At 64.7% G+C, this 68051-nt stretch overlaps 2 protein-coding genes across 2 annotated transcripts; both read right to left on the bottom strand.

Annotated features, from left to right (window-relative positions):
- Positions 1-9740: 9740 nt before the first annotated feature.
- Positions 9741-13464, bottom strand: FGF19 (fibroblast growth factor 19). The gene is made up of 3 exons (XM_070061525.1): positions 13105-13464; positions 12779-12882; positions 9741-10968 (listed from the first exon to the last, which is right to left on the bottom strand). The coding sequence occupies exons 1-3, from the start codon at positions 13343-13345 to the stop codon at positions 10657-10659; spliced, it is 657 nt and encodes a 218-aa protein (XP_069917626.1). The 5' UTR covers positions 13346-13464; the 3' UTR covers positions 9741-10656.
- A 40417-nt stretch (positions 13465-53881) lies between these two features.
- Positions 53882-55735, bottom strand: FGF4 (fibroblast growth factor 4). Its single transcript, XM_070061518.1, has 3 exons — positions 55396-55735; positions 54732-54835; positions 53882-54268 (listed from the first exon to the last, which is right to left on the bottom strand). Exons 1-3 carry the CDS (start codon positions 55733-55735, stop codon positions 54092-54094), a joined length of 621 nt encoding a protein of 206 aa, XP_069917619.1. The 3' UTR covers positions 53882-54091.
- Positions 55736-68051: the final 12316 nt, after the last annotated feature.

Genomic DNA, 68051 nt, shown 5'->3' with positions numbered 1-68051 from the left:
TGCCGCGCCGGCTCATTCACTCCCCAATGAGGGGGAGCCTGTAACTCCATCAGGGTCTCCTCTGTGTGTGGAGGGGCCCAAGGACTGGGGTCGCCTTCCACCGCCTTCCCTTGAGCGTTAGCAGGGAGCTGCACGGGACGCAGAACAGCGGGGGCTGGGACTGGCGCTCCTGGGGGAAGCCGGCATCGGAGGCGGCAGCCTAACCTGGGTCTCAGCGGGGTGGCAGGGGCCCACGCTCTTGGGCTGTCACCTGCCGGCTTCCCAGGCTCGTGAGCAGGAAGCCGGTCGGTGGCACTCGTGTCGAAAGCCAGGGTCGCGCGCGGAGGCTGGACCTGCAGCGCCATGCGGGCTCCAGAGGGGGCGCACAGCCTGCGCTCCTGCCCCCGCCGTCCCCGGTGCCCGCCGCGTTCTCCCGGCGACAGCATACCTGACTCGATGCAAATGCTGTGCAAATAGCTGTTAGACCGCATTGTTCAGGGCTGCGCTGGCTCCGGCTGGTGCGAAGTTCCCCCAAGCGCTGTCCTCATTCAGTGGGTAGAATCCACGGACACGGAGGGCGGCAGGACACGTGGAAGTCCATGGGGGCCACGGGACCCTGAGCCAGTCCCCAGCCGGAGGTGGCAGGTGTGGCAGGCTGGCTCCGCCCCGCTCCCAGGCACCGCCTTCCTCTTAGGAGCTCGGCCCTGCCTGCAGGAGCCCAGCTCCCCGGAACTCCCCCTTCAAGGCCGAGTCTCCGGGGTGCACCGGGGCAAGAGTTCAGTGTGGATTTGGGGGGACACAGTTCAGGGCATTGCACACGCCATGCACACGCGCACTCATACAAGCACGCACACACATGCTCACAAGAGTGCACATACACGCCCACACGTGTGCATCACACAAGCACACATATATACGCCCTGCACATACATGCTCATACAAGCATGCACACAGTGTGCACGTGTGATCACAAAGCACACACGTGTGCTCACACATGCCATGCACACGTGCTCTCGAATACACACATACATACTATGTACATATGTGTTGCACATGTGTATGTGCACACACACGCAAACACATGTGCGGGCACGGATTTTTTACGATTATTTGAGAAATAGCGCGCTCTGTCAGAGTTACGGAGAGACATTGCCCATCGCCCATCGCCCATCCGAGGACGGGGCCACAGCGAGAGCTGGGTCGGAAGTGGAGCGGCAACCCGGATGCCGGCGCTGCAGGCGGCCGCTTTACCGGTTCCGCCACAGCGCCGGCCCCCAGCAGGCGCAGGTTTAGAAACAGAACCTTGAGCCCCAGCCCCTGTCCCCAAGGCCACGCACCCCCACCCCCTCCCCCGTCACGGTCACTTCTACAGGTGCCACCTGCTTCTGAGTGACAGCCAAGCTCACAGCTCCGGCTCCCAAGTGCACCTCCTGCACGGACCACGCGTCACGGAGCACCCACGAGGGTCAGGCTGGGCGGCAGGAAGTGGCTCTGTGCACACTGGACAGCAGCTCCCCACCCCTGGGCCCCGGGGACTCTGGTGGAGGGGGAGAGAGAGCGAGAGAGGTTTTGCATCGCCGGTTCACTCCCAAAACGGCTGCAATGGCTGGAGCTGCTCCGATCTGAAGCCAGGAGCCAGGAGCTTCTTCTGGGTCTCCCACGCGGGTGCAGGGGCCCAGGGACTTGAGCCATCCTCCACTGCTTTCCCAGGCCACAGCAGAGCGCTGGATGGGAAGAGGAGCAGCCGGGTTCCTCGCGGGATGTTGCGGGTGCCGCAGGCGCAGGCTTAGCGCTGGATTAATGTTAATTTAAAACGTGGATTCGCTGGGGCGGCGCCGTGGCACTGCGGGTTCGGCCTCACCTGCCACGTCCACTTCCCATACAAGCTGGGGTTCCAGTCCCAGTTGCTCCGTTTCCCATCCAGCTCCTGGCTAATGGCCGAAGACGGCCCAAGTGCGAGTCCCTGCGCCCACCCGGGAGGCCCAGATGGAGTTCCAGGCTCCTGGCTTGGGCCTGGCCCAGCGGTTGTGGCCATGTGGTGAGTGAACCAGCGGATGGAAGATCTCTCTCCCCTCGCCATGGCTCTGCAACTCCGCGATCCAGACATTAAATAAATAAATCTTGTCCAGAAGCATCCGTCGCCCCCGCAGGCATCGGCAGAGTCGGTGGTGGCAGGTGGAGAACGGCGAAGGACTGGGCCCCGGTCTTTGGCACCAGGAAAGACAGAGAGAGCCGAGCCGCTTGTTTTATTTCAAAATTGGCGCGTGTCGACTTGCAGCCAGCCGATCTCGGTTGCACAAGAATCCCACCTGGACCAGTCCGTGGCCGCCTGCTGGTGGGGAGTGCCGCGCTGACAGCCAGGAGGACCGCGCGGTGAGCGGAGCCCGAGGGAAAGCCGAAGACGGTGCCGAGGTGGATGAGATGGCCCAGTGGGGACCGTGCCCGCCCGGTTGCACCAGGAGAAGATGCAGCATTGGAGAATGCTGGTTCCACCAGCAGCAGTGGGCGCGGGAGGCTTCTGTCCCCGCACACCTTTGAAGCTGTGGTGGGAGTCGCCGTAGGACGCGCAGACCACGGACACCGGGCCTGGAGTGTGGCCGCCGTGGCGGCAGTGGAGCGACTGCGAGCAATCGGGCGGCTCCGAGCTGAGCCGTTTCTACCTGTCGGTTAGGAAGCATCGTTGTCAGTGGACATTGGTTCCTAACATGAATTAAACAACGACAGCAACCAAAAAAGCCAAAAACGCAGGGGCTGCTGCTGTGGCGCGGCATCCTCTATGGGCACAGGTTCGAGTCCCAGCTGCTGCACTTCCGATCCAGCTCTCTGCTGTGGCCTGGGAAAGCAGTGGAGGATGGACCAAGTCCTTGGGCCCCTGCACCCATGTGGGAGACCCGGAAGAAGCTCCTGGCTCCTGGCTTCGGATCGGCGAAGCTCTGGCCATTGTGGCCATTTGGGGAGTGAATCAGTGGACGGAAGACCTCTCTCCCTCTCTCTCTCTCTGTCTCTGCCTCTCAAATAAATAAATAAATCTTTTAAAAACACACACACACACAAATGCCACCAAGATGGGTTTCTGCACGAAATTGCAGTGATACAAGAAGAAACTCCTGGCTCCTGGCTTCGGATCACTGCAGCTCCAGCCATTGCGGCTATTTAGGGAGTGAGCCAGCGATGGAAGACCTCTCTCTCTCTCTCTCTCTCTCTCTCTCTCTCTCTCTCTCTCTCTCTCCAGTGATACAGGAAGGGAGGGAGGGAGGGAGGGGGGAAGAGGGAGAGAGGTCCACTGACAGCGGCTTTAGGCAAGCAAGCCCCGCGTGTGCACCAGCGAGGTCTCCATTTCCGACTTCCGCAGGGCACCGGTGGAGGCGGGAGACCCGGACCGCGGCGCCAGACGGGAGACCACGGCCAGCGCTGTGCCCACGCCGGGAGGACGGGAGAGAAAGCAGAGGCAAGCCGGGCGCTAATGGGGACGGGAGAGGGCGCAGAACCGCGGCTTCCCTGGCGGCAGAGGACCCCTCCCCTGACCCAGCGAGGAGCCAAGGGTTAAAGGGTCAGGTGAGGATGTCCAGGCCGCCACCCTCACACCCCTCACACGGTGGAGCCTGGGCAGGCGCCGCGGGGCGCTGGGTTAGCTGCAATGTGGGACGCCCTGTGCCATATCGGCTTCTCCACTTCCCAATCCGGCTTCCTGCTGACTCACGTCCTGGGAGGGGGCAGCTCCCTGCCCTGGGGACCCGAGGGAGCTCCGGGCTCCTGGCTCTGCCCCGGCCCAGCTCAGGCTGTTGCGCGCAGTCAGGGAGTGAAGCAGCAGGTGGAGGCACTGCCTTTCCCTCTCCCTATCTCTGTGTATCGCTATCTCTGTGTACCTCTATCTCTGTGTATCTCTATCTCTGTGTATCCCTATCTCTGTGTATCCCTATCTCTGTGTATCTCTATCTCTGTGTATCTCTATCTCTGTGTATCTCTATCTCTGTGTATCCCTATCTCTGTGTATCCCTATCTCTGTGTATCTCTATCTCTGTGTACCTCTATCTCTGTGTATCCCTATCTCTGTGTACCTCTATCTCTGTGTACCCCTATCTCTGTGTATCCCTATCTCTGTGTATCTCTATCTCTGTGTATCGCTATCTCTGTGTATCTCTATCTCTGTGTACCTCTATCTCTGTGTATCTCTATCTCTGTGTATCTCTATCTCTGTGTATCCCTATCTCTGTGTATCCCTATCTCTGTGTATCCCTATCTCTGTGTACCTCTATCTCTGTGTACCCCTATCTCTGTGTATCTCTATCTCTGTGTATCTCTATCTCTGTGTATCGCTATCTCTGTGTATCTCTATCTCTGTGTATCTCTATCTCTGTGTATCTCTATCTCTGTGTACCTCTATCTCTGTGTATCGCTATCTCTGTGTACCTCTATCTCTATCTCTATCTCTATCTCTATCTCTATCTCTATCTCTATCTCTTTCTCTGTGCTCTGCCTCTCAGATAAATAAACTTTTAGGGGCTGGCGCTGTGGCATAGCTGGTTGAGCCGTCGCCTGCAGTGCCAGCATCCCACACGGGCACCGCTTCGAGTCCCGGCTGCTCCACTTCCCATCCAGCTCTCTGCTGTGGCCTGGGAAAGCACTGGAAGATGCCCCAAGTCCTTGGGCCCCTGCACCCACGTGGGAGACCTGGAAGAAGCTCCTGGCTCCTGGCTTCAGATCACTGCAGCTCCAGCCATTGCGGCTATTTAGGGAGTGAGCCAGCGATGGAAGACCTCTCTCTCTCTCTCTCTCTCTCTCTCTCTGCTTCTCCTTCTCTCTCTGTATAACTCTGTCTTTCAAATAAATTAATAATAATAAATATATAATAATATATAAATAATAAATGAATCATTTAAAAACCTTAAAAAAGCTTCAGCAAGCGATTACAAATCCTCTTGAAAGGGAGAAAACCTGGCCGGTGCCACGGCTCACTGGGCTAATCCTCCGCCTGCAGCGCCGGCACCCCGGGTTCTAGTCCCGATCGGGGCGCTGGACCCGGTTGCCCCTCTTCCAGGCCAGCTCTCTGCTGTGGCCAGGGAGTGCAGTGGAGGATGGCCCAGGTGCTTGGGCCCTGCACCCCATGGGAGACCAGGAGAAGCACCTGGCTTCTGTCATCGGATCAGCGCGGTGCACCGGCCGCAGCGCACCAGCCGCGGCGGCCATTGGAGGGTGAACCAACGGCAAAGGAAGACCTTTCTCTCTGTCTCTCTCTCTCCCTGTCCACTCTGCCTGTCAAAAAAATAAATAAATAAATAAATAAAAAAGGGAGAAAACCTCACAAAGCAATGGAGCTCAGAAGGCTCCAACGGGATGAGTGTCGGCGATCGGTGGCGGGGGGGGGGGGCAGCCACGGAGGGGCTGGCGGGCCCTGGCCCCCGCGCCGCCATCGCTTCCAGGCAGCCCCCCCCCCAATTTCCTGCTCCATTTTCTTACCAAGAAAGCGGCTCTGATAGGCGTCAGGCTCCCTGGCCTCCCGCGGTCTCCGGGCCTGCTATCCGTCTCCCCTTCTCTGCCCTGGGTCCCCGGGGGGACGCGGCGCGGTCGGCAAGGCCAGCGTTGTGGGTCTGCGTTTCCCTGTGCCTCCCACAGGTGGCTGGCCTGGGCAGCCCTGGCCTGCCTGGTACGCGGCACAGCGTGGGCATGGCGGTGCTGGGGCAGCTGGCGCGGCGGCTGCATGCGGTGGCGAGCCGGGCGCGCGAGGCGACCTCGGCCTGGCGCCGCTCCGGGAGCCCCAGCTGGTGCTTCTGTAGCCATGGCGTGGTCGGGGCCGCCGAGTTGTTCGTGCCCACCGCCGGCGAGGTCCACCTGGTGCACGATGAGCTGGACGCGCCTCTGGGGAAACTGGCCGCCAGCGCCAGGGGCCACGGTAGAGTCCACCTCAACTCCGGCGCTGGGAGTTGGGGTGGCCACGTGGGGTCCCCAGCGCGCCTCGCCCTCTGGCTCCCTCACAGGCAATGTCAAGGCTGCGGGTGGGCATCGGGCGCCCAGCACCCCCAGACGCTGGATGGAGCCACCGACTGCTCCTGGACACTTACGTGCGCGGAGCCGAGGACGCCTGCAGACACAGCTGCCTGCCCGACTCCAGCGCCCGCGAACGCAGCCCCGGCCACAGAGCTGCCAGCCCACCGTGCCGGCCACGCGCTGCCGGTGGTCTTCTCTCGGCATCCTACCTGGGATGCCGGGAAACTTCAGGAAGGCTGAACTTCAGGAGCCTTTGTAGGACATCGAAGAGCGGATCTGCAAGACGAAAGACGCCGCTGACGGGCTGGGCTGGGCACGCGGCCGAGTGGCAGGATTCCGCTCGGGATGCTCAGGGCCCGGGTGCGAGTGCCCGGGTCCCAGTCCCAGCTCTTGCGCCTGGGAAAGGCGGCCGATGAGCGAGTGCTTGGGCCCCTGCATCCGCGGGGGAGACCCACATGGAGCTCCTGCCTTCGGTCTGGCTCAGCGCAGCCTGCTGCAGCCATGTGGGGAGTGAAGCAGTGGATGGAAGACCTCTCTCTTTATGTCTCTCTCTGTAGCTCTGACTTTCAAGGTAAATAATTTTTTTTTTTTAAAGAAAGCCCAAAATCAAAGAGCAAGCTAGGACGAAGTGGAGCTGGGAGGGTGGAAGCCATGGCCAAGGAGAGGCCGCGGGAGTCCTCGGCCTGGAGGACAGGGGCGCGCCCAAGGCAGGACGATGCTGTCCCCTGATGGCCGGCATCTGGGTCTCAGTGGACCAGTGTCCACTCGCTGCCCATCCTGTTCTTTGGAAGATTTTCAGGGAGGAGATGGGTGGGAGACGGTGGGAACCCCGCTCCCCGCGGCTTCCCCTGGGAGACCACCCCTCCCTGCTCAGAGCCCTGGAGCCCTTTCTTGGGAGCCTTCGGGGTGGGGGGGCGCAGGAGGTGGAGGCCCAGGCCTGGCTGCCCAGAGCATCTGCCCCCCTCCCGCCGGCCGGCACAGGAGGCACCCGGCGAGGGCTCAGGAGACCTGATGCTGGGGCTCTCGCTGGGACCCTCGGTAAGCTCCAGGGCCACCTTGTCCCCACGAAGTGAGGAGAGAGGGGAGGAGGAGGGGGGAGGGGGGAGAGGGGAGAGGGGAGAGGGGAGAGGGGAGAGGGGAGAGGGGAGAGGGGAGAGGGAGAGGGAGAGGGAGATATGCCGGACACCGCCTGGCTTTCTCAGTGGGGTCAGACACCAAATTCCTCTTTTTCTTCTCCCCGAGGCTTTGGCATCACCGGGACCCCCTGGGGGTCCCACCCTTCCTTGGGGCAGAGGCTCAGGAGCGGGTGATGGACAGGACGGGCTCCCCCAGGCCGCGCTGCCCCGGGGTCCTTGGCCTTAGAGAGCTCGCCCAGCGCGGCCACCCAGTCACCACCATCCTCTCACCTCCTTGAACCATATCTCCGTGGGGTGGACCCAGAGCTAAGGTGGCCGCCCAAAACTCAGGAGCCCCGGGGACGCCCACACTGCAGAGAAGCGAGGCGGACGGGGAGGCGGATGCGGACCGCGGACCTAACCGGGCACGTGTGCCGTCTCTCCTGCGGACTTTGGCTGGCTGGTCTGGGGCAGGGAGGGGAGGGACTTCCAGGGGACCAGGCCACCCTCGGAGGAGGCACGGTGGGGGATGGGCCCTGGAGAAATTGGCGTCCCCATCTCCCGCCAGAAGCCTGCTCCCTCTGCAGAGCCAGAATGCCAGGCCACGCAGAAAAATGCGTCTGGAAGGAGCTGCGCTGATCCTTGACACTCTAGCGTGAATTAGCTGAGAGGTCCTGCGTCTGCTCAGCGCTGGCGGCTTCGGGGAGGGCGGGGGGTTCCAGCGGGGCGGGCGCTGTCAGTCATCTCCCACCCCCCAAGTTTCCACGGAGACGTCCCAAGCAGAGGAGAATCTGAGCCGATCCGTCAGTCCTGCGCATTGGAACCGCGGGATTTTTTTTTTTTTCAAATCCTGAGCTCCAGGCCACACCCCTTCCAAGCAAACCTCACTCCGGGACGGAGCCGGCGTCGTGTCGGCCCCCATCAGCGGGGGTCACGGTTCCTTCCTGGGTGCTGGCCGCTGGCCGCCCCCGCCGCACCAGGCGCCTCGCAGACACGGCCAGCAGCCCTGCCCTACGAAGCGGCGGGCTCAGAGAGGCGACGTGACTTGCTCAGGCGCACAGCAGCCTGGCCGGAGCCCCCTGCCCCTGCCCCTGCCCCTCTCTGGGCCTGGGAACCCTCCTCTGTGCACGGAAGGGCAGGGAAGCTGCGCCCATGGCATCGCGCAGCCCTGCCACCTGGGGGGCCGCAGAGAGGGAGAACCGTGGCGGCTTGATGAGCAGATGCGGCACATGGCCGGCTCCAGCCGTCCCAGGCGTGCACCCCTCTGCTCTTCAGAGGAAGATGAATCTGGGGCTCGCTCCCTCAACGCCTGCTGCCAGGCTGGACGCTGAGCTCACTCAGTTGGGGTCTCCCGTGTCGGGGGAGGGGCCCAAGCACTGGAGCCTCCACGGGCTGCTCCCCAGGGCGTGCGTCAGCAGGGAGCTGGATCCGAAGCCCAGCAGCCGGGCTCAGTCCACGCACTCTGATGTGGGACTCCAGAGTGCGCCTGTGCCAAATGCCCACTCCCGGGGCTCGAGCTTTATTTTGTTGTTAAAGATTTATTTAAAGGCCGGCGCTGCAGCTCACTAGGCTAATCCTCTGCTTTGCAGCGCCGGCACACCGGGTTCTAGTCCCGGTTGGGGCGCCGGATTCTGTCCCGGTTGCCCCTCTTCCAGGCCAGCTCTCTGCTGTGGCCAGGGAGTGCAGTGGAGGATGGCCCGAGTGCTTGGGCCCTGCACCCCATGGGAGACCAGGAGAAGTACCTGGCTCCTGCCATCGGATCAGCACGGTGCGCCAGCCGCAGCACGCCGGCCACGGCGGCCATTGGAGGGTGAACCAACGGCAAAAGGAAGACCTTTTTCTCTGTCTCTCTCACACTGTCCACTCTGCCTGTCAAAAAAAAAAAAAAAGAGATTTATTTATGTATATGAAAGTTACAGAGAGAGGAGAGGGAGAGAGATAGAGAGAGAGACAGAGGTCTTCCATTCGTTGGTTCACTCCCCAACTGGCCACAACAGCTGGAGCTGCGCTGATCCGAAGCCAGGAGCCAGGAGCTTCTTCCGGGTCTCCCACGCAGGTGCAGGGGCCCAGGTACTTGGGCCATCTTCCACTGTCTTCCCAGGCCACAGCAGGGAGCTGGATTGGAAGTGGAGCAGCTGGGACTCAAACCAGCGCCCACATGGGATGCCAGCACTGCAGGTGGGGGTTTACCCACTACACCACAGCACTGACCCCTTGATCTTTAAAAAAAATTTATTTATTTGAAAGGCAGAGTTACAGAGAGAGAGAGAGAGAGAGAGAGGTCTTCCATCCGCTGATTCACTCCCCAGATGGCCACGACGGCCAGAGCTGGACCAGGCTGAAGCCAGGAGTCTGGAGCCTCCTCTCGGTCTCCCACATGAGGAGCAAGCACTTGGGGCCATCGTTCCTTGCTTCATTACTCTCCCAGGTGCATCAGCAGGGAGCTAGATCAGAAATGGAGCAGCTGGGACTCGAACCGGCGCTCACACAGGACAACGACAGTGTTGCAGGCGGCAGCTTAACCCTCTGTCCCCCAGGCCAGCTCCCAGCCCCGCCTAGGACGGTGGTGGCGGCAGCGGAGTGGGTGGGGCCTCCTGCTGGCAACCCCCCTACCATGCCCCTCCCCCAGAGCTCTCCAGGCGGACATCACAACGCGTTAGATACAAACCAACTCCACTTTAATGTAGAAAACAAAGTTCATGTACACACATAAATATACTTTGGGGTATAAATAAAGTAAGAAAATAAGAGATGTACACGTCAGAATAAATTACTCATAAATAGTCACGCTGGCTAAGAACGCCCCTCGTGGCGCTGGCGCCTGCTTCTTCCCGTGGCCTGGGGGAGTGGGGCCGGGGAAACACAGGCAGGACACACCCCCTGCAGGCCAAGGGCAGACAGGGCTCCCATCCCAAAAGGCCCTTCACTCGGCACCCACGTGTCCTGGGCAGGCCTCGTTCCCTGGCAACCCGTCCCGTGGCTGGGAGGAGCTGCTGCGATTGGCTGTGTTCACCCTGGGCTGGGTTGGGGGAGGTAGCTCGCAGGTCTCTCAGGGGAACTGGCACTCTGCCTGGCCAGTGTGAGCTTGGCACAGGGCGCTGGCTGTGGCGAGGGGGCCCCGTGGGCATCCTCCTTGGTCCTGAATGGGCATCGGAACGGCCTGGCTGGCTCGGGGGGCTCCGGAGATTTCCTGGAGTTGAAGCCCGGCCGGGAGAGGCCCAGATGCAAGCGGCTCTCACGGGGGTGGGCACCGCGTGTCCCTGGAGTCTCACAGGGCATGGGAAGCACCGCCGGCTGGGCTCCCGGCTGCCTCTGCTGAAAGCGACGGGACAGGGAGTGAGCTGCCCATCGGCCAGGGCATTCAAGCCTACCAGAGCAGCACGGCACACGGCAAGGTGTCCAGGGAGGGGCCTCGGGGCAGCCAGGCAGATGGAGGGCTTTGCAGTTTTACAGTCGTACAGGTCTAGACACTAGGGGGACACTCCAAATATGTACAACCTCTAAAGCCTTCTTCCTAACGCTACGACGGGACCAGACCCGGGGCTGTCTTTGCAGGCGCTCGGGCTCCGCCCACCGTCTACTTCTGAAAGCTGGGGCTCTTCACCGGCCCGAGCTTGGTGGCCATGCCGAAGGGGTCCATGCTGTCGGTTTCCAGGGGCGGGGAGAACAGGTCGGCTTCAGGGTGGTCGCCAAGGGCCGCGGTCTCCTCGGAGGCCATGGGCAGCACGGGCAGGAAGTGGGAGAGGGGCAGGAAGCCTCTGGTCTTGTACAGGTGTCTCTGCTTGGCACTGCTCAGAGACACGGGCAGGTGGTGCGTCGTGGAGCGGTACACGTTGTAGCCGGAGCTGATCTCCTCCTGGAAGGCACAGTCCTCCTCCGAGTACTGCAGCTGCGGGGACATGGGGGACGCGGGGCGGGGTGGCCAGTGAGCCTGGGCTGCGGCTGCCCCAGGGCCTCCCTCTCCCCATCTGTCAGCCCCACCTGTGTCCTGAGCCCTACCACTGACAGGCGGGACAGGCACTCAGCCCACCTCTGTCACCACTGGCATTGGGGAGAACACCGGTAAGCCCGGTTGTGAGGGAGCCTTCCACTAAGAATCAGCTTGCTGGAACCTCCGGGCCCGCTGCCATCCCAGGCCCCCCCCCCCCCCAGAGGGCCCAGGCAGCCTGCCAGGAAGAGCAGCCCCTCCCCCCAGGCGAGGGAGGGGGCTGCACCCAGCGGGAGGACCGGAAATGTGTGCCGGAGGGAGGCGGGGGCGGGAATCTGTCCCTGGCCCTGCACGCAGGCAGCCTGGGCGGAGCCGAGATGCGGGAGGTGGCATCCCGCGTGGGGGCCAGAGGACAGCGCGGGGCCGGGAGGGGGCTGGGCGGTGGCTGCAGCCCTGGCCCAGTCAGCCTCCATCCACCGAGGTCATTGAACTGCAGGTGGTGAGCCATGGGCTGATAAGACACCGAGCACCGGCTCCTGCCGGGCCACCAGGGCACGAGGACAAAGCCGCAGCCGCCGCGGCGCTGCCTGGCAGCGGCAGTGAGTTCTCTTGCATTTCAAAAAAAAAAAAAAAAGTGAATGAACAGATGAACAATGGAAATATTTCGGATGTCCGGGGCGGGGAGAAACCGACATCCTTTCTCCTTGCAAAGAATGGAAGGGGTTCACCTTCCCAGGAGACGGCGCGACTTTTAAGTCTCCGTGTGTGCCCAGCCGCGCCAGTGAGCTCAACAGGCAGGAAGGGATTTTAGGTGGAGAGCCCCTTTCCCCCTCTCCTCGCCCCGAGCCCCCCCTCACCCATTAGCGTCAAAACAACAAAAGTGACACGGGGGAGGGGGCCGGCAGGGGCTCCGGTGTCGGCTTTCAGCCCCGCCCCTCCTCCTCCGTCTCGCTCTTTTTGCACAGATAAATGTCACACTCGCTAATGCTTCCCTTTCGGCTCACAAAAGGCCTGCCCCGGGCCAGATTTGCATCTTCGTGCCCTGGCCCCGCTCCTCCCGGGGGCCCAGGGCTCTGTGTGTTGTGTGTGGGAGGCCTGGGGGCCCCCGGGGACCTCACACAGCCCCAGGCGCGCCTGGGGCCTGGGGGCGCGTTCCTTTGAACTCGCAGCCTTTGTTCCCGGGACCAGAGCCCCGGCAGGAAGTGTGCGCCTGCCGCGGCTTTCGGCGGCTACCTGGATCTCCCCAGCCCCCCCAGCCGAGCGCCTTCTCGGCACAGGTGCGCCCGCCCCGACCGCGGCACCGCGGGAATGCGCTGCTGGCTCGCCCGCATCTGAACCGCACGGCCGCCTTCTCGGGTGGAAAACTGGAAGCACATCTGGCCAGTGCCGAATGCACTGCCTCCCACACACCCCGGAGTTGGTGGAGATTTTAAAAATTCGTAATTTGTAGATGTGCCCTTTTCCCCCTCTCTCTTTCTTTTCTCTTACCCTTGAGGGCGGGGGGGGGGGGGAGCGGGGGGAGGAGGCTGAGGACCACACACGCGCAAGCCCCGGCTGAAGGTGGGCGCTTTCCTGTTTCATATCAATGGGCTTCCTCCCTCCAGCTGCGCCCGCCGCGGCCTCAAAGGAGACACACAGGCGGCTGCTCACACCGCAGAGCAACGCGGGACACCGGCGCCACCCGCCCCGCGGCTCCACGCGGGTCGCCGCAGAGGGAGCCAAGAAATCCCGAGAGCTGGCGCGGGGCGCACCCCGCACGCCAGACACTTACCTGCCCCCGCATCCTGCCGTCGGCGCCCATGCAGAGGTAGCGGGAGCTGTGCACGCCCTTGAAGGCCACGGTGCGCAGGGCGACCGCTCGGATCTCCAGCAAGCCTGGGCGCAAGCAAAGCGAGAAGCCACAGCTGGCACCCGCGGGAGCCCACAACACGTGGGTGCCGCCTGTGCCCGCGCGGGAACCCCCCCCCCTTCGCTCTGGGCGCTGCCTGGGGGGGATGGGGGTCTGGGCACGGGTCCCAGAGCCCGGGTGCCCAAGCATGGGGATCCCGGGCGTGAGGGGGGCTGCGGGGTGGGGGCAGGGGGCCTGCCGGCACTCACTGTGTGCGCTCTGGCTCCGCTCGCAGTCCACGGCGCCGTCGGCGCGTATACGCAGGAAGCAGTGCGAGACGCCGTGGGCGCTGGTGGCGTACAGGTGCCGCAGGCGGACGGGCTCGCCCCAGCCGTAGTGCAGATGCGGGCCCGCGTCGGACAAGGCCAAGGGGCGCGCGGCCGCGGCCAGCCAGAGGCCGGCCAGGACCAAGGCGCGGGCCGCGGCACCTCCGCTCGGCGCGCGGCGCATGGCACCTCCCGGGAGCTGGCGGCGCGGCTGCGGAGGGGATGCAGGAGGCTGGGGTGCGAGGGCGGGATGGCTGCGGCCCTCGAGCCGGCCGTGCGCTCCGGGCGCCTGGGCGCGCAGCACTCCCGCTCCGACGGCGCGGCGGCTCCGGGCGCGCGGCCTTATATAGCTCGCCTCCCTGGCCCGGCGGGTAGGTGCCCGCGGCACCGAGGCATTTCTTATCGGGATGGCAGCAGGCCCCCGCCCCTCGAACACACCCACTCACACCCCGCCCACGGCCCCAGCCCCCGCCCCGACCCCGGCAGGTGGGCGGTGGCTCCGAGGCGGTGACCCCGCCCAGGCTGTGCGGCTCGCCGGGGAGCGGGAGGAGAAGAGGAGGGGTCCCGCGGCGGGGGGACAGGGGGGCACTCTGCTCGGCGCGGCGGCCCGGGGATGCCTGGCTTGGCGAGCTTAATTTTCTAAAAGCAAGCAGGCGTCTGGAGCCCGTCTCGCGGGCGCGCAGGGTGTGTGGTGGCAGGGATCCCGCGACTCCCGGCCTCGGGGCCCCCTCTCCTGCAAAGACCCCGCTACCTCCCTCCCTCCCTGCCGCCCCCCGCCCCGCCTCCGCCTGCAGCCCCGGCCCTGCGCGCCTCCCGCGGCGGGCGACGTCCGCTGGGGCCTCCGCCCGCCGCTCCGGCCGTCTCGCCAGCCCCCCGGCTTTCTCTTCTCCGGCTCCCCGCCCCGGCCCCCTTTCTCCGGGTAAATCGCCCCCCGACGGGGGGCCGGGCGCGCTCCCGGGCGGCGGCGCGGACGCGGGGAGACAATGGGCGAGTCCGGGGCCCGGCGGGCGCTAGATGGCGCCTGCGCCCTAGGAGCCTCCGCGCGGCGCTGCGCCCGGGATCGCGCGCCCCGCAGCCCCGGCTCTCCTGGGCCTGCGCTCCCCTCCGTCTCGGGCGCCTTGGGCGGGGGGCGCAGGCAGCGTGGTCGGGGAGGGCCCCGTCTGGGTGGTCCAGGGGCGGAGATTCTCCGCCAGGCAGCTCCGGCAGAGAAAGACCGCGGCGCCGGGAGCGTGCGCCGGCGGGGGGCTTCGGCGCGCCCTCGCTCCCCCCTTCCCCCGCCCCGGGCTGGTGGACGCGGGCCCCCCGGAGGCCACTTCGGGGACGGGCGAGCGGCCTGGTGGGTTTCAGCCGGCGGGGCCGCGGTCATTCGCAGCCGGTGACCCGCGCTGATGCCTGAGCGCGCGGAGACCCCTCACCGGCTTGGGTCTTGACAAAGACCTGTGGGCCGGGGACCCCCCGCGCTGCGTGTCTGGGTTCAGAAAGCCGCGGCTTCTATGAAACCGAATTACTTCCTCCCTGTGGTTTTCAATCCACGGCGGCGGCTCCTGTTCAAGCGAATTGTCCCCTCCCCTCCCCGGCTTTTGTGAAGAGCCCGGGCCACCTCTGCGCCTGGGGCCCCTGGCCCCACCGCCCCCTCCCCTCCTGCTGGCGAGGTACTTGGGGTCGGTGGGGGGGAGAGAGTGCCCCGGGATCAGGGCGCCCAGAGGAGTGAGAGATGGGAGTTGACCGTCCCACGGTGTCCACTCTCCCGGCCTCCAGGCAGGTGAACCGAGTCCCCCGCTCCGTATAACCCAGGCCAGAGTGGCCTCCGCCGGGGGCTCCAGGGCCAGACCCACCACAGGCTGGATCCCGGCTGGCCGGCCACTCCGGGGGCAGGTCTGTCCCCCGTGCACACGGCTTTGCAGCTTGTCCCCGGAGGTCCTGGGATGTCACCCGTGGAAGCAGTGTCGCCGTTGGGCGTGGGGAGAGCTCTGAGTTTAGGGGATGATGCGGGGAAACTGAGGCTTTCAGAGATGTCACACAGGCAGTGGGGGTTTGTGCCCAAGTTAGCTGGGTCCCCGGGCCTGGGGGATTGATGGCTGGCACGGGTGTGTGTGGGTGTGTGTGTGGGTGTGTGGTTGCAGGAAGCCAGGCAGGCACGCGGAACGGCAGAGCTGGCCACCAGGTGGCGCTGTGGTCAGCCGTCTGGGCTCTTAGCCCCTTTCTCACTCTGGCGTGGCTGTGTTCCTGAGCCAGCCGACCTGCACCTGCGAGAGAGTTCCCAGCGTGGACGACGGTGCGCAGGTTCCACACCCACAGGAGGGGCCCAGGCCAAGTCCACAGAGGCTTCTGCGGGATTTCAGCCCACCTTTTCATTAACCTTTATGTATTTGAGAGACAGAGAGACCTCCAGTCTGCGGGTTCACTCCCCAGATGCCGTAGCAGCCAGGACTGGGGACTTCATCCGCATCTCCCCCGTGGGTATGGGGACCCAAGGCTCTGAGCCGTCACCGCTGCCTCCCGGGGTCTTCATTAGCAGGAAGCGGGGGTCAGGAGCCGGAGCCTGGACGCCAGCCCAAGCACACTGACACGGGGGATGCGGGCATGGGGACCCCTAGGCTGGACACCCACCCCTCAGCCCACTAGTTTTTGCTAGAAACTGTTAGCACCTGCATATTCCTCCAAGACTCTCATCTTCCAAGATCTGTTTTTCTTCCCATAAAGAGCCCTGTTTGCAGGAGGCTAGCCCAGAGACAGGCGGGGACCCCGATGGGGGCGGGGGGGGGGGTCTCTGAGCCTCAGCGGCTTCGTTCCAGAGAGCCAAGGCATGCTGAGAAAGATGCCCGGAGCTTTTGGCTGACGGACAGTGGAACTCCCTGTAGGGCGCGAAGCACCGAAGTCGATGCCTCAGCAGGCTGACCGGGAACCTTGGCCCTGAGAAGTTGGAGCTGGGAGACGGCAGAGCAGCGCCGTGGAGCCGTCATCCCGGCGCGGGAGCCGCGGCTTCCCTTCGGGGAGCTTCTTCCTGCCCCCGCTTTTCCCACCTGTGTATAGTTTTCCCCCAGAGAGCGCTGACTGGTAGCTTCCTTTGCGCCCCCTCGGTAAACATCTCCCTGGACCATGAGTGGCCTGGACCGGGAGGATCTGAGCCTGGGCCATCGGGGCCATGGGGTCTGTCCCCTGCAGTTGCACATTTATTTGTTGTCCATTTGTTTATTTTTAAAGATGTATTTATTTTAAAGGCAGAGTTACAGAGAGGCAGAGAGAGAGACAGAGAGACACAGAGAGAGAGAGAGGTCTTCCATCCGCTGGTTCACTCCCCAAGTGGCTGCAACGGCCGGAACTGAGCTGATCCGAAGCCAGGAGCCTCTTCCAGGCCTTCCACGCGAGTGCAGGGGCCCAAGGGCTGGGCCATCCTCCACTGCTCTCCCAGGCCACAGCAGAGAGCTGGATCGGAAGAGGAGCAGCCAGGACATGGAGCAGTGCCCATTTGGGATGCACCGAAGGCGGAGGATAACCTACTGTGCCACAGTGCCGGCCCCTTAACTACTTTTTAAATTGCGTGGCAGACGCACACGTTCGCACATACACCCCCAGAGAGAAGCAGAGAGACCCCCCCCACGCACCGGTTCACTGCCCAAATGCCCCCAAACCACCGGGGCCGGCGGGAGAGGCCAGGCCCCCCATGTGGATGGCAGGGACCTGACTCTTATCCGCCACCTGCTGCCTCCCAGGGTGTGCCGTGCTCGGAAGCTGGAGTCAGGAGCCCAAGCCAGCAGGGGCAGGCAGCTCACGTCGCGGGCTGTGGCGTCTTGACCGCGAGACCACGCACCTGCCCCCAGATTGAAGTGTGCACAGCAGGCGTCGCAGCTCAGAAACCTGAATCGCTGCCTGGGAGGCTCGAAACCCGCACCAGAGCGCTGGTTCGAATCCCGGCTGCTCCACTTCCGACCCAGCTCCCTGCTACTGCACCTGGGAAGGCAGTGGAGGAAGGCAGGTGCTTGGGCCCCTGCACCCGCGTGGGAGACCCGGGATGGAGCTCCAGGCTCCTGAGTTTAACCTGACCCGGCCCTGGCTGTTGCAGCCATACAGGGGGTGAACCAGCAGATGGGAGACCTGCCTGTGTCATCCTCTCTCTAAGTGTCACTCTGCCATTCAGAGAAATCAATAAATACTTTGAAAAAAGACCTTGGAGAACGCAGGACCCGTGGCCTGCGGGCCTCACACACCTGCCAGCCGACCGATCTTCACCCTGCCCGCAACAAATGCTGACGGGGGCTCCTCTCGCCCAAGCCCCAGGCACCACCGTTGCACAACGCACCTGCTCTTTCTTCTCCAGCCCCGCCCAGCACAACTCCTGCCACGAGCTGGTCATGAGGACAGCGATGGTGACCAGTGACTGCCGGCACACTGGAAGCCCTCAGGAAGTGCCTGGGGCCATGGGAGGCGGTCTCCGACAGGCCATCACATGTCATCTCCCAGCTCCCATTTTACAGAGGGGACAGTGGGGCTGAGTCACCGAGGCGATGTGCAGGAGCCCTGGCTGGCCTGAGGTCAGCGAGAACCAGCGGAGGGTGATGGGATCAGCAGCGACAACGTCACATCCGAGCTCTGCTTCCTGCCCCGGCCCCCTGCTGAGTGGGTGCTGGCTCAAGTGCTTGGGCCCTGCCAGCCACACGGGAGACCCGGATGGAGCTCCTGGCTCCTGGCTTCCACTTGGCCCAGCCCTGGCTGTTGTGAGCACTCTGGAAGGGAATCCTCTCTCTCTCTCTCTCTCTCTCTCTCTCTCTCTCTCAATGAACACAATTTTTAGAAGAAGTATCAGATGTAGCACTCAGAAGAGCGGGGGGGGGATGCCCCCGTTGCTCTGAATTCGCTGGACTCGCCCGTCCGTCTGTCCCCCCCCCACACGCTTCTCATCCGGTCGGCAAACACTTTCCAAGCAGCTGCGGGCTGGCAGGCGTCGGCCGGGCGCCTCAGATTCTGGGCCCCCAGGCCTGGCGGTGCAGGTCGGAGGCCCCACAAGGCGGTGCCTGCTGCTCCTGGAGGAACGGCTGGGGCCGCGGGTGGCACCGTGAGCAGAAGTACCCCGCAGGACGGCCCCTGGCACATCCGAAACCGGCTGACACCGGGGAGGGGGAGGCAGAGGCTTCCACCCTGGGTCGGAGCCCGCGGCGGCTCGCAGACACCGATGCTATGCTCCGGGAGTTCCCACGGCCGCATCCCTGCAGCGGCGCCCGGGGCGTCGTCCCGTTCCACCAGTGAGACGCAAGGTGCGCCGCCCGGCTGGCGGGAGAGACCGCTGGTGGGTGGGCAGCCCCCAGGACCTGGGCAGAGCCTGCCAGGCAGGACAGACGCTGCGGGAGCCCCACTTCTGCGCGTGGCGGCCGCGTCAGCCCAGCTCGCCTGCAGCAGGCCGGCGCAGAATCCAGGGCTGGCCCGGCCCTTGCAGCCCCTGTGCTCAAACAAGCAGAGGGGCAGCAGGGCGAAGGCAGGATGTGCAGGTTCGAGTCCCAGCCTCTCTGCTTCCGAGCCAGCAGCTGGCAGCCTGCGCTTGTGGTCCTCCGCTCACCGTGGGGACCCAGATGGAGCTCCTGGCTCCCGGCTCCAGCCTGGCCCACACCTGGCTGTGGCAGCCAACTGAGGAATGAGCCAGCAGATGAGAGAACGCTTGCTTGCTCTCTCTCTCTCCCCTTCCCTCCCTCTCTCTCTGCCCCTCCCTCCCTCTCTCTCTGCCTTTCAAATAAACAAAGTTGAGCCCTGCCCTGGTACTGGATCGTGGCTGATCTGTGAGATCCGGCGTCCAGCCCTGCACCTGCTGGCTCCCCGGGTGCTCCCTCTGTAGTCCAGGTGCTCCCTCTGGTCCGGATGCTCCCACTGTGGTCCGGGTGCTCCCTCTAGTCCGGGTGTTCCCACTGTGGTCCGGGTGCTCCCTCTGTGGTCCGGGTGCTCCCCTGTGGTCCGGGTGCTCCCTCTGTGGTCTGGGTGCTCCCTCTGGTCTGGGTGCTCCCAGTGGTCCTGGGTGCTCCTGTTCTGGTCCCGGGGCCTCTTGCTGAGGTGAGGTCAGCCGGAGGTCCGGAGCGGGCCTCAGGGGCTCCAGGCACACTGACCAGAGCCACAGGTGCAGACCCTGGGAGAGCGTGGAGGACGGGCTCCTCTGGGTGTCCCCGGGGTGCGTGCCCTAAGTCGGCGTCATGCCGTGTCCCCAGTGTCACAGGCAGGGAACGCGTTTTCCAAGGCCGACTTCCCTGGGGAACGACCCGCGCTCTCGTGGCTCCTCAGGAGCCCCCACCCCCACCCCCCACCCCACCCCACCCCCACCCCCACCATCCGTCTAGGAGTTTCTGGCCGCAGGCACCTCGGAGCAGGGGCTGGGAGAACTCCGGAGCTCCCGCCGCGGGCCTTGGGACCGGCTCCCAGCTGGGCCTGGACAGCCGTGGCTGCAGCGGGGGCATGGGAATGGGGGCTGGGACACGGGGCTGGTCCAGTCGCCAACACCGGCCTCTGGCCGCGCGTCTCCCACACGGGGACCCCAAGGCTGCCACCCTTGACCACCTGTCCAGGGCCCCTGCCCTCCAGAGGGTGCTGCTGCCCCGCCCTCCCTCCCAGGAAGGCCCCGCCTCCTCCCCCCGGGCCCTGCCTGGTGGTCTGTCTCCTGTTCCCCACCAGTCAGGAGGCCCAGGGTGTGTGCGGGGCCCACCACAGCCCCGCTCTACACACAGGGAGAATGGGCAGAAAGCGGGGGGCTGCTCGGCTGTGGCAGGAGAAAGGAAGGGGGCCTTCCTCCCCTGCTCCTCCTCCTCCCCTCCTCCTGCCCCTCCTCCCCTCCCCTGCTCCTCCTCCTCCTTCTCCTCCTCCCCCTCCTCCTCCCCTCCTCCTCCTCCTCCCCTGCTCCTCCTCCCCCTCCTCTCCCCTCCTCCTCCTCCCCTGCTCCTCCTCCCCCTCCTCCTCCTCCCCTCCTCCTCCCACTCCTCCCCTGCTCCTCCTCCTCCTCCCACTCCTCCCCCTCCTCCTCCACCTCCTCCTCCCACTCCTTCCCTGCTCCTCCTCCCCTCCTCCCCTCCTCCTCCTCCCCTGCTCCTCCTCCTCCTCCTCCTCCCCTGCTCCTCCTCCTCCCCTCCTTCCCTCCTCCTCCCCCTGCTCCTCCCCTGCTCCTCTTTCCCTCCTCCTCCCCTCCTTCCCTCCTCCTCCCCCTGCTCCTCCCCTGCTCCTCTTTCCCTCCTCCTTCCCCCTCCTCCTCCCCTCCTTCCCTCCTCCTCCCCCTGCTCCTCCCCTGCTCCTCCTTCCCTCCTCCTCCCCCTGCTCCTCCCCTGCTCCTCTTTCCCCCCTCCTCCCCCTCCTCCTCCCCTCCTCCTCCTCCCCTCCTTCCCTCCTCCTCCCCCTGCTCCTCCCCCTGCTCCTCCCCTGCTCCTCTCCCCCTCCTCCTCCCCCTCCTCCTCCTCCTCCCCCTCCTCCTCCCCCTCCTCCCTCTCCTCCTCCCCCGCTCTTCCTCCTCCTCTCCTCTTCCTGCTCTTTCTCTGGCCTCTGCCCTGCTCAGCCCTGTGGCCCTCTAGGTGCTGGGCCTTTGGGCAGGCTCAGGCGCGTGGTTCGGCAGTGGCCGGGGACTCCCTCTCTGAGGGGCCGTGGCCAGTGTGGCAGGAGTGCAGATTCCTGAGCAGCCCCACCCGCCGTGGTGTCCCTGCCGCCCCACCCCCTGCGGAGGCCGTGGCTGCAGGGGCGGGGCTTCCCTTCGGACTCGGTGGACAGGCGAGCTGTCACCGGCGTGGAAAGCCTGGCCCATGGGGTAGGTGGAGCTCCTTCCTCTGTGGCGTCTGGTTCCCATGACTGCTGTTCGCGTTTAGGGCTTTTTCCAGAGCCCACCCCACCGCCGTCCGAGCTGCTGGTGGTGGGGCTGAGGTGCCTCCTGCAGCCCGGGAGGCCCCCAAGCCTCCGCCCCTGCCCCCTCCAGCAGCCCCCTTCGGTGGTCCTCGAGATGGGTCCCCGCAGTACGCAGCAGGCTGGGGGCTCGGAGACAGGACCACTGGGCGCCACACCAGGCCCCTGGGCAGTGCCGAGTCACGGTCACTGCCGGGGCTGCGGAGTCCGGCTCTGTGCCGGCCTGGGCTGGAAATGCAGACGGGGCAGTGCCAGGCCGTGTCCTCCACTTCCGGCCTCCCCCGGCCCCTCCACGTCCGCCTGCAACCTCGCGCGGCCTCTCCTCTCCTCGGCTCCCACACCCAGCCCAGGCTCGTGGCCTCTGGGGACCCCCCCCACTCCAGGTGCACAGACCCCCTCCGTCCCCGCTCTGTCCCCCCTCTGTCCCCCTCCGACCATTGAGGTCACCGTCCCCGCTCCAGGCAGACTCACCTTCAGGGGGCGCTGTTCAGCCAGCTGTGGGCTCCGTTGTCAGCGCTCTGACCCCACGCCCCCCGACCCCTGCCCAGGGAGCGCCTCCTTCGTCCCCAGGGAGGGGGAGTGGGCCAGGGTCCCCCAGTGTCAGGGCAGGGCAGGGCAGACAGAGACTGGGGGCCCAGGGAGCTGGCAGGGCAGACGCAGGGCGGTGACCCTGGGAGAGGAGCCGGGGGCACTTGCGTGGGGTGCACCTGCGTGGGACGGCTGAGCGGGAGCTGGAGCTCCCTGGCCTGGACCTGCCGTGCCCTGGCTGCTTGCCGGGCTGCCCCAGCCCCTGCTGAACGTGGCCCTGGCCCCACCCCATGACAGCAAACCCCCTGCCTCAGAGCCTGGACCTGGGGGGGCGAGCGGGTGCAGCCCTCCCTTCTCTGTCTCCCCGTCCTGACACTGCGTGGATCCAGCTGAGGTCAGCGTGGGGGGCGGCCCCTCCTGAGGTCGGCGTGTGGGGGAGGCCCTGAGGTCAGCGTGTGTGGGGGAGGCCCTGAGGTCAGCGTGTGTGGGGGGGCCCTCCTGAGGTCAGTGTGGGGGGCGGCCCCTCCTGAGGTCAGCGTGTATGGGGGGGGCCTGAGGTCAGCGTGGGGGGGGCCCTGAGATCAGCGTGGGGGGGCCCTGAGATCAGCGTGTGGGGGGGGCCCTGAGGTCAGCGTGTATGTGGGGGGTGCTCTCCTGAGGTCAGCGTGTGTGTATGGGGGGCCCCCTGAGGTAAGCGTGTGGGGGGCCCTGAGGTCAGCGTGTGGGGGGCCCCCTGAGGTCAGCGTGTGTGTGTGGGCCCTCCTGAGGTCAGCGTGTGTGGGGGGGCTCCTGAGGTAAGCGTGGGGGGGGGCCCTGAGGTCAGCGTGTGGAGGGGCGGCCCCTCCTGAGGTCAGCGTGTGTGTATGGGGAGCCTCCCTGAGGTCAGCGTGGGGGGCCCTGAGATCAGCGTGTGTGTGGGGGTCTCCCTGAGGTCAGCATGTTGGGGGGGGAGACTCGTGGACGCCCCTGCACGCCCATCACCGCCCCACCTCCGTGGGAAGCTTCCAGGCCCTGGAAGACCCCGCCCAGTGTCCCAGAGCGTGGGTTTCTGGGAGGGAGAGGAGGGCGTGAGCAGGGCCCGGCCTGTGGTCCTCCCAGCGCCCGCTGATGGGCAGCCCCTGGGGGCAGACTCGGTCTCAAACTGCCCGGCCCTCCCACGGCTGATTCTGCTGCCAGCAAAGCCCTCGGGAAGCGTGCACGGGGCTCGGCGTGGGGGGCGCGGCTCAGCCCCACTGGTGCAACCTGACGGCAGCGCGGACCACGTGTGCACGGATGCCCGTGCTAACAAAACTTTACAAGCACCGAAACGTGCGCCGGGTCCTGGTTCACGGTCGCAAACCAACGGAAGGCAGATCCTCAGCCCGAGGTAGGCGGCCCCGGCCCGGCACGCGCGGTGGTCGAGGCGCCGGCAAAGCTGGGTGTTAGGGGCCCGGTGCCCTCGGTGGGCGCCGGAGCAACGCAGCACGCCCGGCTCTAGAACAGGTTTGCCTTTGCCAAAGCAGAAAGGGAAAGACAAAAGAGAGACGTACAAAGCCTGCATGAGAGGGTGCCTCCCATGTGGGCGCAGGTTCGAGTCCCGGCTGCTCCACTTCCCATCCAGCTCTCTGCTGTGGCCTGGGAAGGCAGCAGAAGATGGCCCAAGTGCTTGGGCCCTGCACCCACGTGGGAGACTGGGACGAAGCTCCTGGCTCCTGGCTTTGGATCAGCCCAGTTCCAGCTGTTGCGGCCTGGGGAGTGAAGCAGCAGATGGAAGACCTCTCTCTCTCTCTCTCTCTCTCTCTCTCTCTCTCTCTCTCCCTCCCTCCATCTGCCTCTCTCTCTGTAACTCTTACTTTCAAATAAATATTTTTAAAAGTGTTTTAATGATTTATTTGAGAGGTAGAGTTGCAGACAGAGCGAGAGACTTGGGCCATCTTCTGCTGCTTCCCCAGGCCATTAGCAGGGAGCTGGACTGGAAGAGGAGCAGCCGGGCCTCGAACTGCGGCCCCAATGGGATGCTGGCACCGCAGGAGGAGGATTAGCCCACTACGCCACAGCGCCGGCCCCCACATAAATAAATCTTGAAAAAACATTATATAATAATCAGCTTGAAACGCGGAGAGAATTCATTCATTTCTCACTCGGGCGCGTCTCGTCTCAACTCCGGGGGCAGTCGAGGAGCCCCGCGCGGGGTTGAGCAGGGCTCGTGCAGGGGTCGGAGGTGTGGGCGCCACCCCAGCGTCCCCTTCCTCCCACGCAGATCCCCGGGGCTCCCCCACGGAGGCTCCTCCTGCCAGAACCCCCCCTCGCCCCCGCCGCCGGGGTCTGCCTTGGAGGGTCCTAGGGCTGCCCTCTGCGGACAGACGGGACCCAGCGCTGCGCAGGCTGTGACCTCGCGCGCCGGGCTTGCGGGGCGCTTTGCGCTTGCAAACGGGACTTTTAACTGCACGCGGTGCGGTTCTCGGTTCTCGGGGAGCCGCGAAAGCTTTGATTCACAGTACAGATGTTCGCCAGCTGACACCCGCGGGAGCAGGGAGGCGGGGTGGAATTGAATAAGAATGGGTGGCAGCTCCCAAAAGGTGCCTATCCCTGCTCCCACTCCTTGCCGCCCAGGCCATTCAGAGGTCGGAGCTGTTAATGGTCTGGGAACAAATTGGGGGCTGCCCCCTGCGGGTCAGCCAAGCGGGGGAGGGGGCCCTGGGTCTGACACTGCCCGCCCCCGCCCCCGCCCCCAGGCTACCTGCCTTCTGCCAGCCTGTTTGCTCCCGTGTAAGGAAGTGATGGAAACGCACAAGCCGGCCCAGGGCCCGGCACACCTGTGAGGTGACAGAGGCTTTGGTGCAGGGACCTTTTGCACAGTGGCACAGGCTGCACACTGCACAACTCCACAGTTGGTGGACGGACGACAGACAGTGTAATAGCGCACCCTTATCTGGACCCCTGGAAGTGGGGCCGGGGAGGGAACAGACCACGGAACACCCGGCTTCCAGCCCCACACATCACACCTGGCTGCCGTACCTGTGTGTGGGTTTGCCACGCAGTGAGCCTCCCTGGTGGGGGCCATTAGGAGTGCAGGCAGAGCCCGCACGCTGAATTCTGCAGCTGCCCGGTGCCTGGCCTGGCACGCATGGCATGGGTGAAGTCGGAGCCGGGGCCAGGATGAAGGAGGAGGGCACGTGGGTCAGGCTCCGGGCTGGTCCGGTGTTCCTGACAGAGGGACAGTCGCGGTGTGCCAGCTGCCTGGGGCCCCAGCGCGCCGGGGCTGCTGTTAGCCGGAAGGCTGATGTCTCGTGTGGCTTTCCCGGGGCTGCTCTGGGCTCTGGGAGCTGACAGTGACTGTGTCCCTGGTCGCAGGCCCTGCGTGCAGGAGCGGGAGAAAGCAGAGACCCAGCACCTTGGGGCCCCGGGGGTGGCGTGGGAGCCTCTGGCCCCTGCTTACCTTTCTCTGGTTTCTTTATCATGGCTTAAAAAGGAAAAACAGCCGGCGCCGCGGCTCACTAGGCTAATCCTCCGCCTTGCGGCGCCAGCACACTGGGTTCTAGTCCCGGTCGGGGCACCGGATTCTGTCCCGGTTGCCCCTCTTCCAGTCCAGCTCTCTGCTGTGGCCAGGGAGTGCAGTGGAGGATGGCCCAAGTGCTTGGGCCCTGCACCCCATGGGAGACCAGGAGAAGCACCTGGCTCCTGCCATCGGATCAGCGCGGTGCGCTGGCCACAGTGCGCCGACCGCGGCGGCCATTGGAGGGTGAACCAACGGCAAAGGAAGACCTTTCTCTCTGTCTGTCTCTCTCACTGTCCACTCTGCCTGTAAAAAAAAAAATTGCATTTATTTATTTGAAAGGCAGAGTTACAGAGAGAGAGAGGGAGGGAGAAAGAGGCAGAGAGAGGGAGGGGAGAGAGAGAGGGAGAAAAAGGCAGAGGTGGGGGAGAGAGAGAGAGGGGGAGAGGGAGGGAGAGAGGGAGAGGAGGAGAGGGAGAGAGAGAGGGAGGGAGGGAGGGGGTGGGGGGAAACAGGGAGAGAGAGGGAGAGAGTGGGGGAGAGAGGGAGAGGAGGAGAGGGAGGGGGTGGGGGGAAAGAGGAAGAGAGGGGGAGAGAGGGGGAGAGAGAGAGAGAGGGAGGGGGGGAGAGGGAGGGAGAGGGAAGGAGAGAGGGAGAGGAGGAGAGGGAGAGAGAGAGAGAGGGAGGGAGGGAGGGGGTGGGGGGAAAGAGGGAGGGGGGGAGAGGGAGGGAGAGGGAAGGAGAGAGAGAGAGAGGGAGAGGGGGAGAGATCTTCCATTCTGGCTTCAGTCTGGCCCAGCGCCGGCTGTTGCGGGCATTTGATGAGCAAACCAGCGGATAGAGGGTCTCCGTCTGTTTGTCTCTGTCTCTCTGCCATTTGAATAAATGAAAAGAAACAAAGAAGAGACTGAGCCGCCGTGTGTAAGCTCAGGGGACAGGCGAGTGCCCAGGTCATGGGTGGCGGTGCCGACAGAGAAGGAAGCCCCCAGCGTTCCATAGAACCGGGCCGCGGGAGTCAGCCTTGCACTGCCCACTTTCAGTTACAAAGCAGAGGTGCCCAGGGGCCGGTTGTGAGTCATGCTCCTGCCCGCAGCGCCAGCACCCGTGTCAGACGGAGCACGGGTTCGAGGCCAGCTGCTCTGCTTCCGATCCAGCTCCCTGATAATGCACCTGGAAAGCCGGCAAATGCTGGCCCAAGCACTTGGGCTCCTGCACCCAATGTTAGAGACCTGGGTGGAGCTCCTGGCTCCCGGCTTCGGCCTGGCCCAGCCCTGGCGGCTGCAGCCATGTGGAGACTGAACGAGCAGATGGAGATATGTCGACAAAGACATCAGCGCGCCCCCTCCCCCGTGGTCCTGTCTGGTGCCTGTGTCTCCTCTCCACTCTGGGGTGTTCTCTGCACACACGAGTGTTGCCAGGGGGCCTTTCTGCTTGACATCTGTGCCGTGCGTCCTGACGCTGCTCCAGGCGCGCCCAGAGCCAGCAGCGGAAAGAGTGCATCCTCAGGACAGCTGAGGTCAGGGGCAGGCGTTGGGCCGAGAGCTGAGCCCCCGGCCCCGCACCCGAGTCCCGGGGGTGGGGGTTCCCAGCTCTGGCTCCTGACGCCAGCTCCCCACTGGTCAGGCCCTGGAGGCAGTGGTCAGGGCTCAGGGAACCAGGTGCCTGCCTACCTCCTACCTGCATGGAGTTCCTAGCGCCTGGCTCTGCTCTGTCCCTGGCCATCGTGGACACTTGGGGAATGAGCCAGTGGATGGGAACTCGGCGTCTGTCTCTCAGTAAATAACTGAAAGCGTGGAGTCTGGCAGGCACGTGACCCCAGCGACCTTGACCGAGGAGTTCCAAGCAGCTTTGTCCCCGTCCAAGCGGCTCTCTGCAGAGCAATGGTTGAAGCGCGTCCACATGGTGGAATATTATGCAGCAAAGCAACGCGACAGCACCGCACCTTCCCCTTTCAACAAGAACAGGCCTCAGAACTATAAGGAAGAGGGTTGGGGCCGGCGCCGTGGGTTAAGCCCCTGCCCACGGCACCGGCATCTCATAGAGGTGTTGGTTCAAGTCCCGGCTGCTCCGCTTCTGATCCGGCTCCCTGCGGGTGCACCTGGGAAAGCAGCGGAGGCTTCTACGCACTTTCCGGTGTGCACAGACACTTCCCCAGTGGGAGAAGGCCACATTCTGCCAATCGTGGCCGCCCATCAGGCCTGTCCGAGGGCCCTGGATCACAGCTGCCGTCGGTGTTCATCCTCACCGTGGTGGGAAAGGGGGGCCTTTCTGGAGCCCCGAGAGGGTGGTCGCCGCGCTGCCGTCCTGGGTGGTGTTACTCGGGCTGACCCTGCAGGACGCAGCTTAGCCGGCTTGCCTGCCCGCCCTGACTGGGGTGACAAATGGCAGGGCCACCAGGGCTTCAGGGCCGTCCCTGCCTCGGTGCTACCAGCAGGTTGTAAAGCACTCCAGAGGCCAATTGGCACAGTACAGGGAATAGCACCCTCGAGCTGGTTCGTGACCCATAAATTGTGCAGAGGTGGGAGGCAGCTGGGAGGCCCCGGGAACACCAGGGCCACTTCGTTGGGGGCTGTGACCTTCCGGGGCCTGTTGCCTCCTGGAGGTGCGGCATTCCACAGGGGGATGGCCCTCGGGCCCCTGGGCGGGGAGAGGAACCCGGAGTCAGAGTGGATGCCACACCGGGCCCCGGTGCCCCTGCCAGGTGTGGGTGCCGGGAGGCGGGGGCGGGGCCCCCAGGTGGCAGTGAAGGGGCGTGGCTTTCAGAGCAGACACATCAGAGGGGCCACATCAAGCGGCCACACCTTCCAGGTGTCGACAAGCCCACGCGAGCGCTGGGGCGGGCACGGGCCCTGGGCACAGTCGAGAGTCTGGTTAGCACCTGCCCTCCTACCTGGGGAGCGTTCAGGACGCCCCCCCCCCAGTGTGCACGTGGTTTGGGGCTGGCGGTGCCCCAGCCCTGGGCCAGGCCCTCACATCTGGGGAGTGGAGGGAAACCCACCTGCTCACCCTGTGTCAGGCGTCGGGGTGTGGCCGATGCGCTCAGTGACACTGGCACCCAGGGCCTCCTGTGCCCACCCTTCTGCCGCCCTGCTCATGCTTGTCTCCCGCGGGCACTGCACGGGGGGCTCTGCGTGACACAGGCGTGTCTACCCCTTGCCATCTCCGCGCCCGAGGGGCCAGGCCGCCTCCCAGCCGGAACAGCCCATCCTGTGCTCCCAGGAGGTGAGAGATCAGATTGTCATTCCCTCCGTCCATCAACCGCACAGCCCTGGCCCTGCCTGCCCTGGACAAGGGGGCAGGACCCGAAGCTGGAGCGTGGCCCCCACTGGGCAGAGGGACGATGCGGGACCCCACATCTAGACCCTGACTGATGAGAGAGGTCAGGCGACAGGGGCAGCACGTGTCCTGCGGCAGAGTGACAGGTGTGCGTGCGGGGAGAGAGCCCGAGCCGAGGGCTGGAAGGCGGGGCTGCCGAGGGCTCTGGGCTGACCAGGGCCGGCAGCGGCAGCCGCTCCTCGCAGTGTCCGCCCAGCAGACAGGTGCTGCCCTCTCTGGGCAAGCCACTTGGCAGCCACAGCCAGCAGGGGGGCGTGCCCTGGCCGCCCGCTGGGGCTTGCATGTAGGATCTTGTGTGTGCGTGCGTGTGTGTGTGTGTGTGGCCCAGAGCAGCCTCCCCACATGCACACGCACAGGAGTCCCGGATCTTGCAGGAGGTCACGTCCAGGAGACAGATCGCGGGAGCGGTGGGGGCCCTGGAAGTCCCCTGGGGTCTGCGACGCCCAACAAAGGATCAAGCCAGCCTGGGCACTGGGTGCACCCATCCTGCCCCGGGCTCCAGGCCCCGGCCCCGGCCCCGGGAGCTGGCTTTCGTGGCTCCCCTGGCACACCCGCGGTGCCACACAAGCCTCAAGTGACGCTGCAGGCACTGTCGCCACCCCCACCTGGCTGGCCAGGAGCCTGAGGCTGGGGACAGCTGTGGATTGCTCGGGGCCGAGCAGGGGGTGGGAGGTGGTGCTGGCGCCATAGCCCCTCACTCATGCAAGCTGAACCTCGAACCCATGCCAGGGAGCTGTGGCGCCTGCACAGGGCTCTGCTCTCCCAGGGGCTGCAGACGGGAACAGTGCCCAGCACAGCAGGGGTGCAGGGAAGACCCCCAGGGTTCCTGGCTCGGGAGGGCTGCGTTCTCGCAGCAGCCTCTGGGCACTTCCTGCTCACGTTTGCACAGAGCCCTGGGGGCGGAGTCACCAGGTCGGGTTTAGATGCTGAGGGTCGGGCCAAGTTAAGCTGCAGCTTGCGGTGCCGACATCCCATGTGGGCACCGGTTCAAATCCCGGCTGCTCCACTTCCAATCCAGCCCCCTGCTAATGCACCTGGGAAAGCAGCAGAGGATGACCCAGATCCTTGGGCCCCTGCACCCGCGTGGGAGACCGGGAGGAAGCTCCTGGCTCCTGGCTTCGGCATGGCTCCGTCTGCGGGCTCCATCCACAGCAGGTGTGGCTGGGTCCCGAGGTGGCCGTCGGATTCTGCACCTGTGTGGCAGGGAGAGGGGGCCCGGTCTGCGCTCGGCTGGGGAGGAACCTGCAGGCTCTGGAGTGGCCGTGGGGGAGCAGGTGGGAGCCGGAGGACCCCCGAGGGGCTGAGTCCCCTACCGGTCCACGCGGCCGTCTCTCAGGGTGGCTGGTTGGAGGGGCTGGATGCAGACACTGGGGGGCATCAGGCACTCACTGGATATGTGGGGTGCTGATTCTTCCTGCCCAGGCCCCCTGGGGAACCCCAGCCTGAGGGACCACACGTCAACCGTGGCCAGGTGAGCCCTGGTCACTCTCCTGCCTCCCTACCAGGCTGGGAGGGGTCTGTGACCAAGGCCACCCCTCCTGCTCACCGAGCTGGGTACAGGCCTGGCCCCTAAGGCGCTTCCCGTGGAGTGAGTGCGGCTGGGCGGCCGAGGGAGGGGCCAGTGGAGACCCAGCCTGTCTGGGCAGAAAGCCAGCCCTGCCCTCTCCCACAGCGGGGCTGACAGTGACCCCTGGCTCCTGTGGGACCCCTGGCCCCACGCCATCCTCTGAGGCAGGGGTGGGACAAACAGCCCCTGACATCACCACTCAGGGAGGGCAGGAGCGGACCCCAACCTGCGGGCGGAGCCTGCTGGGTGCTCATCAGTCCGGGGCCGCTGGACGAGAGCTGTGCAGCCCCTCCTCTGTGGGCCCGGGGCTCCAGGGCTGAGGCCACACTGCTAACGCCAGGGCCAGCCTGGACAGAGGGAGCGGGTCACCCCCTGTGGGGAGCCTGGTGCTGGCCCTGCTGCCACGCTGGGTGGTGCAAGAGACCTCCTGGAGCACAGCCACATCTGCGCCTGCAGATCGAGGCCCTCGGCCATCTGTACCTGGGCCATCTGCACCTGGACACACCTGCACCTGGGCCATCTGCACCTGGGCACACCTGCACCTGGACACACCTGCACCTGGGCACACCTGCACCTGGACACACCTGCACCTGGGCACACCTGCACCTGGGCACACCTGCACCTGGGTCATCTGCACCTGGGCATGTCTGTACCTGGGCACACCTGCACCTGGGCCATCTGCACCTGGGCACACCTGTACCTGGACACACCTGCACCTGGGCACACCTGCACCTGGGCACACCTGCACCTGGGCCATCTGCACCTGGGCCATCTGCACCTGGGCACACCTGCACCTGGGCCATCTGCACCTGGGCACGCCTGTACCTGGGCCATCTGCACCTGGGCACACCTGCACCTGGGCACACCTGCACCTGGGCCATCTGCACCTGGGCCATCTGCACCTGGGCACACCTGCACCTGGGCCATCTGCACCTGGGCCATCTGCACCTGGGCACACCTGTACCTGGGCACACCTGCACCTGGGCCATCTGCACCTGGGCCATCTGCACCTGGGCACACCTGCACCTGGGCACACCTGCACCTGGGCATGCCTGTACCCGGGCCATCTGCACCTGGGCCATCTGCACCTGGGCATGCCTGTACCTGGGCACACCTGCACCTGGGTCATCTGCACCTGGGCCATCTGCACCTGGGCACACCTGCACCTGGGTCATCTGCACCTGGGCCATCTGCACCTGGGCACACCTGCACCTGGGTCATCTGCACCTGGGCCATCTGCACCTGGGCACACCTGTACCTGGGCACACCTGTACCTGGGCCATCTGCACCTGGGCCATCTGCACCTGGGCACACCTGTACCTGGGCACACCTGCACCTGGGCCATCTGCACCTGGGCACACCTGCACCTGGGCACACCTGTACCTGGGCACACCTGTACCTGGGCCATCTGCACCTGGACACACCTGCACCTGGACACACCTGTACCTGGGTCATCTGCACCTGGGCACACCTGCACCTGGGCCATCTGCACCTGGGCATGCCTGTACCTGGGCACACCTGTACCTGGGCCATCTGCACCTGGGCACACCTGTACCTGGGCACACCTGTACCAGGGCAAGTCTGTACCTGGGCAAGTCTGTACCTGGGCACGCCTGCACCTGGGCACATCTGTACCTGGGCACACCTGTACCTGGACACACCTGTCCCTGGGCCATCTGCACCTGGGCACGCCTGCACCTGGGCACACCTGTCCCTGGGCCATCTGTACCTGGGCACACCTGCACCTGGGCATGCCTGTACCCGGGCCATCTGCACCTGGGCACGCCTGCACCTGGGCATGCCTGCACCTGGGCACACCTGTACCTGGGCACACCTGCACCTGGGCCATCTGTACCTGGGCCATCTGCACCTGGGCATGCCTGTACCCGGGCCATCTGCACCTGGGCACGCCTGCACCTGGGCATGCCTGCACCTGGGCACACCTGTACCTGGGCACACCTGCACCTGGGCCATCTGTACCTGGGCCATCTGCACCTGGGCATGCCTGTACCCGGGCCATCTGCACCTGGGCACGCCTGCACCTGGGCACGCCTGTACTTGGGCACACCTGTACCTTGGCACACCTGCACCTAAGCACACCTACCCCTGGGCACGCCTGTACCCGGGCCATCTGCACCTGGGCACACCTGTACCTGGGCATGCCTGCACCTGGGCACGCCTGTACCTGGGCATGCCTGTACCTGGGCACACCTGCACCTGGGCACACCTGCACCTGGGCACACCTGCCCCTGGGCATGCCTGCACCTGGGCACACCTGCCCCTGGGCATGCCTGCACCTGGGCACACCTGTACCTGGGCACACCTGTACCTGGGCCATCTGCACCTGGGCACACCTGCACCTTGGCACACCTGTACCTGGGCACACCTGCACCTAAGCACACCTACCCCTGGGCATGCCTGCACCTGGGCAAACCTGTACCTGGGCACACCTGCACCTAAGCACACCTGCACCTGGGCACGCCTGCACCTGGGCATGCCTGTACCCGGGCCATCTGCACCTGGGCACATCTGCACCTGGGCATGCCTGTACCTGGGCACACCTGCACCTGGGCACACCTGTATCTGGGCATGCCTGCACCTGGGCATGCCTGTACCTGGGCACACCTGCACCTAAGCACACCTGCACCTGGGCATGCCTGTACCTGAACAGAGGGCTCCCTCCCTCAGCGTCCGAGCACCGGCTCAGCTGGGAAGTGCCTCTGTTCCAGCCCCCAAAGCACAACAGGTGCACCGTAGCCGCAGTAAACCCACAGCAATGGGGACCCCAGCCCCGGCTTCGGGGGGTGGGGTGGGGGAGGCCAGGCTGGGGGAGGCCAGGCTTGACCCAGGGCCCCCCCACCTCCCCCTGTTCTCTGGCCCCTCCCACGCCTTTGTGGAGTGTTCTCTGGGACTCCCATGATTGAGAGTGATTTGTTTGGGCTGAAAGCAATTTGCTTTGCTGGCTAATTCGATTATCTCCTGGGGGGCTTCCTACCTGCCCCCCAGGCTCCAGGGGCTGTGCTGTTACTGTCAATTAGCATAGGAGCTGCTTCAAAGCCCGGGGCCCTCCCCAGCCCTGAGGCCGCAATAAACTTTCTGATGTTAAATGACTGCTGAAGTGTCAGACACTTGTGATGGGGAGACAGCCCTACCTGGGACCGGGGTCCACCCCAGCCAGCCCAGGAGGGGCCCCGGGAGCGAGCGCCTGGGCCCTGGGCAGCCGCCCTGACCCCCCCCCCCCACGGCTATGAGCCAGGCCTGAGCCCTTCCCACGCCGCATCGGTGGCTCAGCCTGAGCTGGGCTGGTCTGGGCTCCTCGGGGCACTGGCCCCTGGCCTGGGGTGCAGCTGGGTCTCCCTGCCCCAGCTGGCACCGGGCCCCTCGCAGGGATGCCAAGTGATGCCCGATTCTCCCAGCTCTTCCCCGGGCCGGGGTGTGTGTGCGTGTGTGAGTTTTTGGAGACAGCCCGCTCTCCCAGCTCTTCCCCGGGCTGGGGCGTGTGTGTGCGTGTGTGAGTTTTTGGAGACAGCCCGCGGGGGTCCTGCAGCCCCGGCACGGGGTGTGTGTGTGCGTGTGTGAGTTTTTGGAGACAGCCCGCTCTCCCAGCTCTTCCCCGGGCCGGGGTGTGTGTGCGTGTGTGAGTTTTTGGAGACAGCCCGCGGGGGTCCTGCAGCCCCGGCACGGGATGTGTGTGTGCATGTGTGAGTTTTTGGAGACAGCCCGCGGGGGTCCTGCAGCCCCGGCACGGGGTGTAGCTTAGTCCGTACAAGCCTTTAGGAAAAACGGGAGCAAAGCCTCCTTCCCCAGTGGCCGCAGTGGCTGGAGCCCGTCTTGCCCCCGGACAGCGGCTACGTGGACCCCGTGAGGAAGAGTGAGGACTTTCATTGCTCCTCGCCGGACGCGGACAGGGCCCAGGAATGCGGGAGAGGCTGACCTTTTGCAGGACTCTCCCTGCCCGGCCGCCCAGTCCCTGGGCCCAGTCCCTGCCCCCCTGCCGGTACCGCTCAGCCGGGGTCTGCGCCAAGGACCCTCCCAGGCAGGTCCAGGCCCAGCTCTGCCACCCACCTGCCCGCCCGCCCCAAAGGAGGCTTCTCTGGGTGGGTGGGTAGGTGGGGTGTAGACCAGGTGTGTTGGGGAGGGGTCAGCTACGAGGCTGCTTTTAAAAGGCCATGGGAAATGGAATTAAACTTAGCTCATTTTGGTGCAAGACATCTGATAACCTAGATATGAGTGATTCTGAGTTTGTGGAAAATGTGTATTTTAAGAAAATCAGGCATGGGTTTCAAAAATTTTGCACCAAAATAAAATTATCTTTTAATTTTGTTTTTCCACAAATTTTTTAAAGATTTTTTTTTTTCTATTTGAAAGGCATTTACAGAGAGGCAAAGGCAGAGAGAGAGAGAGAGAGAGGTCTTCCATCTGCTGGTTCACTCCCCAGATGGCCACAATGGCCGGAGTGCGCCAATCTGAAGCCAGGAGCCAGGAGCTTCCTCCAGGTCTCCCCTGTGGGTGCAGGGCCCAAGCACTTGGACCATCTTCCTCTGCTTTCCCAGGCCACAGTAGAGAGCTGGATATGAAGTGGAGCAGCCAGGACTCGAACCAGCACCCATATGGGATGCCGGCACTGCAGGCGGTGGCTTTACCCGCTATACCACAGTGCCAGCCCCAATCCACAAACTTTTTAAAAAGATTTATTTACTTACTTATGTATTTGAAAGGCAGAGAGAGAGAGAGAGAGAGAGAGAGAGATCTTCCATCTGTGGGTTCACTCCTCAAATGCCCATAAATAAGCAGGGCTGGGCTGGGCCAAAGCCAGGAGCTAAGAGCCTGGAACTCCACCCAGGCCTCCCCAGGGTGCTCGAAGCCCATTGGCCAGACCGGGTCACCTGGGGATTTTCCACCTGCCGGCCTCTGCCCCCCGCCCCCCAGGGGCACATTCTGAGAAGCATGCTCTGGGCAGTTTTGTCTCTGTGAGCATGGAGCACCCTTAGGCAAAGTGACACGGCTGCCACGTCCCCGGGGACCACGGCGCATCCCATGCAGGGCACACGTGTGTCTTGAGCTTGGTGGACCCGGCGGAGCCCGGGGACCCCTTCCCCGCGATATCTGTGAGTGATCGGTAGAGGACACAGAGCGACAGTAGCAACCAGTCATCCATAAAACTTGCGCTTCTAGGTTGTCGTAGCCGGGGGTGCGGGAGCTGTGGTGACCGCTGTGTCACCGGCGTGCCGGCGAGGGGCTCGGCGACAGCTGCCATTCAGCTCGAGGACTCCCGGGATCTCTGGTGACCGCAGAGTCAACGGTGCCACCAGTGTGTTGTGGTTCACCGCGTTCGTTAGTTAGAGATTAAATATGCCCGCCTTTCTCGCTTCCCAGTTTCCAAACCCCGTGAATTCCACCGGCTGGGTCCCCGTTGATGGGGGGCGGGCTCACGATCGCACCAAAGGTCTCGCCCTCTCCAGAGAAGGGGTGCCAGCGAGGACCCCACCTCTCTGTTCTGCCCGGAGGCCCCTGACCCGGGCAGAGGGCACGGCAGGGGCCAGTGGGCTCTCGCTGGGTCCTGGCCGTTGGTTTCCTGGGGCTGCCGGCCACAGATGGGGCTCACCGCACACTTGCTCTTCCACAGTTCTGCCGGCTGCAAGTCGCACGGCGACCCGTCTCAGCCGTCACAGAACTGAAAGTGCGCAACCTGGGCCCCGCTCCAGGGACGACGAGACAGCGGGTCGGAGAGACCGGGGCTTGTCCATGGCCCGCAGCCGGGCCAGGGCACAGAGCACACTCCAAACGCAGACCTGTGGCCGCCAACCCCCTTGCCCACCGCTCCACTCCCCGCCTCCCTTGCTCTGGAAGCCAAGGCCCCTCCGACCTCCCGCCCAGGTCTCTACCGAGCTGCTTCAGCGGCCCGAGGAGCAGCTGCCCGGCCTGCAAAGCCGGAGACTTGCAAGGGGCGCTCTGTCGCAGGTCTGCGGGATCCTCCACACCAGGGTGTGCGCAGGCCCACGCTCCCTCTGCTGCTGGCTTCAGGGGTGGGGGCTCCAGGGCGCTTGGCTTGTGGCTGTGTCGCTGCAGCCTCTGCCTCTGCCCCCCGTAGCCTCTCTCTGAATGTCTGTCTCTTGTCAGGACACGGGGCATTGGGTCGAGGGCCCTCCCAAATCCAGGAGGACCCACTCGATTCTCCGTCACATCAGCAGAGGTCCTTGTTGCAAAGAAGGCCGTATTTGGAGGTTCCAGGTGGACACGATGTGGGCTGGGCATGGTTCCGCCTGGCCCCCGGATTCGGCCCAGGTCCCTGGACTCAGCCCAGGTCCCCTGGATTCGGCCCGGCTCCTGGATTACCACTAACAGAACGCCTGTGCTTTCACAGAACCCCGCCAGGCAGGCTGATGTCGCGTCCCCACAGCCAATCAGAACACAGAGGCTCAGCAAGGCTGTGGGCCCTGGCCAAGGTGACCCAGCAGCCCGGTGGTGGGGTCGGCACTGGCACGCGGGGAGTGTGACTCCGTGGCCCAGGCAGGCAAGTCTGGGCGGCCGTGGGCTCCGAGTTCCAGTGCAGCGCTGTGTCCCCGGAGCGGGCTGTGCCAAGGGCCTCTCCCGGTGGCCTCCCCGGCCACCGGAAGCCCGTAATGATCGGGGACTCTCCTTGAGGCACGCCCGGACGGTCCATTAGCGGCAAGTCGGGGCCGATGATTACAGGGAAAGTTCACGTGGCTTCCCCTTTGAAATGCACAAAGCCTGCTCAGGTAATGGCTTCGGCTCCCGCGTTTGAAGTGGCGGGGCTCCCGTGGACATCTGGCGGGCTGCGCCGCCCGCACCACAAACACGCCGGGCACAGCTGGCGCTCGCAGGCGGCCGGGAGCTGCCTGCTCTCTGGTTGGGACTCGTCCCCAGATCCAGGATGCTCTCTGGGGCCTCTCTTTGGTGGGGTGGGGGTGGGTGAGGCCGGCGGCAGCTGTGGGGGGGGGGGGTCTGTCTTTTATTTTTCTGCTAGGCCAACTTCACAGCATATGAACACCAAACACCCAGCGTTGCCTCATTAACTCAGGATTAGTGCCGAGTTAAAAGACAATACACAGCCAGGACCAGGGAGCTGCCCCAGTGAGAGCCCTGTGCTAGGAGTTTGGGGAGAGTTTTGGGGGTCAGAAACCCCCACTTTTTTAAAGATTTTTTTTTATTTGACAGGCAGAGTTAGACACTGAGATAGAGAGACAGAGAGAAAGGTCTTTCCTTTGGTTCACTCCCCAAATGGCCGCTACGGCCAGCGCTTTGCCAATCCGAAGCCAGGAGCCAGGTGCTCCTCCTGGTCTCCCATGGGGTGCAGGGCCCAAGCACTTGGGCCATCCTCCACTGCACTCCCGGGCCACAGCAGAGAGCTGGCCTGGAAGAGGAGCAACTGGGACTAGAACCCGGTGCCTATATGGGATGCCGGTGCTGCAGGCAGAGGATTAACCAAGTGAGCCACGGCACTGGCACCCCCACTTTTATAAGATTTAATTTTTTTATTTATTTGAAAGTCAGAGTTACAGAGAAACAAGGAGAGACACACAGAGAGAATCTTCCATCTGCTGGTTCACTCCCCAGATGGCTGCAAAGGCCAGAGCTGGGTCAGGCAAAAGCCAGGAGCCAGGAGCTTCTTCCAGGTCTCCCATGTGGGTGCAGGGGCCCAAGCACTCTGGCCATCCTCCGCTGCTCTCCCAGGCGCGTTAGCAAGGAGCTGGATTGGAAGTGGAGCAGCCGGGGCACGAACCGGCACCCAATGTGGGATGCCGGCTCTGCAGACTGCAGCTTAACCCACCGTGCCACAGCGCCGGCCCCAGAAACGCCCACTTTTCCCACCGCCCACGCACACAGCAAACACTTAGGGGGCACCAGCTGTGTACCGGGTGCCGGGTTCGCAGCAGCCACGAGACCCTTGGTCCCTGCTCCAGGGGCTCTGTGTCTGGGAGATAAAAGAAATCAGTCATCAGCCAGGGACCCAGTCCACAGGGTAACTGCACAGTGACAAAGGCTGCGAGGAAGGGGGCGCACAGGGGACGAGGTGGGTCAGGGGCCGTGAGCACCGCAGCCCAGAGTGAGGGAAGCCGGGGCTTTTCCTGAGCTCCTGAGGCGCCAGCCCTGCAGAGCCCGGGGCGGGGCGGGGGGGGGGACCTTCTGCACGTGCACTGGCCTCGGGGTGGGCATGGGGGGCGGTGAGCACGGGGTTTGGGGTGGGGAGACATGGCAGGGGCTTCCGTGGTGTGGTGGGCACCCCTGGAGACAGGCAGGGGAGTTGATGTGGGTTTTATTATTTGAAACATTATTTATTTATTTATTTTTGCATTGTTTGAAAGGCAGAGAGACAGAGAGGTCTCACATCTCTCGGTTCACTGCCCCAAGTGGGCTGGGCCAGGCTGAAGCCAGGAGCCTGACACGAAATCCAGGTCTTGGGTGTCAGGCACCCAAGCCACCACCTTCTGCCGGCCAGGGTAGGCATGAGCAGGAGCTGCACCGGCAGTGGAGTGGCTGGACCACATGCCAGGCACTCCAGCGTGGGGCACGGGCGTCCCACAGGGCCACTTGACCGCTGTGCCACGTGCCCAGCCCACGCACCACACCTGTGAGTGTCTGCGTTCCCAGGTATTTCCCCGGGGAGCACCCGGGACTCGGGAGCTTCCGGTGGGGCCCAGGCCCGAAGCCTGGGGGGCCTCAGCCCAGCCAGCCCACCGGGGCGGGGGGGCGTTGCTAGGGGTGTTCTCCTGGGTGGCCACAGAGAGGACACAGCCGGACTGGGGCGGACAAAGCCGCTCCCCGGGAGGAAGCCCACGGGTGGTGAAGAAATGCAGCAGACGAACGACGCGGACCCCAGCCCCGGGTTCAGCGAGCAGAGCGGTCGTCTTCCCGAGGCCCGGAACACTGCTCTTCCTGGGCTTCCAGACGGGCTGGCCCGTCGGGCTGAGGGCAGGGAGACACACGCACCTCCGGGGTGGAGAAGAGGCGCCCCCGCCCGCCCAGTCCCTGGCCTCGGCCCCCAGGGACCAGGCGGAGGGCGGCTCCGGTCGATTCTCGCTCCTCCACGCCACCGTTCTCCGGGATGGGAAGTCGTGGGGCTGCTCTCTCCTGCTCTGATTCTTAGGTTACAGGAGTTCGCCGTGGCCGCGGCTGGGGCTGGCGCCAGCGCCATGCCACAGCAGGTTAAGCCGCCACCCGCAACACCCGCAGCGCGCATCAGCACCAGTTCCAGTCCTGGCTGCTCCACTTCCAATCCAGCTCCCTGCTAACGCGCCTGGGGGGCTGTGGAGAGTGGCCCAAGTGCATGGACCACGTGGGAGACCCTGATGGAGCTCCGGGCTCCTGACTTTGGCCTGGCCCAGCTCCAGCTACTGGCCATCAGGGGAGTGAACCAGCAGATGGAAGACCTCTCTCTCTCTCTCTCTGCCACTCTGCCTTTCAAATAAATAAAAATAAATCTTTCTAAAAAATTGGCTGGGGAAGGTTTTGCAAGAAGGGAGAGTGGATGTGCGTGGCCAGGACGCGGTCGGAGGGGCCTCCGTTAGGCTCAGCTCTCTGCACCACGGCCAACCTGCTTCTCTGACGCGGTACCTTGGTGGCTGGCCCTCCACGCGATTCGGAAGGCCACAGAGCGTGAACACGGCCACGTCACCCAGCCCCCGGGGCAGAGCGAAGGGTCCGCTCCCTCCCGTCAGAAGGCGCATGGCAGCCGCCACCACCGTCTGAGTCCAGAACAGGCAGACGCCCCGGCACCTGCCGCTCCCCCTGCCCCGGGCGCCGCGAAGCCACTTCCTGTCCCTGCAGAGACCCCGTCCCGGGACGTTTCTCATCCGGGGACCCACACGGGGCGGCCTTTTCTCTGGCTGCTTCGGCTCACCTCAGCTCGAGGGTGGCGTGCGCCTTAGCGTGCCCTCCCTGCTGTGCGTCCGTGCTGCTCTCCTGTGGGGCACGGACAGCCCGCACTCTGCGGCAGCCACTCATTGCCCTCCTCCGGGGCGGCCTCCCGCTTCTGTGAACGGCTGCGTGCCGTGCGCGTGCGGCCGTGGTCTCTGTCCTCTGGGGCTGTTCCCAGGCCACGTTGTAGCTGCACTTACGGAGCCTCCCCAGCCCCCGCCCAGGGCCCATGATGGGTGTCTGTGTGCCCGCACCTGTGTTCCACGAAGGTGGTGGCACCGTGGATTCACCCCGCCCCCCAGTGCACCTGCCGGAGGCCTGGCCGCTGAGTCACGGTTGGGGGGGGCCGCCCTTCTCCATCTTCCCTAGAAGTCCTGCTCCTGTTTGCACCCCGGGTGGCCATGGCTGCTAGTCCCAGCTGAACCTTCTGAGGTGACAGGTGCATGGGGTGACGTGGATGACCCAGGGGGCCTGCCCGGGACCCCGTTGCAACCTCTGGGGTCTGGAATGTCGCTGGCACGCCTCGAGGCTGCCCCAAGTCAGTAGGGCAGTTTGGGGGCCATGGGGTGGGTCAGAGCTGAGCAGGTGGCACTGGCCCCTGGGCTGGGGGAGGGAGGGGAACAGACCTCGTCAAGGTCCCCGTGAGGGGGTGGGGTCAGGGCAAGGCCTGGCCCTGCCCAGAGCTGCAGTTCCGTGTGCATTGCAGATGTGGGGCCAATGGCACGGTGGCCTCTGGGTGACTCCCGAGTCATTCTGGAAGGTTCTCCCTGAGGACAGGGCCTGGGCTGGGAGCAGGGCCGAGAGCCGCAGAGGGGAGCCGAGCTTTGGGTGCGGTGCGGCCCCCGCAGGTGCACATGTCGGGAGCCTAGCCTCCCTGGGGTGCTCTGGGGAGCCGTGGATCTCTGAGAGGTGGGTGGTGGGAGGTCCTTCGGTCAGGCTGGGGAGGGGTGGGGGGCTCGGAAGCCACTGAGGAATTTCTCAGGGGGTCCTGCTTAATTTCTGCAAGAGGATTGTCACAAAGCCCCAGCCTGGCTCCGCCCGACCCTGACTCCCCCCGGGCGGGGCGGGGTGCGTTGCGCCCCTGCAGCACCGCAGCCACAGGGCCCCCGTCAGAGCCTGGGCCGTGCTGATGGTGCTTTCGGCCAGGAAACCTCTCTACTTTCTCTCTTAAAGGCTGATTGACTGATTGCTTGATTGATTTGAAAGGCAGGGTTCCAGAGAGAGAGGGAGAGGCAGAAAGAGAGAGGGAGAAACCACTCCCCCAATGGATGCAATGGCCGGGAATGGAGCCGGGAACTCCACCCGGGTCCCCCCTGTGGGCGCAGGGGCCCAAGCACTTGGGCCGCCTTCTGCTGCCTTCCAGGTGCCTGAGCAGGGAGCTGGACCGGAGGTGGAGCAGCCGGCGCTCGTATGGGATGCAGGCGTCACGGGGGCGGCTCACCGGGCTACCCCACAGCTCCGGCTTTGGAACCCTCTTTCCTCTATGGAGCTCGGTTGCTTCAGGCATTTCATTACAGCAGCTCAGGGAGTCTGGAACATTCTAGAAAGAACAAGGTTCTTCCTAGGAGGAAAGATGCTTCCAAAACTCTGAGGCTGGGCCAAGGGCGAGCCGGGAGCCCCAGTGTCTGAGCTGCAGTGGGGGCTCCATGGGTGTGGGGATTCCAGGCACCCCAGGCTTCAGGGGATACATGGGGCACACTCCCAGGCAGGGGTCCCTCGCTCCCCAGAACCACGGCTACCGGGGCCAGAGGGCACAGTGGACAAGCAGGACTGGGGGCGGGGGGGGACAGAGCAGGAGACCCCGACAAAGGCCTGGAGGTGACGCCGGGTGGAGTCGCCGAGGGCCAGGCCAGCTGCAGCCACGCGGGGAACCCTGGCTGCTGGTCTCAGGTGTGTGGGCTGCTGAGCCGGGAGCCCCGCTGAGCCCCTGCAGTGTGGCCCACGTGGACCCAGCGAGGGATGGTGAGCGGGCAGGGGAGGCGTGGCCGCAGGGCCTGACACCCACCGTCCTGGCCGGGTCCTGGGGGCCTCGGGGGCCCAGCCCTGTCTCCAGGCCAGAGGGAGCTTCAGCCCCTGTTCTCCTTTCTTCTGCCCGGGCCGGGAGAGTGACTGGGAGACGACTCTTTGTAGTTCAATAGGCACTTTGATCTGCAGCAAACGCCGAGCCCGCTAAGTAGTGTTTTGCTGCTGGACGGCGTACAGAACAGAGGGATTAAGCGATTTGTCCGAGATTGCACAGCACAGCTGGGCGGGCACCCCCTTCCCACGCCCCTGGGCCGGGGATCAGGATCTCGGCTGCCTTCTCCCTCTGCGTGTCGGCTCCTGCCTTGCTGGGGCCTGGAGAGTCCAGCTGATGGCCCGCAGCCCTGGGCATCCTCGCTGGCCCCTGCTGTCAGCAGCCAGCCCACGGGCAGGCCGGGCCAGGCCGGCTCGGATGCGGCCGCCGGGAGGAAGGAGACCTTTAGGAGACGGGGCGGCCCGAGGCGAGGGTGGACAGCCGGGGCCTGGAATCCCTTTGTGGGGCCTCTGGGCGCTGGGCTGGCGGGTGAGGGGGCCGGGCAGAGATGCCTGTGTGTGGGGAGGGGGGAGGGGCCGTCCTGCCAGAAAATTCCTGGCGTTCCTGCGTCCATGAGCCAGTGTGGTGGGTGCGAGTCACGTCGTGGGAAATCAATCACCCATTGAGAAGACAAAAACGGGCGAGTTTCCCACGTGCAGCCTCCGAGGTCTCCGCAGTCAAGGGCACGGGGAGGCGGCCACTGCCCCCACCTGAGCCGGGACAGCACCTGGCTCCACTCTACTGTCTCCTGGCACCTGCCGTGCTCACCGGGGCAGGTCAGGAGCCTCCCGCGGGCCTCTCGTCCCGCGACGGCCGCCCTGGGCCTTGCAGCTGGCGGGGGGTGGGGGGGCCTTGCACACAGCTCAGGCCCCATTGGGCCTCACTCTGCTCACCCCCCCACAGCTCCTGCTCTCACCCCCGTCCCCCTCCCACAGGCGCTGACCGCAGAGAGAGCTCGCTCAGGCTTGGATGGGGAGTCCACAGCCCGACAGGCAGCTCGGGTCCCCAGAGGTGGACGGCGAGCCGGATCCCAGACTCCCGGGGGGCGGGCAGGGCCCAACAGAGCCTTGTGCTGGGGCAAGGGTAGGGGACTGGCTGGCCTCCCGGCCCCGAGGGCCCCCGAGGGTGCTGGTCCGGCCCAAGACAGGGAAGCCCTGGGGGACAGCAGGACGAGGGCCCACGGAGAGTGGCCGCCCCAGACAGACGCTGCGCCCACACAGGGACATCCCAGCGGTCACGGTCAGCACCAGGAGCCCAGGAGCAGCCCCCAGAGCCAGAGCTGCCCCCGCTTCCTGTCCTGGTGTTGGGGGGCTGCAGTCTCCTCGGAAAGACCTGCTGGGAAAAGGGGAGGAGCTAAGGCTGCCAATGTTGCCAAGTCAGAGCAGACCCCAGAAGGCACAAGCAGCCACGCAGGCGCAGAGGGACAGCCACAGGGCGGCAGGCAGAGTCCCCAGCTGCGTGCCGCGCCACAACTCCGGACCGCTCGGCACGGGTGGCAGGAGCCCCGTGGATGCCCGGTGTGCAGGAGGTGCCGGACGTGCAGGGCCTGAGGGGGACAGTCCCACTTGGCAGAGAGGGAAACTGAGGCCCACTGGGTGGCCTGCCCCGTGCCTTGCTCTCTGCACCCTGCAAGAGCCTGGGGGACCGAGCCAGAGGCCCTGCACCCAGGAGGGTGGGTGCTGCACGGGACAGAGAACTTGGCAGCCTCCCCGCCCCGCCGCTGCACCCCGGGCCCTGGCTCCCTGCCGCCCGCCCGCTCCCCCGCTCCCTCGCTCTAGGATCCTTGTTTGCCGAAGCCCCAGCCCTACTGGGGACCCCAGAGGTGTCGCGTTTGCGCATGAATAGGAGATTTCCTGAGACATCTTGCCATGAAAATGCACATTTCTCACCAAAAGTCTCCAGCAGACCGCCAGGCTGCTCCTGGCCCAGGTGTGAACCCAGGCTCGGGGCTCTACCTGGCTCCCCCAGCCCGGAATGAGCCAACTCCAGCCCAGGGGGCTACAGGGAACCAGCACTCCCAGGTCCCCAGAGCTGCAGGGCAGAGGGCAAACTGGAAGGCCAGGCCTCTCTGTGCTCACTTATTCATTCAACAACCATCCACCCAGGCCCTGCTGCTGCACACGGGTGCCCTCCTGGATGTGAGGATGCAATGCACAGAGAAGCCGGGCAAGGACCTGCTGTCCGGGGGGCTCCGAGTCCAGGAGGGACACGCGGTGGCCTGGGAGGCTGAGGTCAGGGCAGGCAGCCTCTGACGCAGAGGAGCCGGCCCTAGTGGGAACTGTCCAGGCGGAGGGGTCAGGTGCGAAAGCCTGGGGGCCGCGCCCGCTTGCATTGCCGAGAGAGGCCCGGCAACCGGGGCCAGCAGGGCGGCTCTTAGGCAGCCCCTTGCCCAGGGTCAGTCTCTGCCCCACTGCACCTGCTGTCTGCACAGGGCAGTCTCCCGGGCCTGCTGGGCCTGGGCACTGTGGCTGGACAGGGACAGGCAGGCCGGCTCTTTGCGTCTTTCGGACAGAGCCCTGGAGGTGACCCCCAGCCTGGCTCGGCTGGCTGAGGTGGGGATGGGCTTGCTCCCCTTCGGCTGTAACAGGGGTGATGAACAGCGCACCCCCAAAAGATACTGTCCACATGCCGGAACCTGTGGCTGCGACCTTGTTTGCACATGGCGGTGTTTGCCCGCGAGCTCGCGGGGTGGAATCCCCGGGACTACTGGCAGGCGTCGCTCTGTGGGAACGGGACACCGTGGAGAAGCCGCAGGACGACAGAGGCAGCGGGTGGAGGCCCAGGGGCTGGGAGAGACAGGAAGGGTCCCGGGGGAGACCCTGGGGGCCCGTGGCCCCGCAGACCCCTGCGCCTCTGACTCTGGCTTCCAGAACCGAGAGCAGGCAAGTGTCTGCGCTGTCTCCCTTGGGCCCGAGGGCTGCTGCCGGGCTGGCAACCTTTGACCCCTCTCAGACTCGGGGTGGGGGCCGGGACACCAGGGGACCCCTCCCCTCCCAGGCCTGGACACTCCCTTGGACCTTGACAAGAGGACTCGAAGGAGAATCCGGCCTTAGAGACTTGAGGGTCACACGTGGGCCAGCAGGGAGACTCCGAGCGGGTTGCCAGTGAAATGAGACCCCAGCACCCAGCTCACCGGGGCTAGGGGAGACCACAAGGCAAGGGTTTCAGCAAACAGGGGGCAGCCTGGGCTGGGCTTCAGTCACCCCAGCGGCCACCCCCCCCCCAGGGTGATTGGGGGCTGTTTGAAGCCATTAACATATTCTGGCAACAAACCTCCCTAATCACATTAGCTCTGAAATACAAATCGGGCCTGCCCCCACCGCCCGGGGCTGGGCAGCTTCTGGGACTTTCTGTGTTTGCTCCTCTCCTTAAACCCTCAGCCTCCTGGGCTCGTGTCAAGGAGCTGGGAAGAGCCCCTGGGGGGCGTGAGTTTGGAGGGGCAGCCAGGAGCAGGAGGGAGCCCGGCACATCGGGGGGCCCTGGTGCCCGCTGCCTGCCTCGGCCAAGGAAGCCCCGGAGGACCCCTGCGCTTGGACCCGCACAGGCCTGGCTCTGCCCGAGCGCTGCGTGACGGCGGACGGAGACCATGACGGTGCCACGTGCTAGGAGCTCCGCGGGAGGTTCCAGGGGCACAGTTGCCCTCGCCGACCCCGCAGACTGCAATGGCAGAGGGCAGGGACTGGGCTGCCCACGTGGGTTGACCCCTGCGCTCCAGGGCCCCAGAACCCGACTGTGCTTGGAGAGGGCTCTTAAAAGTGGGGGGGCCAGGGCCGGCGCTGCACGGTGGGGTAGCAGGTAAAGCCACCGCCTGCAGTGCCAGCACCCCAAGGTAGAAGATGGCCCAAGTGCCCGGGCCCCTGCACCTGAGTAGGAGACCCAGACGAGGCTCCTGGGCCGTCTTCCACTGCTTTCCCAGGCCACAGCAGAGCTGGATCGGAAGTGGAGCAGCCAGGACTCGAACCGGCACCTATATGGGATGCCGGCACTGCAGGCGGCGGCTTTACCCACTACGCCACAGCGCCGGCCCCCTTTAGACCTTTTTGACACCAACAAATCTCCCTTTCAGGAGAAACCGAGGAGGAGGGGGGCGCCGCAGGACCGAGCTGTGGGCAGGAGCCGCGTCTGGACAGACGGTGCCGGCGTCATTTTCTTCCTTTTCCCAGATTTCCTTTGTGCGGCAGGCTCCGGTGTCTCCCTAGGGAAGCCGTTGCCGTTGCGTTTTAAGCAAAATTATTTAAGCACCAAAAAGAACTGATGGGAGCCATGGGCGTGCAGCTGGCCCGAGGCGGGCAGGAGCCGAGGGGTGGACGCTTGGGCTCCCACGGACGGAGCGCTGTCTCCCAGCAGCCTACAAGCAGGGCCCAGGCACCCCCTCACTCTGCCTCCCACCCGGTGCAGCAGGACCCGGCAGGGCTCTGCCACAGCCCAGAGCTCACGGCAAGAGCAGGGCGGCCCCAGGAGCCCTGCCCGCCCCGCCTCACACCAGGCCCCCGGACAGCCTGGACTGGACGTCCCGGAGCTGACCACACAAGGGGCATTTCAGGACCAGCTCCAGGCATGGGGCCAGCCCAGACAGACCACCCCCGAGTGGTGGCCAGGGCTCACCCGCCCATCCTGACGGCACCTGCTGCGGACCCGTGCTTGCAACACCGGGATCCATACACTGAACCCCGCCCCACCACGGTGAGGAGGCGGAGCCTTGGGGGGTAACCAGGAAAGGGGCCTGGAGAGTCCCCTCCCCACTCCTACTGCGGAAGGGCAAGTGGAGGGCACCATGGACAAACTGGGAGCAGCCCTCACTGGACACCGGTGCTGCTGACCCCTGGGCCCCACGCTGCAGCCTTTAGACTGTTAGGCTCGGGTCTCCTGGGCTCAGGGCAGCCGGGACGCGGTAGGACGCCCAGCATCCACGTGCTAGGAACTCAGCCCCCAGATGCCTGTGTTGACGGACTCAGAGGCGGGATGAGGTTGGAGGGTGGGCCCCGATGGCCCCAGCGGCTTGGCAAGATGAGGAGGGGAGACCCGAGCTGGCCCTCGCTCTGTCTCCCGCGCGAGGCGTCACCTGGGGCCGCGCAGCCGGAAGCCCCGGCCGGACACCCAGCAGATGGCCACAGGCCCTGGGCTTCTCCAGCCCCCAAGTAAACGCCTGCTGTGATGCAGGGGACAAGGGACAGAGATGGACGCCGTGTGGCCGGACAGTCTTCAAGACGCTGGGGGGTGGGCAGGGCTGTGCCTGGAAAGAGCGAGCTGTCAGGCTGCCTGGAGCAGCGCTGTGGGGCCTGCAGCCGGGTGGGAGCTGCTGCGGGCGCTGTCCTGTTGAGTTGATGATGCTGGTGTCTGGACGTGGCCTCCAGGCAGCCCTCCAGGGCTGCTCCAGGCTGAGGGTCCTCTCAGCCGGACAGCGTGTGGCTGTCGAGGGAAGCTGACTCACACAACCTGGTGGCGCTGTGTCCAGGGGACCTGGGTGAGCCAGGCTGGCCAACCCCTGCCTCCGGCAGGGAGGAGAGGCAGGCGCTAAAGCAGGAGTTGCGCAATGCCTGGACCAACCCTCTCAAGGGGCGGTCCCTTCCCAGGAACTCATAGCTCCCCTGCCTCTGTATTTCCCCCAGCGGACCCCCACGCAGAAGGACCCCTGCCCCTCTGTTTCCCTCAGCGGACCCCTGGGGCAGCCTGGGCCTGACGGGTGAGGGGAGTGACGTTGAGGCCCCCTGTTTCTCAGGGGATTTGTCTCGAGGAGGCTTTGGGGCAGGCTCCGGGGATGCTGGCCCCAGCTGAGCCCGCAAGCGCGTCCCCCAGCCCACCCCTCCTGTGCCCGGCACTGCACAGACTTCAGGTTTTAGGTCTCTGTGAAAATGTTTATTTCTCTATCTTCTTGCACTCCAAGGGCTGTGACCTTGACTCTGAGGGTGACGGGGGGCTGCAGGAACTTCAGGTGGAGAAGCCCCCCCCCCCCAGAGGGGCTCACATCACCAAGAAATGCCCCCAAAGGAGTCGTCACTCCAAAGACTGGGAATCGTGACCCCGTAGCCAGGGCAGGGGGGTGGGTGTGCGCTCTCACAGCAGGGTCTGGACACGCGTGCCCCTGCCACATCACACCAATGGTTTACAGCCTCCTGGGGCTGCAGGGGGTCGTGGGGTTGGGAAGAAGAGCAGGGCGAGCCTTGCACACCTGGGACACACCTGTGCAGGTGCTGCTCTGGGGCGGGGCGGTGTCTGGACCTGTGCAGAGCGGCTGTGGTGGGGGTCCCTCTTTCCCCAGGACGCGAGTGAGCCACCTGGGGAACAGCCTTGGGGGGCGTGGAGGGGCGGCAGCTCCAGGATCCGGAAGCAGAGATGGGTCACGGCGAAGGCATCAGCCGGTGACGACGGCGCAAGTGGAGGTGGCTCGAGGTCACGGGGTGCTGGGGACGCAAAACTCAGGGGACTGATGGCGGCTTCAGAGGGTGGGGGCAGGAAGGAGGGGCCCCCGGTGCTTGGCCCATGCCCCCGACGAGATGGGCACCGCGCTAGGTCACACTGGGGTCTGGCGGAGGGGGAGGCCCCTGGGCAGCCCCCGCGGGGAGGGACTGAGGCTGGGGAAGGGCTGGGGGGAGGAGGCTGATGGGGGCTCACTGTCCTGGGGCTGGGGCCCTGGAGCTCCTCCCCCGCAGGTGGCCCTGCCCAGCCCGCATCAGAGGACTGGGTGGGTGTGGGGCGTGCTCCGCCCTTGTCCAGAGCATACCGGCTTCCAATGACAAGTCGAGAGCAGCTGCCAATCAGCAGGGTACAAACACAGTGGTCCCGCCCTCGGCCCCTGCGGGGATCGTGGGACCAGTGAGAGCCCCCATGGGTGCCACTCTTTGGGGACACTCCAGTCCCTGGGTACAGCCTCCGTTTGCTCTGAATCAGCGCTCGGTGACTCACGGTGGCTGCACGTGTTGTGTGGGGAACCACGGCAAGAAAAAGTCTGCTCGTTCACCCGTGGTTTCTAGAAAGATTTAGTGACGGGGGCCGGCGTGTGGCTCAGCGGCTTAAGCCACCGCTCGGGGCTCCAGCGTCCCGTCTTGGAGCGCCTGTGCCAGTCCCGGCTGCTCCACTTCTGATCCTGCTCCCTGCTGATGCACCTGGGAAAGCAGTGGAGGCGCCCCAGTGCCTGGGCCCTGCACCCACGCGGGAGACCCGGATGGAGTTCCAGGTTCCTGGCTTTAGCCTGGCTTGGCCCTGGCCACTGTGGCCATCTGGAGAGTGAACCAGCAACCGGAAGTTCTCTCTGTCTCTCCCTTTCTCTCTGCAACTCTAAGATTTATCAATTCATTTGAAAGCCAGAGCTGGCCAGTGACGGGGCTCACTAGGCTAATCCTCCACCTAGCGGCGCCGGCACCCCGGGTTCTAGTCCTGGTCGGGGCACCGGATTCTGTCCCGGTTGCTCCTCTTCCAGGCCAGCTCTCTGCTGTGACCCGGGAGTGCAGTGGAGGATGGCCCAAGTGCTTGGGCCCTGCACCTCATGGGAGACCAGGAGAAGCACCTGGCTCCTGGCTTTAGATCGGTGCAGCATGCCAGCCGTAGCAGCCACTTGGGGAGTAAACCAATGGAAGGAAGACCTTTCTCTCTGTCTCTCTCTCTCTCTCACTGTCTACTCTGCCTGTCCAAAAAAGAGAAAAAAGAAAGAAAGTCAGAGCCACAGATGGGGGAAAAAAAGAGAGAGGGGGAGAGGGGGAGGGGGGAGGGGAAGAAGGGGAGGGGGGGAGAGAGAGAGAGAGGGGGAGAGGGAGAAGGGGAGAGGGGGAGAGAGATCTTGCATCTACTGCCTCACTCTCCAGATGGCCACAATAGCGGGGCTAGGCCAGACCTGAGCCAGGAGCCAGGAATTCCCCCGGGTCTCCTACGCAGGTGGCAGGGACCCAAGCACTCGGGCCGCTGTCGGTTGCTTTCCCAGGCTCTTTAGCAGGGAGCCGGATCCCAAGCAGAGCAGCTGGGACCGGAACTGGCGCTCCGGCATCGGATGCTGGAGTCGCAAGCTGCGGCTTCATCGGCTGCGTCACAGAGCCCGCCTCCCAGACGCCACTCCGCTTCCTGAATATTTTCAACCCCCAGTTGGTTGACTCCATGGATGTGGAGCCTGAAGTTTGGAGGCCAATTCTCCCCCGAGCTCCAGAGGCTGCGCTTGACGGGCGCACACAGGATCCCGTGTGCCGGTGGGTCCGGCTCCCGGGAGACCTGCCCACACCTAAGGCAGGGCCAGCAGCCCTGGCATTGGCCCCTGCACCCTCCCATGAGCAAGGACCGGCCCAGCACTTAACACCCTCGTTAAGTCTCTTAGGGGAATGACAATGAAGACAGGCAAAATCCTGGGCTCAACCCTCCCAGGAGGCCCAGGGAGTGGGAACCCTGGAGAGAGGCTGGGAGAAGTCCCCTGGCCGCCCAAGGTCACTGCTGGGAAGCGCTGGGAGGGGCCGCACCCGGGCCAGGAGGGCGAGGCCTGCCCTGTCTCTCCCAGGGGAACTGGGCTTGCCACGCCCCTTGCGCCCACCCTAACCCACACCCCCTCCTCACCTCCTAGGAGCACTCTGACCCCTACTCCAGCCCTCCCTGCGAGGTCCCCACCGTGCCCAGCCTCCTGGCCTCGAGCCGCACACAGCCTCAGAGGACCCGGCCAGGACCGCTGCCGGCCCAGGGGCTGTGTCCCCCGCCTGGGACCCCGTCACCCACTGTAGCCTCCCTGTCCTCCTCTCTATCGGTCACCTTCGCCAAGTGTCTCATGGCCGTCTCCCTCCATTACGAGGGCTCCACGGGGCCACCTGTGGCGCAGTGGGCTGAGCCTCTGCCGGCAGTACCGGCATCCCATACGGACTCCGGTTCCAGTCCCGGCTGCTCCACTTCCCATCCAGCTCTCTGCTGTGGCCTGGGAGAAGCAGCAGAGGTTGGCCCAAGTGCTTGGGGCCCTGCACCCACGTGGGAGCTCCTGGCTTCAGCCTGGCTCAGTCCTGGCCATTGCGGCCATTTGGGGAGTGAACCAGCGGTTGGAAGACCTCTCTCATTCTGTCTGTCTGTCTCTCTCTGTAACTCCGCCTTTCAAATAAATAAATCTTTAAAAAAAAAAAGTGGGTTCCAGGCTGCCAGGGCCCCTGCACCCGGCAGGCATCACAGGAGTGCATTCAAGCAATGAGGACTCCCACGCCCCCTCCCCTGCCCCGGGGCCCAGCATTCAGGTCCCAACAGCCCCAAGCGCCACCCCCCGCCCCGCCCCGCAGAGCTCGGTCTTGCTGAAGGATTTGCACCCCGGAAGCTGGGGGAAGCATTTCCTGTTTGGCCAGGACAGAGCTGGACAGAGGCCTGGCCAGGTCACAGGGACCAGCAGGAGGAGGGGACAGACCAAGGACCCCCCACCCCGGGCAGGAACGCGAGGCTCTGGGGGAGTTCCTGGGGCTGCTGTGCCCACAGGCCCACAGGGTTGGCTCCCCATGAGGGCCCCAGTGCTGGGCACCCCTGCCTTGCAGAAGCACCCCCACTCTCTGCCACAGTCAGGGCTCACTGGGCCTCGGTGGAGGCCGGCGCGGTCTCAAGAGACCTTTGGGGGGGGGGACACAGCACAACCCCCGAGACTGCCCCACGTCCTTCTCATGCTTAGGTCACGGGAGTCACATAGGAGAGAGCCGATGGCCCAGAGCCCCCAACAGGTGTGGCCGCCGCCCCTGCAACCCGGAGGTCCCCGTGCGGAGCAGTCGGCCAGCACCGAGCTGTTTTTTTTTTTTTAGACACAGGCCATCACACTGGCCCGTGCTCACCAGCTCGTGGGAAGCTCATTTTGGGGCACAGCGTATGTAGAAATCTGTGCAGCTTCCCCGTATGTGTTTTCCTTGAATTTTTGAAGCCCCCGCCTATGCATGAGTTTTCAACCTTTTTTTGGGGGGAGGTGGCACCGCCCATTCCATTTTCCAGAAACTTCTGCACCCTAGTGCCTACAACGGACGCCTGATCCCCACAAGACAAACGGCACCGCTCTGGCCTCTCCGTTCCATCTGCTTCTGAGCTGGGCCACTTGTGCCTCTCAAAACCACTCCCAGATGACGGCCCCCAGCCCAGCAAGGTGCAAATTCCTCGGGCCAGGCTGGGGCGGGCCCAGAACCCGGGCGGCTACAGCAAGAGGGGACGCGTCTCAGAGTCACGGCGAGGCGTGGTGACACTCACACCCCCACCACCCGCGCCCCAGGCTCTGTTTTCAAGGCTGTGTTTGTGTGGACACAGCTGGCTAAAATGTGTCTCCCCGGCCCCTTCCGCACTCCCAGCCACGTGAGGCTGTGGCCTCAAATGGGAAAAGAAAGACCCCCAGCAGGCAGGGAGAGGGAAGCCGCCTGCCCTCGGGAACGGGGTTTTCACGCCGTGCCCGGTGGGGTGCTCCTGGGACAGGCTCAGAGGTGACCGAGTCTCCCTCTGTGGACACAGAGCCCACGGAATCCCGCTTAACACACCCTCACCCCGGACGCTCGAGCGGGCGCAGAGACGAGGCATCGCGTAATAATTTAATGGGGACGCTGACCTCGGTCTGTTACCATATGAATACATTAAATACAAAACCCAGCGACAGCCCTCCCCCACCCCGCCACGGCAGGGAGACCTTGGGGCCACACCTCTCCTCACCGTCCTGAGTCCAGGGCACGCTTTAGAAATCAAATGAAAATATAAAGGCATCACATTGCGACGTCACGGACCTCGGCGGCCGGCGTGGCCCCACCTCGGCGGCTCCCCCAGGGGCCCCGCCGCCCAGCAGATTTTAAGTAGATCATTTGCATGCGAAGAAAGCGTGTTTAAAAGGAATGTGAAAGACAAAAACTCCAATCAGACTTTGCAGCCTCGCTGTCTGTGGACTCCCATAAAGTTAATTCGGGAGAGGGCTCAGAATTCGGAGCATCCCCAGTGGCCGGCGAAGGTCATTTTGTACAAACTCTCCGAAGTCATTCATTAAAATTAAACGTCGCCCAGCACCTCGGGACTTTTTTTAAACATCACCGACCGACTCTGCCTCTTCCATCTCCGCTCCAGCGACAGGGGTGACATTTGTAAAATATATAAAGAGAAATATAAGGTTACTTGGTGGCCACGCACTGGCTCCTGCAGCTGTCTGTGAATATTTTCACCATGATTACTCGTACTAAAAGAGAAGCTGGGGTAAAGATAGCTCGAACGGGACAGGGTTCCAGCGGGGCGCACCGACGCTGCTCTCGGCAGTCCGCCGGGCTACGGACGGCAGGAGAGACAGCACGCCGGGCGGCCCGGGCTCTGAGCGCTCTGGGGGTTCGTGAGGTAGATGTCACCTGGACCGGTCCAGGGAACGCAGCAGTCTCCACGCACACTCCGCGTCCACCGTGCAGCCACACGGACACGCCATTAAAAAGAACAGCTACCCCTAGGCTTACGCTCCCCACGCAGAGGGAAGCCTGGCTCAAAAAAAAAAAAAAAAAAAAGAATACATTCTCTGAGAGGTTACCCCGAGCGCGTGTCTGGGGTCGCACGCTGCCTCCTCGCCAGCGTCTCGGCTCCGGCTCGCAGAGACCCCCGAGCTTGTCTTTGTCCCACCCCGCCGGCCACAGCAATGCGGGCCACAGCAATGCGGGCCGGCTACAGCAATGCGGGCCGGGGCTGATCCAAAAAAAGGAAGCCGGGAGTTTACAAAGTCGTCTTGGGGTCTCTCACCCATCTGGTAGGTCGAGGAAGATTGACTACAGGAAAGTTCAAAGGTCAGTCTCGCAGATCTAAAACCGGCTCAGCAGCCTGCAGTGAGCGGCACCTCCCCCACGACGCGCGGCCCCGGGGCGCGGGGCAGAGAGGGGGCCGCTGGCCGTGGCTGGCCGAGGCGGCCAGGGGCCGGGCACTCCGGAACCGGGGCAGGCCCCTTCCACGACGAGGGACGCTGGCCACCGCACTCCAGGGGCCGGCGCGAAGCAGAGTCCAGGCTGGAACCCGGTAGCAGCACATTCGCGACGACGACCCGACGGACAGATTCTCCAGATTCTCCACTGTTGCACCAAAACAGGCACAGTCGCTTTCCGTTGTTGTCTTTTTTTTTTTGTCCTTTTTCTTTTCTTTCCAGAAAAAAATACAAAACACACCCACAGAACTATAAATAATTTGGTGGCCATATATACACATTTAAATAATTAAGTTAAATATCTTACACCCGCTCCTGTGTTCGTCCAACTCTCCAACCAAAGAAAGTGCACAAGACAGCCTTCAGGACTGCCCTCCCCGGGGGGGGGGGTCACAGCCTGGGGAGGAAGTGGGTGACCTTCATGGTGGGCGACACCCGGTTCCCCTTCTTGGTCTTTCCGTTCTTGCTCAGGGCGATGAACATACCGGGGTACCTGTGGGACTCGTAGGCGTTGTAGTTGTTCGGTAGCAGGATCTCCTTGAACTTGCACTGCTCAGTGAAGAACGGCTGGGGGCAGAGGGGGGAGAAGGCTGCCATGAGCTGCAGCCATCTCCCGGGGAAGGGACTGGGGCGGGGAGGGGAGGGCACAGGTGACCACAGGGCCGGCTCTGTGCTGACAGGGTCTCTCCTGGGCGGTCAGGGAGCCCAGACCCTCACAAGGAGGAGCCGCACATGGCCGGTCCGTGTGTGACAGCTGGTGCCTGCGCCACCTGCCAGGTACCTCGCAGCCAGAGAATTTCACACTCAGCCGCCAGCCTGCTGGCTAGGACCTCCCCGCCCCCAGGGAGGGGGGCTCCAGGGACCCTTCACCGCCCACTCCTGGACGGCGGGACGGGGTGGGGGGTTCCTCTCTTGGGGCTGCTGCTATGCCTGCCTGTCCCTGGGCACGTTGAGGGGCTAGAGATCCCACTGCCATGGTTGGCAGCCCGCACAGGTGGGCCAGGAGGGGCCGAGCCCCCGTGGTACTCACAGAGCCGTATAGTTTTCCCTTGCTGCTCATGGCCACGAAGAACCGGCTGGCCACGCCAAAGATGCTCACCACGCCCCGCTCCACGGGCGAGAGCTCCAGCAGGCCTGGGGGAGGGGCGCGCGTCATTTGGGGGCAGGTGACCCTTGGCCCACATAGCCCCCAGGTTGGCACACCTCCGGGAACCCAATTTCCCGGGTGGGGATGGGATCCTCTGGTGCAGGCTGCCCCCCCCCCCCACGTCCCCAAAGGACCTCCAGGGTCCGTGCGTGCACAGGCCGGACCCGCTCGCGGGAGTCGGGGGCCCGCCGCACCCGCGCCCATCCCGGGACCGCAGGAGCGAAGCTTCCCCCTGAGGCCACGGCGGCCCCTGAGGCCGGCTCCAGCCTGGGCGCGTGTCCCGGGCCCCCGCGGGCGCCAGCGGCCGCGCCGCGCGCTCCGTGCCCACGGGGTGAAGGGGCTGGAATTCGGCACCCGGAGCCCGGGCTTCCGAGGGCGGAGAGGCGGAGCCAGGCGTGCGCCCCGGTCCTGGGGAGGCGGGGACCGGAGTCCGAGCCTGACCGGCTCTCGGAAGCCAACCGGCAGGTGCCCGGCCGGAGCCTCCAGAGCGCCGGCGAGAGTCGGAAGGGGCGGCCCCGACCCTTCCCGCCCGGCCGGCCCCACTCACTGTCGCTCGTGTCTGCGTGCACGCCGCCGATGCGGCCGTCGGGGAGCACCTGGAGGTGGAAGCCGATGCCCACGTTGCAGTAAAGCCGCCGCAGGCGCTTGATCCCCAGCAGGTAGTCGCCGGCGCCACTCTGCACCGTCACCTCCTTGGGCTGCACGGCCACGGGCAGGCGCGCCAGCGAGCGCGCCACCAGGCTCTCCCAGCGGCGCTCCAGCTCGGCCTCCCGCGTGCCGTTGGGTGCGGCGGGCGCGGCGGCGGCCCCGCGGCCCGCCCAGGGCGCCAGCAGGGCCAGCAGGACCGCCGGGAGCAGCGCCGCCGCGGCCGTCCCGGGCCCCGCCATGCCGGCCCGCGGGCCGTGCGTCCGTCCGGGGGTGCGCGCGCCGGGGCAGCCGCGGGGCCGAGGCGCGCTTGTGACGCCCCGCGGGAGCGCGGGATCTGGGCCGCGACGCGGAGCGGTGGCGGCGAGCGACGGGGCCTCCAGACGCCGGGCGCTACCTCGGCTGCATAGAACGGCGGGCGGCTGCGGAGGGACGCGCGGCCCGGGCTGGGACCCGGCGCAGCGGTGCGCGCCTCTGTGTGCGCTCGGCGGGCCTGGGCGCCAGCCGCTACTTATATAGCCCGGCGCCCCCCTCCCGCCCGCCCGCCCGCGCCCGCGGGGGGCCGTCCGCGTTCGCTGGGCGCCCGGGGCGCTGTGGCGCTCGCGGCCGGTCGCAGGCCTCCTGCCAATCAGCGCCGGGGGAGGGGAGGTGGCCGGGGACGAGCGCCGCGAGTGCCACCTGGAGGGACCCCGGCCCCCACCCTTGGCTCCGCCCGGCCCCCTGCGCTGTGCGTCCCGCCCCTCGCATCTCCTGGGCTTCTGCTTTTCCGACGCCCAGGTTCTGCCTTTGGCACCTTGTCGCTGCCTGTCCCGGCCTCGGCTCGGGTGCCCCGGGCGGGTCCCCAACTCGCGCACCCTCTGCCAGCACTGCACGTTTTGGGGGCTTCCCGGGAACCCAGTTTTTTATTTTGCTGTGTGTTTGCTGGCGCCTCAGGGACGGGCCTCTGGGGAAGGGGTGGCTCCAGCAAGCAGCCGCGCTGGTCTGGCCGGGCAGGGGTGGACCTCCAGGGGTGGGGTTCCGTGGTGTGGGGGCTGCCAAGGGAAGTCAGGGTGTCTGGCAGGCGCCCAGGGGCGGCCACGGCCCCCCACTCCCTGCACACGCCCACCTCCGCGCAGGGAGAGGCAGCAGGAGCCAGTCTCGGTGGACACCCACCTCCCGCCCGGATTCCGAAGCAGGAACAGTGCAGGACAGCAGTGCAGCCAGCAGGGACCCGGCCAGCCTTTCCGAGGCTCCCCTCCCCCTCCCTGAGGGTGCGATGGGCGCGGCTCCCCCAGGTGTGAAAATCGCTGTTCTCTGGTACCTGAGGAGCTGGCCTGAGGCCTCCCAGCAGACCCCGCCCAGCCACAGCCGCAGGGGGCCTGGAGTCCACCCCACCCCTTGCTGTCACCAGCACTGTGATTGGAGCTGACCCAGGCCACCTCCCACACTGTCCCCGCCACAGCGATGAGCATGAGTCAGACCCCCCCATCCCTGGCAGGGACCTGAGAGGCCTGAGGTCTCTGCCCAGAGGCCCGGGGGTGGGGTGGGCACTCACACCAGAACCCCCAGTCTCCAGACCCCTCACCCCCAACCCACCCAGCGAGGCCTTTTGCTGCTCTCTGGGCCTGCAGCTGGTCTGAGCTGCACCTGCCAAGGCCTGGCCTCTCGGGGTCGCCAGCTCACAGCTCCGGCCGCTGAGCCCCCGTCTCGGCCGCTGAGCCCCCGTCTCGGCCAGGGTGCAGGAGCCCTGGCGCCTCCTCCTCACTCACCATGCTCTTGCGCAAGTCCTCTTCTCTCTCCGCCTGGGCTCTCTTTGCAAGCCAGCATGGTAAGTGGGCTCCCCCCGCCCCCAGCCCAGGTCCCCCTGGGCACCTGCTCTGGGGAGGGGAGACCTAGGCCTGCGACCACCCTGGGCAACGAGAGGCCCTCTGAGGTCTGCCCAGCGCCTCTCTTCCCCCCAGGGCACCCCAGGGCCTGCTCTCCCGTTTGCTGGTAAATTCAGCAAAGGACCTTGCAGGCGGCCGACTCCTCCCACTGCACACAGTAGGCGCTCTTGGTAACAAAGGACAGGAAGGTTCTCCCCCAGGTCTTTCTGCCAATGCCTGCCCTCGACTGGCAGCCACCCGGGGTTCTCCTGTGCATCCCCAAAGTCCTCTGGCCGTTGAAGGGTCTTGGGCTGGCCGGCCACCCTTGGGGCATGCGCCTCCTCCAGGGCAAGCGGTCTGCAGCGCCTGGCACACAGTAGGTGCTCACTGGGTGCGGGTGAGGAAAGGCAGCCTGTGGCCAAGTGCAGCCTGGTGCGCCTTCCCCCTGCAGGTGCCCCAAGCTGGTGCGGAACCAACCTCAGTGCTGGGGCAGCCGGAGGATACCCCAGGTTCTCCTCTTTGGAGTAGCTGGACCAGTGCTTGGCCCCCGAAGGACTTCAGGCTGTTAAAGGAGACCCCAACCCAGCAGGGTCCCAGGCCGTTCTGCCTTTCTGAGCTCCATGGAGTCAGAACCCCGGGGTCATGGTGAGGGCCAGGGCTCCGTGGCCTCCGCTCTGGGTTCAAATCCAGATGCTAACTCTGCTAATTGTCTAACCCGAGATCAGTTCACTTCTAATCATTCTCAGTTTCTCCCTCTGTAAAATGGGCCTAAGAATCGACGCCGGCCGTTGCGGGCGTGGTTTGTAGGAAGAGGCTGAACAGGGTCAGCAGTTCAGACTCCAAGGTGTCCTCCCACCCTCCTGTTTGCCCCGCCCCCCGCGAGGGTGGTCCAGACAGGTCCTGGCTAACAGTGCATACTCAATGCTCTGGCTTTGTGCTATAAACAAAGCCCCACCCAAGAATTCATCGGGGAGGAGGAGGTGCAAAAGGTAAGGGGGCAGAGCGAAGACCCCAGACCCCAGACCCCAGACCCTGGCTCCTTCCTGCCCCCCACCCCCACCCCGCAGTGACCTTAAATCTCAGTGCTCTATTTTCTCGAATGGGTTCTTCTCCCTGAACCAGTGAAAGCGCTCAGCTGGGAGATTCCGGCCTGGTGGTAACAATGTAACAATAATCATGATAAAGTGCAACAGCTCTGAGTCCCGAGGCGGCCCCAGGGGCCAGGGCTCTCCACCGCCTGGGATGTCTACAACTCAACTTCCTCCTCCCTGCCTCCACCAGGGCCCTTCTGCAGGGGTCCAGGAGGGGAAGGCCAGGGTGTAGACCTGTCTACACTGCCTGGACAGGTGACCCTTGCTTTTCTTTAGGAACCTGCGAAAGCCAGGGAGATTCAGCCCATTAAAACACAATGGGGGTAAATACATGGAATCGGCCGTTTGAACCATTTTTAAAAGTTTTTTTTTGTTTTGTTTTGTTTTGTTTTTTTAGAGCAGTTCAAGTTCACAGCCAAGCCGAGAAGAGACAGCGTCCCCACCCACACCCCAAATCGTCCCCGTTCTCGGTACACAGTCCGAGGGCACCCAGGACTTCGTTGTCCACCAGCACCGGCTGTTTCCAGAACTTTTTCATCTCCCCAGAGTGACACTGTCCTGGTGAAGCGTGAGGTCTCCCAACCTTGGGCTTCCCCCTCCCCCAACCACCGTTCCGCTGCCTGCCTCGGGGTCTGGATCCTCTGGGGACTGGCTCTTGTCTCTGGGAGCAGCGTCCTCCAGGTCCGCCCACGCCGGAGCAGGTGTCGGCACCCCTGCCTGTTCACGGCTCGCTAATATCCGCTGTGCGCTGGGCCACGTGGTGCGGGTCCTTCCATTGGGGGCGATTCCGTGGAGCAGAGCCCGCTCTGGCCCCTGCTTTCACTTCGCTCAGGGATTTACCCGGGGATGGACTCGCTGGGACACGCGGCAGCTGCGGGTTTACTTTGGAGAGGCAGAGACATTGGGTTTTTGAGTCTCCTTGGTCACGGAGCATCCAGGAGGCGGGGCACAGGCTGGTCTGGGTGGACAAGCGTGTGCCCGGGCACGGCTCCCTGTCCAGGGCACTCCCCTCTTTGCTGCTGGCCTCTCCCTCACCCTGTGGCTGCCCCAGCCAGGACTGGCGGACAGGTGGCAGGGCGAGTTCAGGGACTGCGCCAGACACACAGGTGTGTGGACTTTTGCAGTCCCGTGGGGTACCCACGCAGCCCTGGGAGAACCAGGGGGAGACCGTGCCTCAGCTTCCTCGTCTGTAGAATGAGGGGTAGTGTTGTCCCCTGAGAGGACTCCCAGCTGCTCCGTGTCTAGCCCTGAGGGCAGACGGGCACCTTGGAGCGGGCGCCATGCCTGCCCAGTCATTTAGGAGGCATTGCGGTGCCAGCCGAGCGTGGGGCTGCGGGACACGGCCGCCTGGCACACGTCCTGGCCCTGCCCACGCCCAGCAAGGGAGCTCTCCGAAGCCAGCGTCTCCTTCCACGAGGCTGCCAAGAGATTAGGATAATTAGACGTGCAAAGAGCCCCTCTCCTGATAAAGGAGCCACGCCCTGTGCAGGCGGCTTTGCACGGCTGAAGCCTCCCGGCCCTCACCGCTGCCATGAGGAGGGACCTTGCTGACTGTCCCAGAGCATCCACAAGGCCCAAGGCCGTGGAGCTGGCAGACGGCCCGGCCAGGACCCACACTCTGGCTTCAGGCTTCAGGCTCCTGGCTGCTCTGTTCCTGCCTAGTTTCTTTGCCTGCAAAGGACAGCCCATGGTCTGCTTTGGTCCAGGGTGGGAATCTTGCATGGGGGAGATGAAAAACCACAGCCAAGTCCAGCACCCAGAGGCTCCGCAGCCTTGCTGCGGCTTCCAGGGGCTGCAAGACCCGACTCGCTCCCTTCCCAGCCAACAGCAGAAGCCGCGGCCCAGCCCTCCTGCCCAGGGGCCCGCCTGCCCGTCCATGGAGCGCCACACTACAGAGTCCTGGGCATGGGGCTGCGTCAGCCCAGAGCAGGTGGACGGCAAGGGGCAGGCGCAGGAGGGGAGAGGAGGAAGCCCGCAGCCGGTCATCCCGCGTGCCATGGGGTATCCTGGGGGTCCCTGCAGCCCCGCCTCCTCCTCACAGCCTCCCCAGCTGCAGGGCACCCCCGGGGGGCCCTGGAAAGCCTTAGACGGGGGCTGGCTTCCTCCCCGCCCCACTCGCTCAGGATCTCCCAGCAACATTGACCATCCCCCTCTCCCCTGGCGATGCCAGGGCGCAGCTCTCGGCGTGGGGTTCAGCCGGTCTCTGCGGGAAATGATGGGAGGAACTGTGGGCGAGGAGGGAGCCCCTCCCCATCGGCTGTCAATCCCAGCCCACGGCCCCCTCCCCGGAGCAGCCACGGAGGGTGGAAGAAAGGCCCTTTCAAAGGTCAGCCTGGGCCACTGCCCCCTCCCCGTCTCGCCGCCCTGGGTGGAGTCCCTCTGCCCAGGGAAAGTTCTGGACACTGCCGAGGCCATGTGAGACATCCGTGCCCCACAGGCTGGTGGGTTCCGCTCTCGCCCTCCAGGACAGCAAATCCAGAACACGAATGAAACCATCTCTGGGCCCCACCCCCGGGTCAGGGTCCAGGGCGGCCCTGATCCTGCAGGGGTGGTGGATCCGCCTCAGGTGTCCTCTGTTTCCCCCCACCCAGTGGTGTCCTGTGCTGCCCGGTCACTGCTGGGACAAGGAGGGGGCACCTCCACTGCTTTCCCACTGCTTCTCCACACACAGCAGAGGAGCTGGCTCACGGGCGTCAGTGGGCAGAACGGACGCTGTGTCGGGTGGCGTCATCACGCTGTGACTGTCTCTCAGGGTCCACGAGAGCACCTCAGAAAACCTGTGGGAAAATGCAACATGGGACCGGCGCTGGGGCGTAGCGGGTAAAGCCGCCACCTCTGACGCCAGCATCCCCTGTGGGCACCGGTTCGAGTCCCGGCTGCTCCACTTCCAATCCAGCTCCCTGCTTATGGGAAAGCAGTAGAAGATGGCCAAGTGCTTGGGCCCTGCACCCACGTGGGAGACCCCGAAGAAGCTCCTGGCTCCTGGCTTCAGATCGGTGTCTCACCAACCATTGTGGCCAACTGGGGAGTGAACCAGCGGATGGAAGAACGCTCTCTCTCATCTCCCCGCCTGCCTCGGTAACTCTGACTTTCAAATAAGTAAATAAATAAATCTTTTTTTTTTAATGGAATTACAACACAGACCCATGAGAGAGCAATGACCTAGGCCAGGGACCCTTGTTGGGCCTTGTACAGAGAGAAAAACACAGGGCACTTGGGACGGCCAGCGCCCCTCAGCCTAGGCCATGGAGACCAACGCTGCCGACGCACTGGGTAATTGATGCTGATTCTCGCCAAACCTGGGGCTGCGCCAGCTCGCCCTTCCCAGCGACAGAGGCAGCCGGGAGACACCTGCTTGCGGCCCCATTTCCAACAGCTGAGCTCCTGTGCGGCACCAGCACCTGCTCCCGGCTTCCGACCCACGGACAAGAAGTGGCGGAAGCAGAGAGGAAGGGCTGACCCCAGCTGGAGCCGTGCGTGGGACCTCAGGGCAGGCGCTTCCCTGCTGGCTGTCGTCACTGTCACCCGGTGCAGGTACCTTTTGGGACACACAAGGCCCTTGAGGGTAACGGTCACGCCTCTGGTCTTCCTGCGTGGCCATTCCCAGCTCCCCAGGGCTGGCTGTGGCCACCTGGAAGCTACACAGGGCTGCTTCCAGGCGGGGAGGGCTGCTGGAGTGCCCCAGGGCACTTGGCCATTGCCCCTTTGTTCTGTGACCCCAGGCGTTAGCACCTGAGGAGTGCTCCGTCTTTCTCTTGTAAAAAGGGAGAAAGACCCTTGAAAGGAGAGGTGGGAAAGGGTGCCCTGGGGCCTGGCAGGCGCGGAGCTGCCGAGAACGCCTCTGGGTGGTGGGTGCGGTCAGCGCGTTCTTCCCCTTCCCGCCTCGGCTCAGACTTGACCTTGCAGAGAAAGCAGGGCTGTCCTCCCAAGGAGGCCCTGGCCAGTGCCAGAGAAAGAACCACGGGGCAGCAGGTGCACAGCTGGACGGCTGTGGGCAGGCGGTGCTGGCCGTGGGCCTGCACTGCGCAGCTGGAGTCCCTGACACACCTGTGCGCTGGGCCTGTGCCGTGGGCTCCGCGGCCCCTCACCTGTGCCCCCCCCCCCCCCGGCCTGGGACCAGCTCTGCACCCACCGGCTGGGACGGGAGCGGCTGCCTGTGCCCCTGTGTGGCTGCGCAGCAAGGGGCTGGGGGGGCAGGGTGTGGCAGCACAGGTGGGCGGGAACCTGTGCTGTCATTCACCCATGGGTGGGAAAGGGTTGTCCTCAATTCACTGGGCGGGCGAGGGTGCTGGGGCCCGCGGGGGTGGGTGCTGGGTGGCAGCTTAGTTGGGGGAGGGGATAGGAAGTTAGTGTGGTGAAGCCGGACCTCGCGGAGTGTGGGAACTCCTGGAAACTGTCTCTGCCTCGATTCCCAGGGCGACTTCTGCCCAATGCTGGCCACGCCGGCCAGGGCCACGCTGGTGGGGGCCACGGCAGACGGCGGCGTCTCTCTGTGCTGCGTGCTCACCTGCGTGCAGGGGTGAGCCAGCAACCCGATTCCCCGGCCCCCAGCCGGTGGAGCCACCGTGGTCACTGCCGCTGCCGCTCTTGGCTGGTGCGGCCTGAGCCCCAGGAGCTGTGTGAGGACCGACCGTCTGGCTCCAGCCTTGCTCTGGCTGTGAGAGCTGGGGCAGCTTCCTACCCTCAGTCTTCCCATCTGTAAAAGGGGCCGCCACGGCACTCAGCTTTTCGGGGACTGGCGGGAGGTGCAGGGGTGAGAGTTAACACCTGAGGGAGGCCAGCCCCCTCTGACATCACCCTGTGGGCCCCAGCTGGGAGGCCAGGTCTTCCAGCCCCGTGGGGCTGCTCCCGGACCCCTGGCCTCGGGGACAGGAGGACTTTTTCTGCTCTGTTGCCTTGTCTTTGACACACACACCCCCACCGCGCCTGCCTCTCCGCCCGCCACGCGGCTTCTGAGCCGGGCAGCCCCAGCCTGCTATTCTGGGGTCGGCTTTCAACTATTTCGGCAAAGACCAAATGGCAGCTCCTTTAAAATAGACGCTCCCGGCCAGGGGTCAGAGGTCACTCCCTGACAACCAGGTCGGCCTGGGCCCGGCTCCCTCCCGGCAGCTCATTCAAGTTAAATTCAGAGCTGGCATCTGGGCCTTCGACGAGGGCCCCACGGAAACACCCGGGTGAGCGCGGGGCGGGACCCAAAATAAAACAGGCCGGCTCCCCGAGGTGCCTGCGCCCGCCCGCCAGGCACACTTGTGCTGGCTTCTCTGTGAAATCTCGGGGCCGGCCGGAGGTGGTGGCCACAGCGCCCCAGGGATGAGAGCCCAGCGCCTCCCACGTGGTCACTCCGCGCGTGCCCGTGGCGCACACGTCTCCTGCTCGGAGCATGGTGGGGGCAAGCGGCACAGGCCCAGGAGCCCCTCGGTAGGGGGTGCTGCTACCTCCCCGCTGCCCCCCGAGACCCCAGGGCACTTGGATCACAAAGGACTCCCCTGAAATTCTACCAGAGAGGGGCTGCCTCCCATCAGGCAGCTGGGGGACACCCCGGCGTGTCCCTGCCACCTGGGGCCTGCCACGCGGGCCCACGGCTTCAGTCCTGCCCCCAGAGGCTGACAAGTGACAAGGGCTGAACCAGCTCTCGGGAGGCCTCAGCCGCAGATGACAAACTCGCAGGGGAGCCGTGAGCCCACCCAGGCCTAGAGCCGGGGAGCTGAGCCTTGGGCTCCTTAGGGGGCCTGGGGGAGACCCCCAGAGGGGCCGTCAGTTGGAGCAGCCCCTCTGCCGGGCAGTTCTGGACTCTGAGTGCCTTTGTGTCCTCCCTGTCCATGGCCTTGTCACGGTGTGGGGCCGAGGCTGGCGCATCATCTTCCCACTCCGGAGCTCAGGCAGTCATTCAACAAACACCAGCTGTGCTGCTGTTGCGTGTGCAGCGCTGCTCCAGGCGGTGGGGACACGGGCGGAGATGCCACCGTTCCCGCACTGACCTCCCAAGAGGAGTAGCCCGACGTGGGGCAGAGTGACCGCAGGGTGAGGACCAGGAACGGGAGTGCTTGGTTCTGTGGGCAGCATCTATGAGTCTGGGAGACAGCCCCACCCCCACCCCAGAGGGGCTATCTGGTCGACCTGAAGCTCAGGTTGGGTGGGGAGGGTGACCCAGGTGTGTATAGGGGCACAGCAGGTGCAAAGACCTGCAGGCGAGACAGACCAGGAGGCCAAAGCCAAGAGGCTGGAGAGGTCAGCCGGGCTCCCACAACGCGGGCCTCGTGGGCCTGGGTGGGGCACGGTCAGGCTTGGATGAAGGGGGGGCTATCCCGCATCTGTTCTCCAGGTCTCCTGGGATGGCTGTTCTGGGCCCGGGGCCCCCACCCCCACCCCAAGCGAAAATCCCCTTTTCGGCCCCAAGAAACTCACAGCTTCAGTCTCAGTGAAAAATGGGGCCAGCGCCACGGCACAGCGGGAAAGCCGCTGCCTGTGACGCCGGCACCCCATACGGGCACCGGCTCGAGTTTCGGCTGCTCCACTTCCCATCCAGCTCTCTGGTAATGCATCTGGGAAAGCAGCAAAAGATGGCCCAGGTGCCTGGGCCCCTGCACCCACGTGGGAGACCGGATGGAGTTCCAGGCTCCTGACTGTGGTCTGGCCCAGTGCTAGCCATTTTGGCCATCTGGGAAGTGAATCGGCAGATGGAAGAGCTCTCTCTCTCTCTCTCTCTCTCTCTCTCTCTCTGTGTGTGTGTGTGTGTGTGTGTGTGTGTTTCCTTTTCTCTCTGTGACTCAGCCTTTCCAATACAAAAATAAGGGGCCAGGGCTGTGCTGCAGTGGGCTAAGCCTCCACCTGTGGCGCCGGCATTCCTTTTGGGCACCAGTTTGTGTCCTGGCTGCCCATCTCCCAATCCAGCTTTGCTATGGCCTGGGAAAGCAGTAGAAGATGGCCCAAGTCCTTGGGCCCCTGCACCCACGTGGGAGACCTGGAAGAAGCTCCTGGCTCCTGGCTTCAGATTGGTGCAGCTCTGGCCTTTGCAGCCATTTAGGGAGTGAACCAGTGGATGAAGACCTCTCTCTACCTCTCTCTCAGTCTGTAACTCTGCCTCTCAGATAAATAAATAAAATCTTAATAAATAAATAAATATCTTAAAAAACCAACAAAGCAAATGCATAAACAAATCTTTTAAAATACATCATGTAATGATGATGATCTAGTGAACATGTGCTATGGGCATTTTTTAAAAGCAATATTTATTTATTTGGAAGGCAGAGTGAGAGACAGGGAGCTCTTTCATCTGCTGGTTCACTCCCCAAACGCCTGCACCAGCTTGGGCTGGACCAAGCAGAGGCCGGGAGCCAGAAACCGCCCCCTGGTCTCCCACGCGGGTCATCTGCTGTCTCCCAGGTGCACCAGCAGGGAGCCGGACCGAGGTGGAGGGGGGCTCATCCCAGGCCGTGCCCCAAGCGGCGGCTTTACCCAGTGCCCACCCTACAAGGGGCGTTTTCTCTTACATCGCACAGCGGCGCTCAAAAGCCGGTGAGGAAACGGAGGCATGTGGGGGGGGTCCGGCACCTGCAGACTGAGGCCTCCTGTGTGCGTGTATGCGTGTGTGCGTGTGTGCGTGTGTGTGTGCATGTGTGCGTGTGTGTGTATGCGTGTATGCGTGTGTGTGTGCGTGTGTGCGTGGCGGGGGTGGGCTCACGCCCTTGCAGCTGGACTGTGCATCGTCCTGCGCCACCCAGCCCCCGCGACAGCAGAGGGGCTTTGTTGCAGGGAGCCCTGGGGTGCGGGGCAAGCCAAGGCGCTTGGGAACAGCATCCTCTCTATCCACAGCCCCCCACCCCCACCCGCCCTCAGCCCATGCCGGCACACTCCTTCTGTGCCCGGGTCACCTTGGTGTCACTCACCGCCTTCCCCGGCTGGCTGACATGGCTGGCGAGGGCACAAGTGGTTAGTGTGGGGCTGTCAGCCCAGTGAGCCTGCGAAGTGGACTCCCGTGTGCTGGTGTCGCCGCTTTAGAAGTAGCCACATGGCCTCCTGGGCGGGGACATCTCTGGGCCCACACAGTGCTAATCCTTTGCTGTGTGGCCATGAACAAGTCCCCGGCCTTCTCTGGGCCCCTGTCCCTCCTGCCCTTGTGGGGAGGGTTCAGAACGGGAAAGGGGAAGGTAGAGACCCCGTACCCGGGCAGGGTGCATGGCGCCATCTCTGGTCCCCGGCATTTGCTGACCACAGGGCCCTGCTCCGGTTCCATGCCAGGGACTCCCAAGCTCAGCACAGCCACGCGTGCTGCGGACCAGGTGGGCTTCTGTGGCATCCTCTGTCCCTCACCAGCCCCCTGATTGTGGCTCTCGGCCTCCCCGGGGCAGGGGGCAGAGGCTGCGGCTGGGGCAGCCCCACTGTCAGCCGTGCAGGGCCACAGCGGGAGGAGGCCGGGTTTCTCATGGGACTCTGTGTCCCAGGGGAGGAGCTGCTGGGCTCGGGGGATGTGGACACGCCAGAAGCAGTGACCGTGGCACTCCCTGGGGCCCGGCCTCCGTCCACCCGGTCCCCAGGGCCAGGAATGCGGTAGCAGAAAGGGCCGGAGATGGGAGCCGACAGGTCCTGGGGGGAGGGGTGCGAGCCTGGGTCGCCACACAAAGGGCGCGGGTCACACGGTGAGTGGTCATCAGTGGCCCTGTCACCGTGCAGGAGGGCTGAGGCCCGGGCGGCTCCTGGGAGTCGCTCCCGATGCAACCCGATCTCGGCGCTGTCTCTTTGACCCTCTGTGGCTCCCCAGTGCTGGGCCGAGGGCTCCGGCAGCCTTGGCTGGCTGTGCCTGCAGGTCCGGTCTCCAGCTGCCCGGCTGCCCACGCCCGCTGGGCTCTGAGCCTTGCATGGCGCCCGCGGAACCCATCCCACCTTCTCCGTGAGTTGCTCGTCTCGCGAAAGCTGCCGGGCCCGTCCCCCCTCCGCCCCCGGCTCCCGGTCTGGCAGGGCTGCCTCGGTGGGCGCCTCACTCCGGGGGCCGGGGGTGACAACTGCTGGCTCCGTGGCCTGCTTCTCCCATGACACCCCCGGCTCCTAAACAGAGGGACCGCCTGGCATAGTCGAGGCCTGATAAATATTTACTGGCCAACCAGACAGACGAGAGAGAGTGAATCACCCTGCAGAAATACGACACAAAGGGCCGTTTTCCCACACCGCAACGCCGTGAGGTCGTGGCCGTGACCTCGGCCGGAGGATGGGCCGGGCGCTGTGGCTGCTGTGAGCACTCTGCTCCGCGGGCCGCGTGGGCTGGCTGCCCGGCTGGCTCGCGGGGTGAACAGTGCCACCAGGGGCACGTGATTCAGGTGCAGTGGCTCTGGCTCTGCCAGTCCATGCCGTGGGCGGCACGTTGCTGGTGCCCACAGGAGCAGAGCCTCGCGGGCAGGGGGTGCATCCTGCACTTGCTTTTCCAGGCTGGCCTATGTGAACTTGACAGGCTGGCTCTGAGACTTGCCTTTTGTTTTATTTACTTGCTTTTTGAAAAGCAAGTAAATTTTTTTTTTTTTTTAAGATTTGAAGGGCAGAGAGATAGGTATATATAGAGAGAGGTCCTCCACCAGCTGGTTCAGTCCCCAAATGCCCACACCAGCCTGGGCTGGGCCAGGCCAAAGCCAGGA

Source organism: Oryctolagus cuniculus, chromosome 1, assembly GCF_964237555.1.
Source record: "Oryctolagus cuniculus chromosome 1, mOryCun1.1, whole genome shotgun sequence".
Classification (NCBI taxonomy): domain Eukaryota; kingdom Metazoa; phylum Chordata; class Mammalia; order Lagomorpha; family Leporidae; genus Oryctolagus; species Oryctolagus cuniculus.
Note: the sequence above shows the minus strand (reverse complement) of the source record. Positions and strands in the feature narration are given on the sequence as shown.

Bases quoted from the DNA above. Each gene is read 5' to 3' on its own strand.
- FGF19 (XM_070061525.1), bottom strand. From the start codon at position 13,345: ATGCGCCGCGCGCCGAGCGGAGGTGCCGCGGCCCGCGCCTTGGTCCTG. The intron at 12,883-13,104 runs GTGAGTGCCGGC...GCTTGCGCCCAG, and splicing joins GCGGAGCCAGAGCGCACACA to GCTTGCTGGAGATCCGAGCG. The intron at 10,969-12,778 runs GTAAGTGTCTGG...ATGTCCCCGCAG, and splicing joins ACGGCAGGATGCGGGGGCAG to CTGCAGTACTCGGAGGAGGA.
- FGF4 (XM_070061518.1), bottom strand. From the start codon at position 55,735: ATGGCGGGGCCCGGGACGGCCGCGGCGGCGCTGCTCCCGGCGGTCCTG. The intron at 54,836-55,395 runs GTGAGTGGGGCC...CCCCTCCCCCAG, and splicing joins GCACGCAGACACGAGCGACA to GCCTGCTGGAGCTCTCGCCC. The intron at 54,269-54,731 runs GTGAGTACCACG...CTCTGCCCCCAG, and splicing joins AGGGAAAACTATACGGCTCT to CCGTTCTTCACTGAGCAGTG.